At 47.9% G+C, this 72089-nt stretch overlaps 1 pseudogene; it reads left to right on the top strand.

Moving 5' to 3' along the window:
• The first annotated feature begins 44326 nt into the window (after positions 1 to 44326).
• On the top strand, positions 44327 to 67080 carry LOC119921260 (annotated as a pseudogene).
• Positions 67081 to 72089: the final 5009 nt, after the last annotated feature.

The raw sequence follows: 72089 nt of genomic DNA, 5'->3' as shown, positions 1-72089 counted from the left end.
CCACCCTTAATATTTCTGTATATGGCAAAAATACCTTGTCAATTAAACGGTAATATATAGCCTTATCAATATTTTCATCTTCCTCCTAACTGTAATTTATTTTAGTGTCTATCTGCCCTGCTATAATGTAAGGTCCTCAAAGGAAGGAATGATACCTACTAATTCTATTTTACTCTCCCAAGTGGTTGGTACAGCGTTCTGCACAAACCGATTCTCAAGAAATTCAGTTGACTGATTGACCTTCACCACTGGATCACTGGTCTGGACTGCAGGCCCTCAGGTCTACCATTAAAACCACAACGTACTGAAAGGTGGTCTACGGGAAGAGAACAGGCTGGGAATCAGAGGTCCTGGCTTCTAATCCCAGTTCTACCACTTGTCTGCTGTGTGACCTTGGGCAACTCACTTGACTTTTCTGAGCCTCAGTTCCCTCACCTTTAAAATGGAGATTTAATCTTACGTTGACTGTGAGTCCTGTGTGGGATTATCTCGTATCTACTCCAATCATTATAGCAATAAAAGTGATAATAATAATAATAACGATGATGCTTATGACTATGATGAAAATAATGGCTTCTCGCAGTAGTTCTTAGTTCACTCAAGGAAGATTTATTCCCAGGAACCAATGCACATTACTCCAAACCTCTACTATCCCGCAGAGCCCAATCATTCTTGCTTCTCGTCCTAATCATTTTAACTCCATTTCTTTCATCCTCAAGAGTATATTACCCCCAGTACTCATATTAATTATAATAATTATTCCACTACATCCCTTAATGTACTTATATAGGGAATTTGTATTAGATTGTCATACTCACCAAATTACCTTATTTCACTTTCTAAAAGCCTGCCTTTTTTATTTGAACTTCCAGTCATCTAACATTCAATGTCTCCTTTCACTTTCTTCTAAGACACTCCATCTCTTATAAAGATTTCTTCTTTCAAGGACATTTAGTAATCAGTGAAGGTAAAGTAAGTCATATCATAAAGGATGGTTATAGATCTGGAAATCAAGCAGAACAAAGAATGACCTGAAAGTCTTCAACCAAAGGAGGTATTTTGGCAATGAACCCGCTTAAGCAAACACAGAAGCTGCTTTCTTAAATTATAATATAAGCAGCATTCTACACTTTCCAACAACCTTTACAACCTTTCGATTCAAGTGCTCTATTTAAAAAAATACTACAAAATTGTTTTACACTATATTTGTGTTATTACATTTCAACAAAGTGTGAAATGACTATGTCCTGTAGGAAAGTATTTACTATGAAATAAATTGCTCTTCTTATCATTTAGAAAATCAAGTGGAGGTTCTCTTCAACAGGGCTCTGCCTCACAGCTTGGAGCCTCTCCACACTTGGTCACATTTCTGCTCTAAAGTTAAAATTTTAATGAATGTGTAATGCAGTCAGAAAAGCCTTCAGCCAGTGCACACACAGAAACAATGTCTGATAGATTTTTAAAGGAGTGCAAAATAATGAGGCCAACTGCAATGTCCAGTCAACAGGACTCTCTTTTTCTTTGATCAGAAGACTTTAGGAAAGACATCTATACTGTTGGAATGTTTAGAAAATCTAACCATCAGCAGGCACGAACATTGTAATCTATTGATAGGTAATGTCCTAGGGTAGTGGGGAAGGGCAAAAATTGAGCTTTTTTCCCTGATGGAGAGGGGAGAGGAATTTCTAGCCTCAATTGAAAGCAATCCTGAGCCTAAGAATAGGCCTACTCTTTTTTCCCATTCCTGCACCCATCAGCATGAAGGACTGATATCTGTAGATTTATATAGTCATATTCTAACTTCCAGGAAGGGAAAGAGGTACAAAAGGCAGAAGAAGATTAAATCTCACAAAATTCCATGTCTTTCAGTGATCCAATCCAAGATCTGTCTAACAAGTATGTTGCTGAGGAGGAAAAGATCTGTTACTTGAAGCTCAAAAAGAATTACACTAGTTAACAATTTCATGTTTGTATCGGGCTTAGTGGTGTTTGGGGACTGAGCTCCTGAAACCCTCTGAGACCCCCATGATACTGCAAGAAATGAAAGGCATCAATTAATTGTTTAGATCACCTAGGTGCAGAAAACAATTCTGCAGTTGCAGGACTTCAAAATTTCTCCAGATTACCAAGGGATGGAGTCTTTTTTGGATAACTCATTTTGAATCTGAAATGAATTTCTCTCTTACTCAACTCCAGGAATCTGAATCCTCCTTCTGAAAAATCCCATAGGACATGAAAGAATGGAGAAGCCAAGTTTTTTTTTTTTTTTCATAGGGCTACACCTCAGCCTCCTGATGCAGACTTCTACCTTAACAAAGCATTTTGTGGGCAGGGAATGTGTCTGCTTATTATTACATCACACCGCGCGGCCTTGCTGATCCCGGAAGGATCCTCTCCTCAGAGAACCGTCATAGACGCCCGAGACTCCGTTCCCGAGAGGCCCGCCATCACCCCGCGCGGCCTTGCTGCTTCCGGAAGGATCCTCTCCTCAGAGCCCCGACACAGACGCCCGGGACTCCGTTCCCGAGAGGCCCACCCACCATCACACCACACGGCCTTGCTGGACCCGGAAGGATCCTCTCCTCAGAGCGCCGCCATAGACGTCCGGAACTCCGTTCCCGAAAGGCCCGCCCGCCATCACAGCGCCCCCACGGACGCCCCCCAGCCTCCACCCCCCCCCCACTTAGGCGACCTTCCTTAAAGTGCCCCTCATCCCCCCCCTTCCCGGTCCGGTCCTGACTGACTCTCCCCCCGCCCCCAGGAAAAAAAGCCCTTGTTAGCACCATGTTACATTAACGACAACCTCATTCGCACCTCCTCAGCCCTCCCATGCTAGTTGACTGTTCGCTCCTCTCCCCTGGTATCTCTGCTCCCTGACCCCCCTTAACAGGCCCACCCCACTCCAGCACTTAATAGTTTGTATCTGCTCTCTGTGACATCATTATCTGCCAATTTTATTATTGCCATAGCATATTGATCGTTTAACTACACCCTGTGACGCCATCGCCTACTTATATCATTGCTACTGTTTTATTGCTTCTGCATCTCAATTGTTAACCTCCCGCTGAACTGTCACTCGCCCTGCTGACCTCACCATGAATTTTCAATTCCCTTGCTCCCAACTGCCATTCCCATTCCTCACCTTCCCCTTCCCCTCTCCCACCCAGCTTTTTCCCTCCCTCTCACCCACCAAGACCACTCCCCCTCACCCCCTACCGAGGATCCCTCTGTACCAGCGCCAGTCCTCCGCTCCTCCCTCCCGGCCCCCTCCCTCCCCTTCTCCCCGCCCCCACCCCATTCCAGTTCTCCTTTCCCATCGCCACCCTCCTTCCCACTCTCCCCGCCCAGGCCCCCGCCAACTCATCCCAATCCAAACCCTCCCAACCCCTCGCACCCTTCCCCCTCCCTCCCGTCCGTCGACAGCTGCTGCCAAGTGTGGCCTCTGGAACCCCCGCTCTGTTTTAAGTAAGATCCCTTTCATCCTGGACCTATTCCTTTCCAGCTCTCTACTCCTCCTCGCCCTAACTGAAACATGGCTGTCTCCGGACGACACGGTCTCTTCTGCTGCTCTCTGCCGTGCAGGCCTCTTCTTCTACCACTTCCCCAGACTCACCGGAAAAGGAGGAGGTGTCGGTTTCCTTCTCGCCCCCCAATGTCGCTTACCCACTATCCCTCCTCCCCGTTCCCTTTCCTTCCCTTCCTTTGAAGCCCACATTATTCGCCTCTACCACCCCCTCCAGATTCTTGTAGCCGTCATCTACCGCCCTCCCGGCCCCACTGCCAAATTCTTTAACGACTTTGACCCCTTCCTCACCTTCCTTCTCTCCTTCTCCATGCCCACTCTGATCCTCGGAGACTTCAATATCCACATGGATATCCCTAACGACTCCTCTGCCGCCCGCTTTCTGTCTCTGCTTGACGCTGCCAACCTCTTCCTCCACCCCACCTCACCCACTCACCAACTTGGTCACACCCTCGACCTCATCATCTCCTACCGCTGCACTGTGTCCACCCTCACCAACTCTGAAATCCCTCTCTCAGATCATAATCTTCTCACCTGCCTCCTCACTCACACTCCTTTCCCCTATAAATCCGTATTACTCCCTCACAGAGATCTCTGCTCTCTGGACCCCACCCATCTTTCAGAGCGCCTCACACCCCACCTCACCGCCCTCTCCTCTCTACCCAGTCTTGATGATCAGATTACTGCTCTCAACTCTACCATTTCTACTCAGCTAGACTCACTCGCTCCCCTTTCCCTTCGCCGCTCTCGTACCACTAACCCACAGCCCTGGATCACTTCCACTGTCCACCTCCTTCGCTCTTATGCTCGAGCTGCTGAACGCTGCTGGCGAAAGTCTAAACACCATGCCAACCTCGTTCACTTCAAGTTTATCCTTTCCTGCCTTAACTCAGCCCTCTCTTTTGCCAGACAAAACTATTTCTCCTCCCTTATTGACACCCGTGCCCATCACCCCCGCCAGCTCTTCCGTACATTCAGCTCTCTTCTCAGGCCCCCGGTTCCTCCCCCTCCTCCTTCCCTCACCCCCAACGATCTGGCCTCCTACTTCATTAACAAAATTAAATCCATCAGGTCCGACCTCCCCAGTGTCACTTCCCCCCCTTCTCCAACCCCCCGGCTCTCAACACTCTCTGCTACTCTCCCATCCTTCCCAGAAGTATCCTCAGAGGAGCTCTCCTCCCTCCTCTCAAGTGCTACTCCGGCCACCTGTGCTTCTGACCCCATTCCCTCTCATCTCATGAAATCTCTCGCTCCATCCCTTCTCCCCTCCTTAACTTCCATCTTCAACCGCTCACTCTCCACTGGTTCCTTCCCCTCTGCCTTCAAATATGCCCATCTCTCTCCCATCCTAAAAAAAAACCTTCTCTTGACCCCACCTCACCTTCTAGTTATCGCCCCATATCCCTCCTACCATTCCTTTCCAAACTCCTTGAACGAGGTGTCTACACGCGCTGCCTAGAATTCCTCAACAACAACTCTCTCCTCGACCCCCTCCAGTCTGGGTTCCGTCCCCTACATTCCACGAAAACTGCCCTCTCAAAGGTCACCAATGACCTCCTGCTTGCCAAATCCAAGGGCTCATACTCTGTCCTAATCCTTCTCGACCTCTCAGCTGCCTTTGACACTGTGGACCACCCCCTTCTCCTCAACACGCTATCTGACCTTGGCTTCACAGACTCCGTCCTCTCCTGGTTCTCCTCTTATCTCTCTGGTCTTTCTTTCTCAGTCTCTTTTGCAGGCTCCTCCTCCCCCTCCCATCCTCTTACTGTGGGGGTTCCCCAAGGTTCAGTGCTTGGTCCCTTTCTGTTCTCAATCTACACGCACTCCCTTGGTGACCTCATTCGCTCCCACGGCTTCAACTATCATCTCTACGCTGATGACACCCAGATCTACATCTCTGACCCTGCTCTCTCCCCCTCTCTCCGGGCTCGCATCTCCTCCTGCCTTCAGGACATCTCCATCTGGATGTCTGCCCGCCACCTAAAGCTCAACGTGTGGAAGACTGAACTCCTTGTCTTCCCTCCCAAACCTTGCCCTCTCCCTGACTTTCCCATCTCGATGGCACTACCATCCTTCCCGTCTCACAAGCCTGCAACCTTGGTGTCATCCTCGACTCCGCTCTCTCATTCACCCCTCACATCCAAGCCGTCACCAAAACCTGCCGGTCTCAGCTCCGCAACATTGCCAAGATCCGCCCTTTCCTCTCCATCCATACCACTACCCTGCTCATTCAAACTATCATCCTATCCCGTCTGGACTACTGCATCAGCCTTCTTTCTGATCTCCCATCCTAGTGTCTCTCCCCACTTCAATCCATACTTCATGCTGCTGCCCGGATTATCTTTGTCCAGAAACTCTCTGGGCATATTACTCCCTTCCTCAAAAATCTCCAGTTGCTACCAATCAATCTGCGCATCAGGCAGAAACTCCTCACCGTGGGTTTCAAGGCTCTCCATCACCTCGCCCCCTCCTACCTCACCTCCCTTCTCTCCTTCTACTGCCCAGCCCGCACCCTCCGCTCCTCCACCGCTAATCTCCTCACCGTACCTCGTTCTCGCCTGTCCCTCCATCGGCCCCCGGCCCACGTCATCCCCCGGGCCTGGAATGCCCTCCCTCTGCCCATCCACCAAGCTAGCTCTCTTCCTCCCTTCAAGGCCCTGCTGAGAGCTCACCTCCTCCAGGAGGCCTTCCGAGACTGAGCCCCCTCCTTCCTCTCCCCCTCGTCCCCCTCTCCATCCCCCCATCTTACCTCCTTCCCTTCCCCACAGCACCTGTATATATGTATATATGCTTGTACAAATTTATTACTCTATTTATTTATTTGTTTATTTTACTTGTACATATCTATCCTATTTATTTTATTTTGTTAGTATGTTTGGTTTTGTTCTCTGTCTCCCCCTTTTAGACTGTGAGCCCAATGTTGGGTAGGGACTGTCTCTATATGTTGCCAGTTTATACTTCCCAAGCGCTTAGTACAGTGCTCTGCACATAGTAAGCGCTCAATAAATGCGATTGATGATGATTAATGATGATTACATTGTACTCTCCCAAGTGCTTAGTACAGTGCTTTCCACACAGTAAGCACTCAATAAATATGATTGAATAAATGAATGAATGAGTACTTTCTATGTGCCAAGCACTGTACTAAACGCTGAAGCAAATACAAGATAATCAGGAGTCTCACAACCAAAGTAGGAGGGAGAATAGCTATTGAGTTCCCATTTTACAGATGAGGTAACTGAGACACAGAAAAGTTAAGTGACTTGCCCAAGATCGCACAGTATTTAAGTGGCAGTACTGGGGTTGGAACCCAGGTCCTCTGGCTCTGTCCACTGCTTTTCTAATAATAATAATAATAATAACAATAATAATAATAATCATAATAATAATAATAATATTTGGCTCTATCTTTCCTCCAGCCAAAGCCCCTCCTGATGATACGTTGCAGGGTTACAAAGGTACCTACATCCTTTTAGACCATTCTGGAGCCATTTAAGGGCATTGTCCAGTAATGATTATTTATTAAGTTATTAGTTATCACCTGTATATATGTATATATATATATATATATATATGCATATATATATACATATATATGTATATATGTGAGTACACATTTATTACTCTATTTATTTATTTATTTTACTTGTACTTATTTATTCTATTTATTTTATTTTGTTAATATGTTTTGTTTTGTTGTCTGTCTCCCCCTTCTAGACTGTGAACCTGCTGTTGGGTAGGGACCGTCTCTATATGTTGCCAACTTGTACTTCCCAAGTGCTTGTTACAGTGCTCTACACACAGTAAGTGCTCAATAAATAAGATTGAATGAATGAATGAATGAATCAAGGGATTCTGGGAGTCTGACCACTTTGTTTCACAAGAGAGTTGTCATATCTTTTGCCATCAAAGAGAATGAGGTGTGAATGTGTCACTTAACCAATCTAACAATAGACTTTAATGAACACAACTGTGATCTGAACTCTGTTGCAAGTGCTAGTGACAGTATAATCTGTGAACCGATCATAAGTATTCATGACAGTACACTAGAGTAATGAAATGCGGTCAGAGGTTCAAATCCCGGCTCCACCAATTGTCAGCTGTGTGACTTTGGGCAAGTCACTTCACTTCTCTGGGCCTCAGTTACCTCATCTGTAAAATGGGGATTAAGACTGTGAGCCCTCCGTGGGACAACCTGATCACCTTGTAACCTCCCCAGCGCTTAGAACAGTGCTTTGCACATAGTAAGCGCTTAATAAATGCCATAAAAAAAATGCCCTCTCTGCCCTAAAATGATTTACAGATAGTTGGATGATATAGCACTGAATAATTAAGTAACTTGGTCTCTATGAAAGTGCTGCAAGTGGCTGTTAGTTCTTAACTATGTGGATGATGCAGAATACCTGGGTGGAATATGGGGGATAATCCTGGAGGGGAGAGGAGAAATTAAATCAGGATGGCCTCCTGAAAGAGATGAGATTTCAAAAAGGCTTTGAAGATGGCCTAGTAGTTTGAGCAAGGATCTGTGTTCTAATGCTGGCACCACTACTTGTCTGCTGTGTGACTTTGGGGAAATCACTTAACTTCTCTGTGCCTCAGTTACCTCATCTGTAAAGTGTAGATTAAAACTCTGAGCCCCATGTGGGACACAGGCCGTTTCCAACCTGATTATCTTATATCTATCCCCGGACTTACTACAGTGCCTGGCACATAGTAAGTGCTTAGCAAGTACCATTAAAAAAAAGCTATCATCTGCCATACATTGATGGGCAAAAGATTAGAAACAGAGAACCATGAACAAAGCACAGTGAGTATGTCGGCTAAAGCACTAAATTTATGTGAAAGACTCTATGATTAACAGGAATTGTGAGCACCTAGAAAAGTAGATTTCTGAAATGAAATCTATGTATTTTACAGGAAATGAAATCTCCTTGATATCAAAATTTTACTGCACAATTATGGAAAGAGGTGCAGTCATTTATTCATTCATTCATTCAATTGTATTTATTGAGAGCTTACTGTGTGCAGAGCACTGTACTAAGCTCTTGGGAAGTACAAGTCGGCAACATATAGAGATGGTCCCTACCCAATAACGGGCTCACAGTTTAGAAACGGGAGACAGACAACAAAACAAAACATGTAGACAGGTGTCAAAATCGTCAGAACAAATAGAATTAAAGCTATATGCACATCATTAATAAAATAAATAGAATAGTAAATATGTACAAGTAAAATAAAGTAATAAATCTGTACAAATATATATATATGTATATATATATATATATACAAGTGTTGTGGGGAGAGGAAGGAAGGAAGTATGGCGGGTGGGGATGGGGAGGAGGAGAGAAAAAAGGGGGGCTCAGTCTCAGTCAGTCGCTCGTGATCACTTTGATTTAATTTCGTAGGCTACATTTGCATTAATTAAAGTACAAAATAACTCAAGGAAATTCCTTCTCTCCTCTTCCTGCAAAAATTTCAAAATTTTGGCTCAATCTGTATAAGACAGAATGAAAAAGAATACGGAACTATTTCCTGAATCCTCCTGTTTCTGAATATACCTTAAACATTTTCTTCATTATCCAGGCAACTAAAGAGAAGTCTTCTTGGTCCCCACTCTATCGAAGCTTTAGGCTATGATCGCACATACAAGGTCTTTCTAGAAGAATGCCTCTTCATGCTTAGTGGAAGAACCTGCTCACTAGGCTGTTACTGTCTAGGTGTCCTGTTTCCTGGTCCTCTGTGCTGCTTTTGCTCTTTAACTGTCTCCCCCAACACCAGCTTAAAGGCTAGTAAAGACCCCTGGTTCTCATGAAGAGGCTGGGTCTGGAAGAGGTTTGGGGGCTGCAAACACCTTGAAAATTATTCAGCAATCAAGTGAAGATGCTGATGTCAAGGATCCTGTGCCAGGCACTGTATTAGGACTCGTGGCCTATGACTGGAGTACCATGTGCTGAATTGGCATTGGCAAATTCCTCTCATGTATGTTTGGCATTAAAGTGAGATACAGATTATCAGTCAATCAATAATATTTATTGAGTGCATAGCATTGCACTAAGTCCTTGGGAGAGTATAATACAATAAAATTGGTAGGCACATTCCTTGCCCGCAGAGACCTCACAGTCTAGAGGGGGAGACAGACATTTCAATAAATTATGGATCTGTACATAAGTGGTGAGAGGCTGAGGGTGGGGTGAATAAAGGGTAGAAATCCAAGTGCAAGGATGACACAGATGGGAAAAGGAGTAGGGAAAATAAAGGTATAGCTGGGGGAGATTTCTAAGAGACAGTGTGCTTTCAATATGGCTTTGAAGGAAGGAAGAGTGATGGTCTGTCATATATGAAGAGGGAGCAAGTTCCAGGTCAGAGGCAGAATGCAAGGAATTGGCAGAGACTCTATTAAAAAAATCCAACATAGCCTATGACTTAAACCAATGAGCAAAAGGTTTTTAAACTTTTTTTCAGTTCCTTATAATTGACATTTTATGTATTCCATATATGTATTTGTTGGGTCTTTGACACAGACATTTAAATGAAATATTAGTTCAAGCAAACTAGCAGAGAGGCTATGGTTGATTAAAGCCAATAATAACCACTTTTAGTCTTGTGAAAGTAAATAGAGATATGTTTTTTATTTATTAAACTAACAATAGGCTCCATCCTTTACTAATTAAAATCACTTCCTTTTCACATTTCACTTCACATTTCTTTACACTTCCATTTCCTTACATGAAGATCATAGATTAAAGGAAGTACATTACTTGACAATGGGTAAGGATCTTTCTGAAGAGTCCCCTAATTTTTGTGAATGAATATCTTGATTGTGATAACCATCATGCAACATGGGATGATTTGACCTGTAGCCCCCTACTGCTTTCATGCGGTAAAGCAAAGCATGTGCAAGTTCACATGTGTAAATTCATTCATTCATTCAATTGTATTTATTGAGAGCTTACTGTGTGCAGAGCGCTGTACTAAGCGCTTGGAAGGTAAAATTCAGCAACAAAAAGAGGCAATCCCGCCCACAACGGGCTCACAGTCTAGATGATTTTATATGCAATAATTATGATGGTATTTTGTTAAGCGCTTACTATGTGCAAAGCACTGTTCTAAGCGCTGGGGAGGTTACAAGGTGATCAGGTTGCCCCACGGGGGGCTCACAGTTTTAATCCCCATTTTCCAGATGAGGTAACTGAGGCACTGAGAAGTGAAGTGGCTTGCCCAAAGTCACATATCTGACAGTTGGCAAAGCCGGGATTTGAACCCATGACCTCTGACTCCAAAGCCCGTGCTCTTTCCACTGAGCCACGAATGAGGTAACTGAGGCAAAGATAAGTGAAGTGGCTTGCCCAAAGTCACACAGCTGACAGTTGGTGGATCCGGGATTTGAACCCATGATCTCTGACTCCAAAGTACGTGCTCTTTCCACTGAGCCACGCTGACCATTAGTTTTTCCCACAGAATGCTCACACAGCTATATTCAGTATTCAATATAATGAATTCTTACATGTTATCCTTCATCCCATTAATTTCTACGCCTGACCTGACACCCCTTTAGGATTAGGAAATTCCTTTGATGAGAACCGTTCTTTTTAGGGCCTCCATCACATCCTTGTTCCTTAAGCAATAGATCATGGGATTCAGCATGGGGATCATGACCAAAATACAGGCACCATTTTGTTCAAATCCATTGAGTTGTCAGAGCTGGGTATCACGTAGATAAATGTGACTGTTCCACAGAAGAGACTAACAGCTAATAGGTGAGACACACAGGTGGAGAACGATTTGTGTCTTCTGCCTTTGGTAGGCATTCTCAAGATGGAAATGAGACTATATACATAAGAGGTGATGATCGTCCCAGATGTAATTATGACAGTGATGCCAGCCGCAGATGACTGAAAGATCTTTGATAGGTGGGTGTCAGAACAGTATAATTTCAACAGAGCAGGTGTGTCACAACAGAAGTGGTTAATTTGATTGGGTCCACAGAAGAATAAGCTAAAGACACCATATGTACATAGAGAATTCATAAAGCTTGCAACATAAGATACAGAAACCAATGAGGCACGAGCCTTTTCAGACATAATAAGCACTTAGTACAGTGCTCTGCACACAGTAAGCGCTCAATAAATACCACTGAATGAATATAGATGAGAGGACTGCAAATTGCAGCATATCAAACATATGCCGTGACCGCCAGGAGAAAGCATTCTGAGAATCCAAAAGTTGCTGTCAACCAACACTGAGCACAGTCAGGGTAGGAAATTGTCTTCTTCTCTGATAGGAAGTTTAACAGCATCTTGGGTGTGACAGATGAGGAAAAACACATATCTGAGAAGGACAAGAAAAAAGTACATTGGAGTATGAAGTTGAGAATTGACTCTGATTAATACAATGATGACTACGTTTCCAAGCAGAGTAACAGAATACACAACACAAATACACAACATCCCCCCCATCTTACCTCCTTCCCTTCCCCACAGAACCTGTATATATGTATATATGTTTGTACATATTTATTACTCTATTTAATTATTTATTTATTTATTTTATTTTGTTAGTATGTTTGGTTTTGTTCTCTGTCTCCCCCTTTTAGACTGTGAGCCCACTGTTGGGTACGGACTGTCTCTATATGTTGCCAATTTGTACTTCCCAAGCGCTTAGTACAGTGCTCTGCACATAGTAAGCGCTCAATAAATATGATTGATTGATTGATTGATTGCCTGGCTCATAATAAACGCTTATCAAATACCACGATTATTATTAATGTTATTATTATTATTATTATTAAGGATCGCTGGGGGGGGGGGGTTACACCGGCCCAGACCGAGGCAATTAAACTCCGTAAGACAGGGAAGCACAGGGAAGCAGCATAGCCTAGTTGATAGAGCATTGACCTGGGAGTCAGAGGACATGAGTCCTAATTCTTCCTCCACCACTTGTCTCCCATGTAAACTTGGGCAAGTCATTTCACTTCTTGCCTCAACTACCTCATCTGTAAAATGGGGATTAAAACTGGAAGTCATCTGGGGGACAGGGAGTATGTCCAACCTGACTAGCCTGTATGTTCTTCAGTACTTAGAACGGTCCCTAGAAAATAGTAAACACTTACCACGCACCATTATGAAAAAATAATCAGGTAAGGTTCCATGGATTTAATAGAGCTTTAGGAAGGAGTTTTGAATATGGGAAGCCCTGTGATAGGGAGGAAATGAAAGCAGACGGAATTCTAAGCTGGTAAAAGTTGGTGAGGTATGGGTCTGAGTGGGGAGAATTGGGAACGAGGCACAGTGAGATGCTGAGCTTCGGAGGAATGGAGAATGCAGATAGGCGGCTCTGCCATGTACCGGCTGTTTGCCTTTGGATAATTCACTTACCTTCTCTGGTCCTTGGTTCCATTTTCTGCAGAATGGGGATTCAAGAGCCCGTTTTTGGGTAGGGACCGTCTCTATATGTTGCCGACTTGTACATCCCAAGCACTTAGTACAGTGCTCTGCACACAGTAAGCGCCCAATAAATACGATTGAATGAATGACTGAATGAATGAAATAATGCATATCAATCGATAAAGCATATTTATTGAACGCTTACTATGTGCAGACCTTGATACTAAGCGCTTGAGAGAGTACGATATAACAATATCACAGGGTTGGTAGACACATTCCCTGCCCATGATGAGCTCACGGTCTAGAAGGCACTGTCTAAGATGGATTGCTGCAGATTTCAGAAGATGCCAAGCCTTGGCATGGATTGAATCTCCAAAACTCAGAGCTTAACCAGAACGCTATTATTAATCACAGAAAGGGAATGATGATTAGTCTGTTGATGTTGTCATAGGAAGGACATATGAGGGAACCACGTGGGACCGGACAGTCATTTAGTTTGTGGGGGCCGGGACCACAGAGAGCCCACGATCCCGGCCTTCCGAGATTCCCGGACAGTCAGCTGTCTCAGCGGAGCCCAGTGCCCGTCCTCTCACAGGGAATCTCCCAGGAAATAACCGGGCCATCGTTTGAGGGGATGGCGCAGCCATCCGGAGAGCCAAGAGGGGGAGCAAGGATCCTGACAGCTCTCACCCCTCACCCAGTCCTATCTGTCACCACCATCAGCGTCCAGGACCGACAAGATGGAATGAGCATCTCTCTCAGCAGAGGTCGCTGCTCCCCGGCCCAGAACAGGCCCGGCAACTCCCTAGAGGAGCAGGGGACGTGTGAGAGAAATTTCAAAAGAGAACTGGATGATCCAGGGTCAGAGTCACAGTTTCTCTATGTTAAAAATATAGGTAATATAGAGAAACTGTGACTCTTAGCATGGTCCCGGGAGTCAAGAGAACCTGGGTTCCAAACCCAGGTCTGCCACGTATCTGGTATGTGACATTGGGCAACTCATTTCACTTTTTTTGAGTCCCGATCCAGACCTCCAGGGATCCCCCTCAGAGCGGTAGCTGTTTTACCTTTGGGGACGGGGTCCATCTGCAGAAATATCTCAGAGTCTGTGGGAGAGCAGAGAGGGGCTGAGGGCTCCTCGATGTCCCTCCTTGGAAGACCAAACCCAGCAGTGAGAGGGGAGACAGGGGACTAGCTAAGCCTGGCAGAGGTCGGCGACCCCCAGCCCAATTTGCCCTGGTGATTGAGCCCTGGGATAAGGAAGGAGGGGCGGGGAGAGGCCGGCATCCCGTAGTGAATCTGTAGAGAATCTCGCACTCAGCCCCCAGGTTGAAGTTCGGACCAGGACTGCATTGCAGGCGGGTTTGTGGGAGCAGAAACCAGGCTTCTGCAGGGACGAGACAGTGGCAGGTACAAGCCACTAGTACTGGAATCACTTTCTCCGCTCAGGTTCTCAGTCTCATTGTCTTTGTACCTGGACCAGCACTCATCTGCTATTTACTCCAGGACAACCCCTCCATCGTCTCGCTGACATTCCTTCATCAGCCCTCCGTCAGCTCTCCGTCATCCTTCCATCACCGCTCCATCATCCCTCCATCCTCCCTCCATCATCCCCTCATCAACGTCCCATCATCCTTCCATCCCCCTAGACTGTCAGCTCATTTTGGGCAGGGAACGTGTCTACCAACTCTGTTGGATTGTCCTCTTCTTAACGCTTTAGTCCAGTGTTCCACACACAGTAAGCGTTGGTAAATACCATTGATTAATCATTTCTCCCAGCCCTCTGCCAAGCCCGAGGCCACGTATGTAATTGGGGTCCCACGTCAGACCCTTCCTTGTTTAGCCAGACTTCACTCTGCAGTGCATTTTCCTCATATAGAGACAGTTGCAATCGGATTCCCTGGAACCACAGCTTTGTGTGTGGGGGCGCGCTCGTGTGTGCACATGCTCGGGACAGGGTAGGAAAATCAGGGAGCCAATCCCATACTATAAGGAAAGAGGATATCTTGGTAGGGAACAGTGGGGAATGTTCTCCATTTCTCCCTAGGGAGCAGGTTTGTGGGTCTAGGAAGAGCCGAATGAGTGATTAGATACATTTATGGGTTTATGTGTCTATCTACTTGTTTATATTGTACTCTCCCAAGTGATTACCACGGTGCTTTGTACACAGTGAGTACTTGGTAAATACGACTGGCTCTGTGCGACTGTCCGTCTCTGGCAGAGCCCGGGTCTGTGAGTAAGTGGGAATACTTGTGAGGGCATTATGTCTTTGGATAGATGTATGTTTACTTGTAATTTTGAGTGTGAGAATGAATTTGTGTCCTTCAGGTTGCCTTGCAGGTTTGGTATATTCTTGCCTTTTGTGTCTGCCGAGAGCTCGATAAACACCGTTATTACTGTGACCAATCAGTCAATCAGCTTAGTACAGTGCTCTGCACATAGTAAGTGCTCAATGAACATGATTGAATGAATGAATATTTATTGATCTCAGAGCAGAGCTCTGAGTATAAAGCACTATAATAATGCTTGGGAGAGTACAATGTAACAAGAGAAACAGCGTGGCTCAGTGAAAAGAGCACGGGCTTTGGAGTCAGAGGTCATGCGTTCAAATCCAGGCTGTGCCAAATGTCAACTGTGTGACTTTGGGGAAGTCACTTAACTTCTCCGTGCCTCAGTTACTTCAACTGTAAAATGGGGAATAAGACTGTGAGCCCCCCATGGGACAACCTGATTACCATGTAACCTCCCCAGCGCCTAGAACAGTTCTTTGCACATAGTAAGCGTTTAATAGATGCTATCATCATTATTATTATTACAATATAACAGGCATACTTCCTACCCAAAACGATCTTATTGTCTCTGTACATATCCGTAATTTATTTCATATTAACATCTTTATCCCCCTTTAGACTGTAAGGTTGGGGTGAGCAGGGGACATGTCTACCAACTCTGTTACATTTTGTTCTCCCATGTATTTAGTACAGTGCTTTGCACACAGTAAATGCTCACGAAATACGCTTTCTTAATTGCTTAACTGGGTCCTACAACTTCTACTAAGGCGTTTACTGCTATTACTGCTACTATTAGTGTGATTTCCTTCCCCTCTTATGTCTTTGTCATCTTGTTGTTTGCACGTGGAGAATTATGGTGTCAATCCTTGGAAATTCTCTCCTAGTGACATGGAAGTCTTTGACCAAGTTTCTAGGTCATTTTGTAATTGACGGCACTCTTCCAATATATCATTAGTTGCTGCTCCCATAGACTCATCGGCAAAACTCTTGATTTCTTCACCTCATCAAGATCTTTGTCGTGTGCAGGTATTCATGAACACTTACCAATAGCTAACATCTCCACGGTGAGGGAATTCCTCCTACTGGGATTCTCAGAAGTCCAGGAGCTGCAGCTGGTCCATGTCGCGCTGTTCCTCTTGGCCTACCTGGCGGCTCTGACGGGGAATTTCCTCATCGTCGCCATCACCGCCCTCGACCGACGCCTGCACACTCCCGTGTACTTCTTCCTCAGAAACCTGTCCGTCCTCGACCTCTGCTACATCTCCGTCACTGTTCCCAAAGCCATTCACAACCCACTGACCGACCGTAGATCCATCTCCCTCCTTTACTGTGCCGCCCAGGTCTTCTCCGTGATCTGATTTGGCTGCTCAGAGCTGTGGGTCCTCATGGCCATGTCCTCCAAACAGCTATGCCTTCCCCTGAGCTACGAGGTCGTCATAAACAAATTGGCCAGTGGGAATATGGCCGCCGCCTCGTGGCTCAGTGGGGGCCTGACTGGAGTCTTCTTTCAGCTTCGACCTTCTGTCGTTCTGTGGGTCCAACATTGTCCAGCAGTTTTAAGTTACGTCTCCTCCCCGCTGAAATAATCTGCTTCGAGGACCACGTTGCTGTCGACGTGAGCATCACCGCCGCGGTAGCGTTAGGCGTCGACTGCTTCATTCTCATCACCGTTTCCTCTGTGCACATCTTCCAGGCCACTGAGAGCCGGGACAAAGCCTTCTCCACCTGCCTGCCCCACCTTTTCGTCGTCACTATTTTCCTCTCTGTGGGTGTATTTCTCTACTTCAAGCCGTTCTAAGACTCCTCCTTGATTGTGGACCTGTGAAGTGATACCCCCTGCTGTGATCCCCCTTTTCTACAGCCTGAGGAACTGAGACATGAAGGCCGCCATGGGCAGGATCCTAAAAGAGTCACCCACCCGGCCTCCGCTCAGGGACAAAATTCCCCGTCCCTGTGCAAATAATATGACACCACCACTTAACCATCCAATTGCCCTTGGACCTAGCCAGAAACTTAGCTGTCCTACTGCGTTCACAGAAAACGCTCGACGTTGATGAATTGTCAAAGTCTGGGAGAGAGGTGGCTAAGATTGAAGTATGACCGACAATCCAGTTTTGGGGAGGCATCATGGCCTAACAGAAGTACTGTTCCTGTAGACTATAAGCTCACCGTGGGAAGGGAATGTGTTTAACAGCTCTGGTAACATGAACTCTCTCATGTGCTTAGTACAATAAATCCAGTTTGGGGGCGGTTCTAATCCCTTCTCTGCCACCTGTCTTCTGTGTGACCTTGGGCCAGTCACTTAACTACTCCGTGCCTCAGTTACCTCATCTGTAAAATGGGGATTAAGGCTGTGAACCCCACATGGGACAACCCGATTACCTTGTATCTACCCCAGTACTTAGAACAGCATTTGGCACATAGCAAGTAATGATAATAATAATTTTGGTATTTGTTAAGCTCTTACTATGTGCCAAGCATTGTTCTAAGCGCTGGGGGAGATGCAAGGTAACCATTTTCTCCAACGTGGGGCTCACAGTCTTAATCCCCATTTTACAGATGAAGTTACTGAGGCCCAGAGAAGTTAATTGACTTGCAAAGTCACACAGCTGATAAGTGGCAGAGCTGGGATTAGAACCCATGACCTCTGACTCCCAAGCCCGTGCTCTTTCCACTGAGCCACGCTGCTTCCCTAAGTAAGTACTTAACAAATACCATATTTTTTAATTTTATCATGGCCTAGAGGAATGGAATCGCTCTAGACCATAGGCTCATTGTGGGCAGGGACCGTGTCTACCAACTCTGTTATAGTGAAATTTTCCAAGTGCTGGGCCCAGAATAAGTGCTCAATAAACATAATTGATTGATTGTCCGAGACTTGAGTTCTGAATCCAGCTCTGCTACTGGCCTGCTGTGTGACCTAGGGACAGTGACTTAACAATAATGATATCATTATTAGTAATGATTATGAAAATGTAATGATATGCTCTTTAGCAAGACTCTGGGGGTGGGAATGAAAGCTGTAAAATGGGAGATAGAAATAGGGAAAGGAAGAAAGGGTGACTGCAGCTCCATCTGTTTTGTCAACTCAATCCTCTCTCATCAGTCCATCTCTCCTTCCTTCCAACCATTCATCTATCCTTCCATCCATCCAGAGCACAGCCTTGGGATTCAGAGGGCGCGGGTTCTAATCCCAATTTCGCTATTTGTCTGCCTTGTTACCTGGAGCACGTCCGTTCACATCTGTGCCTCAGTTACCTCATTTGTAAAATGGGGATTGAGACTTTAGCAACACGTGGGACAGGGACTGTGTCCATTGATTACCTTGTACCTATTCCAGCACTTACGACAGTGATTGGCACGTAGTAGGTGCTTAACAAAGACCATGATTATTACTATTATTATTATCAATGGTATTTATTGACTACATCCTGGGTGCGAAGCACTGTACTAAGCTCTCAGAAGAGTTTAATAGAAATAAAGTTGCATTGTTCCTGCTCTTAGAAGATTATGATCTAATGGAGGAGATATAGTAAATTACGTAGAGAAGGAAGTAGAGGAGGGAAAGATGAGAAAGTGGATGAACGCTTGATTCAACAGTACAGTTCAAACAGTAGGTATGAACAGCGCTTCAACGGATTTACTATCAGGGCAAGTCAGAAGAAGCAGTGTTGCCTAGTGGGTAGGCGCTGGCCTGGCATTCAAATAGGCGTGGGTTCTGATCCCGGTTCCACCACATGTCTGCTGTTTGACATTAGGCAGGGTGGCTGAAATTCTCCGTGCCTCAGTTCCCTCATCTGTGAAATAGGGTTTGAGATGTGAGCCCCAAGGGGGATATGGACTCTGCCTAATCCGATTAGATTTGTATCTACTCCAGCATTTAGTTAATGCCTGATATATAGTAAGCGCTTCACAAAGACCATAAGAAAAAGCTACAATTGGCTGATTGACTTACAGATCGAGTGTCTCAGGTTATGAATTAGAAAAAGATGAAACCATTCACAGTGGCTAAACACTGTCGCTGAAAAGAGGAACTGTTAGGACGCTGGGATGCAGATGCTGCTGTTTCCACGGGAACCCCGATGCCCGGAACCATCGCTGATGCGGCAGGGAGTAGATCCTTGTCTCTCAGGAGCCTCAGGAACCACGGGACAAGAGGGAACGTGCCTTGTTCAGGCCACGAGGTCCCTCGGCATGGCCCTGAGCCATCCTCCAGCGATCTCCTTCGGAGCAGCTCCTGCTTTATCGACAGGGACAGTGGCCGGTCTAGAGAGCTTCTCAGGGTCTGAGGGAGAGTAGAGTAAGCCCGTTGTTGGGTAGGGACCGTCTCTAGATGTTGCCAACTTGTACTTCCCAAGCGCTTAGTACAGTACTCTGCACAAAGTAAGAGCTCAATAAATACGACTGAATGACTGAATTAGTGGTGAGGGATTGAGGGCTCCTATCTGTTCCTTCCTGGCTGACTGAACCCAGGAGTCTGAGTGGAAAGAGAGGACCAGTCCAGCTCTGCAGAGGTCAGTGACCACCAGCCCCATGTTGCCCCGGTGACAGTGATAAGGGGCGAGTGGGATGGAGGGGCTGGGGTGGACGAGAATGAGGATGGAATAGATGGAGCCAGTTTGGGGCCTAGGTTGGGGTTCGGACCAGGGTCCAGCGGGGCAGGGGTGCTAGGAGGAGGGGAGGTGTTTTCCAATTCAGTAACCTCCAAACACCATACACCTCTCCTTCCTCCTCAAACTTCGCTACTATGCCAACCACCCGCCAGGCTACAGTGCTTCAGCATAGTGTCAGCACTGTGGACAGTAACGTTAGCCTTCAGTGGGTGCCAGAATCCCTTGCAGAGGGTAACTGACAGGCAGGGCTGTGAGAGTGTGACCAGCTTTGGACAGTCACTGGCACTATCAGCAATTCCTCCATATAAGAGTTCTTCCCAAATGTTGAGAGAAGAGAAATAATGGGAACGGTTGTAATCCCTGCCCTCACGGGCTTTCCAGCCTACTGGGCTAAGTTGACACAGTCTAATTTACTATCAGTCAATTAATTTTGAATCATACTGATTGAGCGCTTATTGCATGCACTAACAAATTGGAGAGTAATTGGAGAGTAATAATAATGAGAGGAGTACTGGTTAAGATCTTAACACGTCCCAAGCACTGTCCTAAACTCTGGGGTAGATACAAGTTAAGCAGGTTGGATACAGTCCTTGTTCCACATGGGGCTCACAGTCTTAACTTCCATTTTACAGATGAGGTAACTGAGGCTCAGAGAAGTTAAATGATTTACCCATGACCACACAGCAGACATGAGGTGGAGCTGGAATTAGAACCCGGGTGCTTCTGACTCCTTCTGACTCCCAGAACCGTGCTCTATCCACTTTATAAAGCCATAGCAGACACATTCCCTGCCCCTTCTAGAAAGAAAAAAAGAATGGAAAGATGAATATGCAGTTATTGTGTGTTATTTACAGATGAGGAAACTGAGCCCAGAGATGTGAAGTGATTTGCCCAAGGTCCACATCAGCAGAGGGACAGATGCAGGATTAGAACCCAAGTCCTCTGACTTCCACTATTCATTCATTCATTCATTCAATCGTGTTTATTGAGCGCTTACTGTGTACAGAGCACTGTACTAAGCGCTTGGGAAGTACAAGTTGGCAACATAAGCTATGCTATGCTTGGGAGAATACAATAGAACAGAGCTGACAGATGTGTATTCTGCCCTTAAGGAGCTCACAGTCAAGAGGAGAACTTCTTTGCCCGTGCTCCCTCCACTAAATGAGGATGGAAATGGGTTGATTCACTCTTGAGTTACGTAAAGTGGGTTTAGAGGGCTGGGAAATGAATCGGGGTAGCTTGTAGGAGGAGGGGGGATTTTAGCGGGGTTCAGAAGTCGGAAAGAAATGTGCTCTCTGATTTTAAGTGGATAAGAGAGGGAAACGGGAGAATCGATCGTGAGTAAAAACTACGAAGTTGCTTTGAGAGCTGAGAAGACGAGTTGAACGATGGAAGGGGAGTGAAGTGCAGTCATAGGGTGAAAAGCCTTCAAGCCGATTGTGAGTTTTTGTTCTCGTGAAAAGACATAACTTGTCATGAGAACAAGTTGAGAAGAGGAGATAAGTAGGCTAAGCGATGCTTTAGGAATGGACTAGATGAACAATGAGCTATGCTTGTTTTTGTGTTTGTACAATTGTGAATGCAGATATGTGAGCAAATGGAATCAGTTTGGTGTATACGTAGGTTTTTGTTGTTGTTGTTTTATTTGCTTTATGGTATCATTGAGTGCTTATTGTGTGCCAGGTACTGTACTAAGCACTGGGGTGGATAGAAGCTAATCAGGTTGGACCTAATCCATGCCCCATAGGGTGCTCAAAGTTGTAATTCCCAGTTTTCAGATGAGGTACCTGAGGCACAGAGAAGGTAAGTGACTGGCCACAGGTCACACAGCAGACACAGAGATGAGACAGGATTAACATCCAGGTCCTTCTGTCTTCCAGGCCCATTCTCTCTCCACCAAATTCATGAATTGATATGTAAAGGCACTACCTGATTGACTTTAAAAACCACCCAAAAATTTCACAACAGTCATGAACATATCGTTATGTTCTCTCACCTCTGCTATCTGCTATTCATTTTAGTTTCGGTCTCCTCAACCAAAGTTAATTCTCTTGAAATATATTCAAGTTAATTCTCTTGAAATATATTAAGTGCTTACTTTGTGCCAAGCAAAGTATTAAGTGCTGGGGGAGATTAAGGTCAACGTAGTAGGACACAGGGAGTGTCCCAAGAGGTATTCACAGACTAAATAGGAGGGAAAATATGTATTGAATCCTCATTTTACTATTGAGAAAACTGAGGCGTAGAGAAGCTAAGTCACTTTCCCATGGCTATGTAGCAGAGAACTGGTAGAGCTGAGATTAGAATCCAGGTCCTCTGATTCCAGGCCTGTATTCATCCCAACAGTGCATCCTGCCTCTACACTGTTCGAACCTCGTTGCTTCCAATAGAATGGAAGCTCCTTGGGGGCAGCAATCATTTCTACTAATACCGTGTCCTCTGTAGGTACTCAATAAATAGAATGGATTGACTTAGTCTTATTCCTTCACCCCCAGTATCAACGTCTCTAAATTGAAGTCTTCCCTCTTCCTGTGCAGCGAGTCGATATCACTCCCCAGAAGTGTTCAATGTCTCCATGGTGAACTCAAAGGTCATTTGGAATTCAGTAACTGTCTCCTCTCCATAGAGATTCACCAGGAAGTGTCCTGTCAGTTTCTTCACTCATCTCACCTATTGACTCTAACTTTGATTCTTCTCTCATCCATTGCAGAAAGTGAATGCTGCCTCCCAAAAATGCCCAATGTCTCCACGGTGACGGGATTCCTTCTGCTGGGTTTCTCAGAAGTCCGGGAGCTGCAGCTGATCTACGCAGTGCTTTTCCTCCTTGTCTACCTGGCGGCCCTGACGGGGAATCTCCTCATCGTCACCGTCATCGTCCTAGACCGGCACCTCCACACATGTACTTCTTCCTTAAGAACCTGTCTGTACTCGACTTCTGCCTCATCACCGTCATCATCCCCAACTCCGTACTCAACTCTTTGACCAACTGCAACTCCATCTCCTTGGGCTGTGCTGTTCAGGTCTTCTTCGTGGCCCTGTTTGTCGCTTCAGAGTTTTTAATCCTCACAGCGATGTCCTACGACCGCTACGCCGCCATCTGTCGCCCTCTGCACTATGAGCTTTTCATGAACAACACGGCCTGTGGAAAGATGGCAGCCGCCTCCTGGCTCAGCGGGGGGCTTTTTGGAGTCTGGTATTCAGCTTCGACTTTCTCCCTGAGTTTCTGTGAGTCCAACATCGTCCAGCAGTTCTTCTGTGACGTCCCCTCCCTGTTGAAGATCTCCTGCTCTGAAGACCACGTCGCCATCGATGTGAGCGTCAACTGCGGACTATCTCTATGTTTCATCTGCTTCGTCGTCATCATCACCTCCTATATGCACATCTTCCAGGCCATGCTGAGAATGCCGGCCACTGAGGGCCGGACCAAAGCCTTCTCCACCTGCTTGCCCCACGTCGCCGTCTTCACCGTCTTCGTCTCTACGGTCGTCACCTCCTACCTCAAGCCCGTGTCAGACTCTGCTTCAACCCTGGACCTGCTGATGTCCGTGTTCTACACCGTGGTGCCTCCGGCCCTGAATCCTCTCATATACAGCGTGAGGAACTGGGACATGAAGGCCACCCTGGGGAGAGTCCTAAAGAGGAGATACCGCCTTCCTCCTCTAATGGACAAAATGTCTGTTTCTTTTTGCTGAACCATCCCATTCCTCATCGAGGTTCTGACCGTGGGGGTATTCATTCAATCGTATTTATTGAGCACTTACTGTGTGCAGAGCACTGTACTAAGATCTTGGGAAGTACAAGTTGGCAACATATAGAGACAGTCCCTACCCAACAGTGGGCTCACAGTCTAGAAGACTGTGGTATTGGTGTGGGTATGGATATGGGTATCCACATAAAGAGTTGTCCAAAGAGAAAGTCCAGCGTCTGAGGATTTGTTAATGTCTAGGACAGAGGCTGATTAGACGTGCATGACTATAAACCTGGTGTGGGCAGGGATTGTCTCTCTTCATTAAGAATGGTACTTTCCAAACGCTTAGTACAGTGCTCTGCACGCAGTAAGCACCAAATAAATAAGACTGACTGAATGAATAAATGACTGACAAGTAATTGTTTGGGCAGCAACATGGCTTAGGGGAATGAGCATGTGGCTGGGAGTTACGAGATTTGAAAAGTCTGCCTGGTTCTGCCACCGGCCTGCTGTATGACCTTGGTCCAGCCACGTAACCTCTCTGGGTCTCTCAGTAAAATCGGGATTCAATATATGCTCTCTCTTTCACAATCTGAGCCCCTCTGGGCCATGAAACGTGGCCCATCTTATTTGTTTCTACTCCAACATTTGGCAGTATTTTCAAGTAAATTCTTAATAAATTCAATAATTATAATGTTGATAATAACAGTAATTCTATGAATTTAAGATCACTCTTGGTGGCTATGAAAATCAGAAAATCGGAGGATGACAAGGGAGAAGGGTGAGCCCATTGTTGTGTAGGAACCTTCTCTATATGTTGCCAACTTGTACTTTTCATTCATTCATTCATTCAATCGTATTTATTGAGTGCTTACTGCACAGAACACTGTACTAAGCGCTTGGGAAGTACAAGTTGGCAAAACATAGAGACGGTTCCTACCAACAGCGGGCTCACAGTCTAGTACTTCCCATTGCTTAGTACAGTGCTCTGCACACAGTAAGCGCTCAATAAATACGATTGAATGAAGGAATGAATAAAAGTGTCCCACAAATTTGACTGCCTGTTTGCTTGTTTTGATTCTTGTCTCCCCCCTTCTAGACTGTGAGCCCGTGGTGGGCAGGGATTGTCTCTATTTGTTGCTGAATTGTACTTTACAAACGCTTAGTCCATTGCTTTGCACACTGTAAGTACTCAATAAGTACGATTGAATGAATGAATGAATTTGACAGAGCAAATCCTTGCCTCGAATCCATTCATTCATCCATCCATCCGTCCATCTGCCTGCTCACCCATCCGTGTGTCCATCCATCCAGTCAGCCAGCCATCCCCCCATCAAACCTTCCATAATAATTATAATAGTGGTATTTGTTATGTGCTTACTCCGTGACAGACATTGTACTAAGTACTGGGGCTGATACAAGCTAATCAGGTTTGACACAGTCCCTATCCCACATTGTGCTCACAGTCTCAATTCCGATTTTACAGATGAGATAACTGAGGCACAGAGAAGTGAAGTGCCTTGCCTGACGTCACACGGTAGACAATCCACCCATCCAACCAGCCACCCATCTATCAATCCATCTACCCACCCAACCCTTCCATCCATCCATCCAACAACCCATCTATGCATCTATCAATCCACCCATCCATCAATCAACGGTATTTGTTGAAAGCATCCTGGGTGTAAAGTACTGTAGTGAATGCTTCAGTGAGATCAAAATAAATTAAACACCATCCCTGCTTAAGCTCCAAGAGCTTAAAATCTCACAGGGGAGATAAGAGTACATTTTATAAAAGCCATTACGTACAAAACTATTAAGGTGGGTGTGAGTGCAAAAATGGATAAGTGGTCTAAGATGCTGATTGGTAGTTGGGAGAAGATGACTTAGGGAGAAGAAAAAGAATTGTGTGAGGCATCCTGGAAGTGGGTGGATTACGGAGGGACTCTGAAAATGGGAAAAGCTATGCTCTGATGGACTGGAAGTGCGGAGTAGGAAATTTGGGCTGACAGATTATTTCTCCATTTTCAAAAACTGAGATATTTTGAAAGGGGACATGGCCATTCAGAGGAGAGAATGCACTGAGCTCCTCATCACAGTTTGGTAGAGTGTCTTAGCTCTGAGATAGAAGAGGATGAACCCTAGGCTACAACCTCTTCCTTCTGAAACCAGGGATTTTTCCGTCGTGTCCACCCAGCCAGTATCAGTGATTCCTTCCCATCACCCGGGTCTCAGACCCCCTCAGCCCCTGCCAAAAGGATAATAATACCAACAATAATAATAACTGCATTAATGAAGCATTTACTATGTGACATGTACTGTTCTAAGCACTGGGGAAGATACAACATAATCACGTTGTCCAACTTGGGGTTCACAGTCTTAATGCCCGTTTTCCAGATGTGGTAAATTAGGCCCAAAATGTTAGGTGGTTTGCCCAAGGACACGTAGCAGACAAGAGGCAGAGCTGGGATTAGGATCTACGTCCTCTGACTTCCTCTGACTCCCAAACATGTGCTCTTGCCACTGTGCCATGCTGCTTCTCATGCTGCTTCTCTGGGTTAATCCTCCAAGATAGGCCGGGTGAGGGTCTTAGGATGCATTTAGAGTCATTTCTCGTTCTGTCTAGACCTGCGATCAGAAGACGTCAGAAAATTAAACTGATTAAGTGACGGACTGATTGTTTGAGGTTATGAACAAGATAAAACTCAGAGAAGGAGCGTGGTCTAATAATAATGATAATGATAATAATAATGGCATTTATTAGGCGCTTACTATGTGCAAAGCACTGTTCTAAGCGCTGGGGAGGTTACGAGGTGATCAGATTGTCCCACGGGGGGCTCACAGTCTTAGCCCCCATTTTACAGATGAGGTAACTGAGGCCCAGAGAAGTTAAGTGACTTGCCCAAGGTCACACAGCTGACAAGTGGTGGAGCCTGGATTTGAACCCCTGACCTCTGACTCCAAAGCCCGTGCTCTTTCCACTGAGCCACACTGCTTCGATAGAGCATGGACCTGGGAGTCAGAATGACCTGGATTCAAATCTCGACTCTGCTACCTTTCTACTGTGTGACCTTGGGCAAGTCTATGCACTTCTCCAAACCTCAGTTCCCTCATATGTAAAATGGGAGTTGAGACTGTGAGCCCATATGGGACAGGGACTTGTCTGACCCACTTTGCTTGCGTCCACTCCAGCGCTTAGTATGGGATGGCATGGGATGAAGCTCCAAACCTCAGAGCTTAACCAGAACGCTATTATTAATCCCTTTCTGTTATTAGTCTGTTGATGTTGTGCTCATAGGAAGGAGTCCCAGAGTGGGAACCACGTGGGACTGGACAGTCATTTAGGTTGTGCCTGGCCGAAACCACATGGAGCCCACAGGGAGCCCACGATCCCAGGCTACCGGGATTCCCGGAAAGTCAGCTGTCTCAGCTGAGCCCCGGGACCATCCTCCTACGGGGACTCCCCCAGGAAGTAACCGGGCCATCGCCTGAGGGGACAGAGCAGCCAACCAGAGAGCCGAGAGGGGTAGTGAGGATATTGACAGCTCTCATCCCTCGCACAGACCTTCCAGTCACCGCCAAAAGCGTCCAGGACCGATGAGATGGAGTGAGCCTCTCTCTCAGCAGAGGTAGATACTCTCCAGCCCAGGACAGGCCCGGTGACTCCAGAGTGGAACAGGGGAAAGTTGAGGGAAATTTCAATAGGGAACTGGGAAGACCAGGGACATAGTCACAATTAAAAGCAGTGTCACTTATTTGAAAGAGCATGGGCCTGGATTCTAATCCCGCCTCTGCCACTTGTCAGCTTTGTGGCTTTGGGCAAGTCACTTAACTTCTCTGTGCCTCGGTTATCTCAACTGTAAAATGGGGATTAAGGCTGTGAGCCCCATATGGGACAACCTGATTACCTTGTATCCACCCCGGCGCTTAGAAACATACTTGGCACATATTAAGCGCTCAACAAATACTATTATTATTATTATTATTGTTATTAATGAAAGTTCTGCCACCTACCTCGTGTCTTACATTGGGCAAGTCACTTCACTTCTTTGTGCCTCAGTTACCTCATCGATAAAATGGGGATTAAGACTGTGAGCCCCGTGTCAGACAGGGACTGTTTCCAACCCGATTTGCCTGTATCCCCCTCAGTGCTTAGTACAGTGCTTGGCACATAGTAAGCGCTTACCAAATACCATTTAGACATCATGAGAGTAACACCTTGTTGATACATTCAATTTTGCCATAGTCCTTGTTTCTCTGCACACAGTAAGAGCTCAATAAATACCACTGATTGATTAATGGATTGATTGAGGTTCATCCCCAGAAAAGAGCATTATCTTGCCATGTGAGTTTCTCCCTGAATGTTTTTAATCCCAGTCTGAAATCAGGTCCTATCACACTATGCCCAAGGACATCTTCCATGACATGCCAAACGTCTCCACGGTGACGGGATTCCTCCTGCTGGATTTCACTTATATCTATCCCAGTGCGTAGAACAGTGCTTGGCGATTAACAAGAACAGGAACAATAATAATAAAAATAATGATAATAACAATAATGATAATTGGATGCAGGAAGGCATGGGGCTGGGGCTGGACAGTGAATGGAGCTGTGGGTAGAAGGGTGGGGAGAAGTGAGGGGGGTGGCAGTTGACAGAAGGAGCATAGTTTTAGAGAGGGCAGGGATGGTAGCAAGCAGGATCAGGAGTCGGAGGGTTAAAGTGAGGTCTGGAGGTGGGAGGTACATCCAAACCATTTTAAAATGGCCGCCCCACAGCCGTGAAGTGGATGAAGCCGGTGGTTCACTGACAAATAACCAAGATGGACCACTCATTGTCATCTACGCAGTTAGTCTGGAGGTTTTCCCTGTGCAACAGATGCCAGTGTGATGCGGGTCACATGGCCCCAGTGGGGTAATCACGTGGGGCAGGGCCATTACCCCACCCAAGGTCACCAAGGTCCCCAGCAGTGCCGGAAGCCCGGGGAGCCAGGCCCGAACAGGATATAATGTGGCCCTCAGCCCAAGGTGTGACCCGTCCCCCGGGGGTAGTCCCGCAGGAGCGGCAGGGAGCTTTTCCAGAATGACCCGGCTTCACCGAGAGCCAACACGCTCCAAGCAGGAAGTAAGAAGAGCCAGGACCCCGCACACCTCCCGGAGATCCTCCTGTGGTCGACGTCTGGGAGCTGAGAGGACGGGGGAACGGTTGAAGGACAACAGAGACTAGAGCCTGCTCGCTCCAGTCTGACCAGTGAGGCTAGGCCGGGGAAAACACGGATGGATTGCGGGTTTTACAAGGTAGCCGGCAGTGGCAGAGAACTAGAATCTCTTCACGTCTCCATTCATAAAACAGATCTTTATCCCCGGCATCTCCATGACTCGCCATCCACTGGATCTACTGGGTGGGTGGAGGGGGTGGACAGGGATTGATCGGTGACAAACGTTCTGGGTGGACAATTGATCATATTCATTGATCACTTGCTGTGTGGAGAGCACCGTACTAAGTGTATGGGAGAGTAAAATATAAGATTGGCAGACATATTCCCTGCTGGTAAGGAGGTTACAGTCTAGAAGGGGAGACAAATATCAATAGAAATACATAGATTACGGATCTATACATACGTGCTGTGGGATTGAGAGAGTGGTGAATAAAGGGGGCAAATCAAGTGAAGGGCGACAAGGAAGGGAGTGGGAGTGGAGGAAATCGGGACTTAGTGTAGGAAGACCTCTTGGAGATGTGATTTCAATAAGGCTTTGAAGGTGGGGAGAGTGAATGTCTGTCGGATATGAAGAGGGAGGATTTCCAGGCAAGAGACAGGACGTGGAAAAGAGGTCGTTGGTGAAAGAGAAGAGATGGAGGTAGGGTGAATAGGTTGGCATTAGAGGAGGAAAGTGTGCAGGCTGGCTTGTAGGAGAGTAGGTGGTGAGATAGGAGGGGGCAAGGTGATTGAGAGCTGTAAAGATGATGGTGAGGAGTTTCTGTTTGACGTTCGATGGACAACCATTGGAGATTCTTAAAGAGTAGAGAAGCATGGTCAGAGCTGGTGATGTCTGCCATTCAGTGGTTTTTACTAAGCACCCACCTACTATCTGAAGATCACCATGCTCAGTTCTGTGGAAGGGAACAATGGTGGCTACATTAGACACGGTCCTTTGAGAGGGCAGTCACTGACAACTAAATGAGGGTTAAGCTCACATGGGAGATAAAAGGCTCTCCTACACCAGATTTGCCATGAAACAGGAGGCAACATCTGGTGAGAGATAATTTATTTCCTTGTGCTCAGCAACATAGTAAGTGGTCAACATATTTCACCGATTGATTGATTTTCGTCTCCTTCTGACTAAAAGTTGAAGATTAAGAGGGGCAGCTTCTCATGTCGGCACATTTGGCTCATCTAAAACCAACCTACTCAGTGTAATTTGGTCTCATCTATCCCGCTACCGGCCCCTAGCCCATGTCCATCCACTGGCCTGGAACTACCTCCGTCTTCATATAATAATAATAATAATAATAATAACAATAATGATAATAATAATGATAGTATTTGATAGCACTATTCTAGGCCCTGGGGAAGATTCAAGGTTATCAGGTTGGACACAGTCCCTGCTGCACATAGGGTTAAGCGCTCAATAAATACGACTGATGATGATGATGATGGGCTTAAACCCCAATTTACAGATGAGGGAACTGAGGCCCAGAGAAGTCAAGTGACTTTCACAAGGTCACACAGCTGGCATGTGGCAGAGACAGGACTGGAACTCAGGTGCTTCTGACTCTCAAGCGCTTGTTCTTTCAACTAGGCCTCGCTGTCTACTCTGACAGACCATCGCTCTCCCCACCTTCAGACACTTAATAAAATCACATCTCCTCCAAGAGGCCCTCTCCAACTGAGCCCTCATTTCTGTTCCTTCTTCTCCCTTCTGCCTTGCCCTTGCACGTGGATTTACAACCTTTAGTCTCCCCGCTCACAATCCCAGAACACTTATGTACATATTTGAAATGTATCTTAGGGTATTTCTCCCCCTGTAGCCTGTAAGCTCCTCATCGACAGCAAATAGGTCTGCCAATTCAGCTATATTATACTCTCCCAATCGATTAGTATAGTGCTCTGAGCAATGGAAGTGCTCAGTAAATACTATTTATGGATTGATTTGACTGTCATTTTCTGTTGAGGCTCTGAAATATCTTCCTCCTCATTTTTTTCGTAGGTGGTCTTAGCAATCTTTGGGCAATTGTCAACCGCACGGTGGTGAGGGGATTCCTCCTGCTGGAATTCTCGGAGGTCCGGGAACTGCAGCTGGTCCATGACGTGCTGTTCCGCCTGGTCTAACTGGTGGCCCTGAAGGGGAATCTCCTCATCGTCACCTCCCCGGTGAAGATACCTGATCCGAGGACTACATAGCTGTTGACCTGAGCATTACCGCCGGGTTAGTGTTAGGTGTCGTCTGCTTCATTCTCATCGTCGTCTCATACGTGCGCATCTTCCAGGCCATGCTGAGGATGCCGGCTGCCGTCGTCACTCTCTTTGTCATCACTTGTTTCTGTGTTTTCTTGAAGCCACACTCAGATTCCCCTTCAGTCCTGGACCTGCTGATGTCCGTGTTCTACTCCATGGTGCCCCCCGACATGAACCCCCTCATCTACAGCCTGAGGAACCCGAACATGAAGGCCACCCTGAGGAGAGGGCTAGTCAGGGAATGGCTTCTATCTTGGGGATGTGAAGTCACCATTCTTTGCCTGCTGGACTTTACATGCCACAGTAAATGACCCCAGAATCTTCCAGAGACCAGATCTTTGTGTGTTTCACCAACAGACCACCCTAGAGGAATGGAAAACAATGTATAACTCTTATTTAGAACAAGCTCCTCGTTTCCACAGACAGATTGGGTCAGCCTAGATTCGTCTTCTGCCTCCTGAGCTGAAGGCGACCCTTCGAAGGAGGGCACAAGTCTTACTGGAAGGTCACACTCAAAGTTGTACCACTGTCAGTCGGAACTGATTTTCCCCGAGAAATAATTTCATCGGTGTGGGATTAGCTGCTGAATAGACTCATCTCCCTTCCTTGGAACCCGATCTGAAACTTCTGAACATTACACTGTCCAGTTACCACGTTGCAGAATGTACCTTGCTACTATTTTTGCATTTTCTTACAGTGTTTCATTGTAACATGTGTGTGTATGTGTTTGTCTCTCTCTCTCCCTGTGTGTGTGTGTGTGTGTGTGTGTGTGTGTGTGTGTGTGTGTGTGTGTGTGTGCACAGTATGGCTCGAACAAAAATAATTTTCCCCTGAGTGATTAATTAATTTTTGTTTTCTTTTTGTTTTTTCACTGGCGCTGAGTGATAAATCAATATATTTTTGTGTTGTTATTTTCAAACTGGTATTTGTTAAGCGCTTACTATGTGACAGGCACTGAACTAAGCACTTGGGTAGATACAAGTTAATACGTTTGGACATAGTCCCTGTCCCTCCTGGTGTTCTTGGTCGTAGTCCCCATTTTACAGATGAGGAAACTGAGGGATGGAGGAATGAAGGGACTTGCCTAAGGTCACATAGCAGGGAATTGTCAGAATTAGGATTACAACCCAGGTCCTCTGACTTCTGGGCCCATGTTCTATCCACTAAGCCATCCAGGCACCACACCTTCTGAAGCAGAGTTCCACCAGCATCACTAATTGTTCAGGACTAACTCTCAAACTACAAGAAAAGATCAGCGAAGCAGTATGGCCCAGTGGAAGAAGCATGGGCCCAGACTTCAGAGGACCTGATTTGTAATCCTAGCTCTGCCAATTCCGTGCTATGTGACCTTGGGCAAGTCACTTCATTTCTCCATCCCTCAGTTTCGTCATCTGTCCTTCCCCCAACGTAGATTGTGATCCCCGTGTGGAAGCTGATTTTTTTGTACCTACCCCTGTGCAGAGAACAGTGCTTGACACATAGGAAGTGCTTAATGAATTCCATGAACAATGAAGTTCTGGGTGGTAGTCAGTCTCCCAGCATCAAAGTTATACTCACCTGAACACTACTATGTGGGGTGGTGAAAAGAGTTCCACACACAGAAAACATGCAATAAATACTATCGATTGATTGAGTGAATGACGAGAGGAGAACGAGCAACAGCAGATTACCCAAACAGCTACTGAATGCAAAGCAGAAATTGAGAAACTTAAAGCAAGGAAGCAGACGGCAGAAAACGTCTGAGATGATATTTCATCCTGTAGACCAGTTTCAAGGACGAAGAACCACATGACCAGATGGTTCTCATGTCCCCTGGGCCCCGAGGGCCCCGATCCGGTGCTCCAGGTATTCTCCTCAGAGTTGCGCCAGCTTTATCTTTGGGGAAGGGGTCCATCTGGAGAAGCATCTCAGTGTCCGCGGGAGAGCAGAGAGGGGTTGAGGGCTTCAAGTTGTCCGTCCTTGGCTGACCAAACCCAGGAGTCCGAGGGGAGACAGGGGACCGGCCAAGCCCGGCAGACGTCGGCGACTCCCAGTCCCACGCTGCCTTGGTGAGTGTGCCCTGGAGAGGGGATGGAGGGGCGGGGAGAGGCCAGCAGCCCATAGTTAGTCTGTGGAGAATCTCGCACTCGGCCCCCAGGTTGAAGGTCGGATCAGGGCTGCATTGTAGGAGGGTTTGCAGGTGCAGAAACCAGGCTTCAGCAGGGACAAGATAGTGCCAGGTACCACAGCACAAGCCGGTAGTACGGGAGTCTCTTCCTTCGCCCAGGTTCTTAGTCGTATGGTCTTTGTACGTGGACCAGCACTCATCTGCTGTTTGTTCTAGGACAGCTCCTCCATCGTATCGCCGACAGCCCTTCTTCGGCCCTCCATCGGCCCTCCGACATCCCTCCATTATCTCTTCTTCGACCCTTCGTCAGCACCCCATCTTCCTTCCATCCCCCTAGACTGTCAGCTCGTTATGGGCAGAGAACGTGTCTACAAACTCTGCTGGATTGTCCTCTCCTTACCGCTTTAGTCCAGTGCTCCAAACACAGTAAGCGCTCAATAAATACCATCGATTAATCATTTCTCCCAACCCTCTGCTAAGCCCGAGGCGACGTATGTAATTGGGGTATCACGCCTGACGCTTCTCTATTTAATCTGACTAGACTCTGCAGTTCATTTTCCTCGTATATAGACAGTTGCAATCGGATTCCCTGGACCCGAAGATTGTGTGTGTGTGTGTGTGTGTGTGTGTGTGTGTGTGTGTGTGTGTGTGTGCATGCATGCATACGTGCGTGCGTGCGTGCGTGTGTGCACATGCTCAGGGCAGGGTAGGAAAATCAGGGAGCAAATCCCAGGCTTTAAGGAAGGGGGACATCTGGGTAGGGAACAGTGGAGAATGTTTTCCATCTCACTCTAGGGAACAGGTTTGGGAATCACGGAAGAGCCGATTGAGTGACTAGATAAGTTTATGGGTGTATGCGTCTACCCACTTGTTTGTATTTTATTCTCCCAAATGATTACCACAGTACTCTGCAAACATTAAGTGCTCGATAAACACGATTGACTATGTGTAACTGTTCATATGTGGAAGAACCCCGGCCTGTAAGTGAGGGGTAATACATGTGAGGGCATTATGTGTTTGGATGCATTTATGGTTAGCTGTAGTTTTGGGTGTGAGAATGAATTTGTGTACTTCAGGGTGTCTTGTCGAGTTGGTATATCCTTGCCTTTTCTGTACACGGGGGCTCATTGAACACCGTTATTACTATTATCAGTCAATCAATCTGCCCAGTGCAGTGCTCTGCACACAGTACGTGCTTAATAAATACGATTGAATAAATGAATATTTATTGAGCTCAGACCAGAATTCTGAGTTTAGAGCACTATACTAAGTGCTTGAGAGAATACAATATAAAAGTGTAACAAAAACATTCCCTACCCACAATAAGCTTACAGTCTCTGTACATATCCGTAATTTATTTTATATTAACAACTTTATCCCCCTTTAGACTGTAAGGTTGTTGTGGGGGAGGAAACTTGTCTACCAACTCTGTTATATTGTATTCTCCCAAGTATTTAGTACAGTGCTCTGCACACAGTAAATGCTCAAAAATACGATTTCTCAATTTCTCGATTGATACTACAACTTCAAGTAGGGCTTTTGCTGCTATTACTGCTATTATTACTATGACTGCTTTCCCGTACTCTATCTTTGTCATCTTGTTGTCCCCACTTGGAGAATTATGGTTCTTCTGTCACATCCCCCCGCAGCTGAAGATCACATCCTCCTAGAAGCACATCGCCATCGATGCGACTGTGATTTCTGGGGCAGCCTTAGGCGTCTTCTGCTTTATTTCATCACCGTCTCGTACATGCATATCTTCGGGGCAGTGCTGAGGATACCGGCCGCCGAGGGCTGGGCCAAAGCCATCTCCACCTGCCTGCCTCACCTCTTCGTCATCGCTGCTTTCTTCTCTATGAGTTTATCTGTTTATATCAAGCCGACCTCAGACTCCTCCTTGATCGTGGACCTCCTGGAGTCCATTTTCTACACGGTGGTGCCCCCGGCCCTGAACCCCCTCATCTACAGCCTGAAGAACCGGGACATGAAGGCCGCCATGGGCAGTATCCTAAAAGGGTCATTCACCCAGTCCCTGTTCCGAGACTTAAATTCTCCGTGCCTAAATTCTGTCATCCGTAAGTGGGGATTGATATGTGAGCCCCAGGGGGACATGGATTCTGTTCATTCTGATTAGCTAATATACTCCGGCAGTTAGTACAGTGCCTGATATATAGTAAGCACTTCACAACGACCATAGGAAAAAGTTAAAATAGGCTGATTGACTGTCAGATTGAGAGTCTCAGATTGTGAATTAGACAAAATGGAAGCTATTAAAAGTGGCTAAAGACTGTCGTTGAAAACAGGAAGCATTGGGACGCTGGGATGCAGATGCCGTTGTTTCCCCTGGAACCACGAGGGCCGGCACCATCTTTGATGCTGCAGTAATAGGGCCCTTGTCTCCCGGGAGCCCCGTGACCAGAGGGTTCTTGGATTGTCCAGGCCACGAGGTCCCTCGGCAGGGCCCCGAGCCATCCTCCTGAGATCCCCCTTGGAGCATCTCCTGCTCTATCTTCAGGGACAGGGCCCCATATGGAGAGCTTCTCGTAGTCCGAGGGAGAGCGAAGGGGGATAGAGAGCTCCTCTCTGTTCCTTCCTGGCTGACCGAATCCAGAAATCTGAGGGGAAAGAGGGGACCAGCCCAGTGCTATAGAGGTCAGCGACTCCCAGCCCCACGTTGTCCTGATGAGAGTGACCTGGGATGAGTGGGATGGAGCGGCGGGGAAACGAAGATGCGGATGGAAGAGATGGAGCCAGTCTGAGGCCTAAGGTGGGGTTCAATCCAGGGCTGCGGCTCCCAGCGGGGCAGTGGTGCTAGCAAGGGGGGGAGGTGTTTTCCAGTACAGTACCCCCCAACAATCACATACCTCTCCTGCTTCCTCCTCAAACCTCGCTACCATAATAATGATGACATTTGTTCAGCGCTTACTATATGAGAAGCACTGTTCTAAGCGCTGGGGGGAATACAAGGTGATCAGGTTGTCCCACGTGGGGCTCACATATTAATCCACATATTACAGATGAGGTAACTGAGACCCAGAGTAGATAAGTGACTTGCCCGAAGTCACACAGCTGACAAGAGGCAGAGTCGGGACTAAAACGCATGACCTCTGGCTCCCAAGCCTGTGCTTTTTCCACTACGCCATGCTGCTACCATACCAACTACCCTCCAGGTTAACGTGTTCCAGCACGGTGTCAGCACTATGGACAGCCACTTTGGGCTTTCCTGGGTCCCAGAATCCCTTGCAGATGGTAAATTGCATTCAGGACTGAGAGATTGTGACCGGCTCTGGACCCCCAATGGAACTATTAGCAATTCTTCCCTGTAAGAGATTTTCCCAAATGTTGGGAGAAAACAAAAAGCGGGAAATGTTGGAATTGCTACCTTCACGGGCTTTCCAGCTGTCTGGGCTACGTTGACACAGTATAATTTACTATCTATCAAGTAATCTTGAATCATATTTATTTAGAGCTTATTGTGTGCACTAAGCACTTGGAGAGTAATACTAATAATAGTAGTACTTGTTAAGCTCTTACTATGTCCCAAGCACTCTCCTAAGTGCTGGGGTGGATACAGGTTAAGCACAGTCCTTGTTCCACATGGGACTCCCAATTCTAACCCCCATTTCACAGATGAGGTAACTGAGGTTCAGAGAAGTTAAATGACATGCCCATGGTCACATAGTAGACATGAGGCGGAGATGGAATTAGAACCCAGGTCCTTCTGACTCTTTCTGACTCCCAGGCTTGTGCTCTATCCACTTTAGAACAACATACCAGACACATTCCCTGCCCCTTCTAGAAGAAAAGAAAGAATGGAAAGATGAATATGCAATTATTGCGTGCCATTTTACAGATAAGGAAACAGAGGACCAGAGAAGTGAAGCAACTTGACCAAAGTCCCACAGCAGCAAAAGGAGAAAGGCAGGATTAGAACCCAAGTCCTTTGACTCCCACAAAACTGATCTTGGGAGAGTACAATAAAACAGAGCTGGTAGATGTGTATGCTACCTTCAAGGGGCTCACAGTCAAGAAGAGAACTCCTGGGCCCATGCCTTTTCCACTAAATGAGGTTGGAAATGTGTTGGATCGCGATTGAGTTAGGTGAAGTGGGTTTAGAGGGCTGGAAAATGAATAGAAAGCTGGTTGGAGAAAGGGGGGGGGGGATTCTAGCACTACTCAGAATTCGGAAAGACCTGTGCTTTCTCTGATTTTGAGTGGATAACAGAAGGAGCTCCAGGTTAGCATGGAAACGGGAGAGTTGATCATTAGTAACAACTAGAAAATTGCTTTGAGAGCTGAGAAGACAAGTTGAGCGGTGGATAGGAGTGACGTGCACTCACAGGGCAGAAAGCCTTCAAGCCGAGTTTGAGTTTTTGTTGCTTGTGAAAAGACACAACTTGTCCTGAGTGAAGGCTGACGAGAGGAGAAAATGCAGGCTGAGCGATGGTTTAGGAAAGGACTAGATGAATGATGAAATATTGTTGTGTTTGTGTGAATCCACGTGTGAATGCAGATATTGAGAAAATTGAATCAGTTTGATGTATATGTGGGTTTTATTTTTGTTGTTTGTCTAATGGTATTGTTATGTGTTCATTATATGTCAGGTACTCTACTAAGCACTGGGGTGGATACAAGCTAATCAGGTTGGACACAGTCTATGTACCACATGTTGCTTTCAGTCATAATCCCCCATTTACAGATGAGATAACTGAGGCACAGAGAAGGTAAGTTACTGGCACTAGATCATTCAGCGGACAAGGGGCGGAGACAGGATTAGAATTCAGGTCCTTCTGTCTACCAAACTAATTCTCCCTCCACTAAATGGCTGAATTCACACATAAAGGCAGTTCTTGTTTGACTCTAAAACCATCAAAAATTTTTCACAACAGTCATGTTCATATCTTTATGTTCTCTATCCCCTGTTCATTTTAGTTTCAGTCTCCTCAAGCAAAAATAATACTCTTGATAGTTAAGTGCTCACAACGTTCCAAGCAAATTATTAAGTGCTGTGGGAGACTCAGGACAATCTGGTAGAACACAGTCCATGTTCCACGAAGAATTCACAGACTAAGTAGGAGGGAAAACAGGTATCAAATCCTCATTTTACTATTGAGAAAACTGAGGCATAGATAAATTAAATCAATTTCCCATGGCTTTGCAGCCGACAAGTGGTAGAGTTGGGATTAGAAGCCAGGTCCTCTGACTCCCGGGTCTGAGTTCTTCCCAGTAGCACCCTGTTTCTACACAGTTCATAGTTTAGTGCTTCCAATAGAATGTAATCGCCTTGGGGGCAGTGATCACATGTACCATTACTGTGTCCTCCTTAGGTACTCAATAAATAGAATTGATTGACTTATCCTTATTCCTACACCCCCTACATCATTGTCTCTAAATTGAAGTCTTCTTTCCATCTTCCTTTTCAGGGAGTTGACACCATTTCCCAGAAATGTTCATTGTCTCCACGGTGAACACAAATAACATTTTAAATTCAATAACGTTCTCCTCTCCATAATCACTAACAAGTGTTGTGTCAATTCCTTCACTCATCCCATCAATTTACTCTAACCTTGGCTCTTCGCTCATCACATAAAGAATTCATTGCTGCCTCCCAGAAATGCCCAATGTCTCCACGGTGAGGAAATTCTTACTGCTGAGTTTCTCAGAAGTGCGGGAGCTGCAGCTGGTCCACGCCGTGCTGTTCCTCCTTGTCTACCTGGCGGCCATGACGGGTAATCTCTTCATCCTCGCCGTCATCACCCTAGACCGGTGCCTCCACACCCCCACGTACTTCTTCCTCAGGAACCTGTCCGTCCTCGACCTCTGCTACATCTCTGTCACTGTTCCCAAATCTGTCGTTATCTCACTGACAGATCGTAGATCCATCTCCATCCAGGGTTGTGTAACCCAGGTCTTTTTGGTGGATCTGTTTGCTGCTTGAGAGCTATTAGTCCTCATGGCAATGTCCTATGATCGCTACACTGCCATCTGCCGCCCCCTGCTCTATGAACTCATCATGAACAACACGACGTGTGGAAATATGGTGGCCGCCACCTGGTTCGGCGGGGTACTGTTTGGCGTCCTGTGTTCAGTTTCGACTTTCTCCCTGAGATTCTGTGGGTCCAACATCGTCCAGCAGTTCTTCTGTGATGTACCCTCCCTTCTGAAGAGCTTCTGCTCCAAGACCCACGTCCCCACTGATGTGAGCGTCACCGGTGGGGCAGGTTTAGGAGTCGTCTGCTTCGTCTTCATCATCATCTCCTACGTGCACATCTTCCAGGCTGTGCTGAGGATGCCGGCCTCCGAGAACCGGGCCATAGCCTTCTCCATCTGCCTGCCCCACTTCACCGACTTCAGCGTCTTCCTCTCTACGGCCATCATCTCCTACCTCAAGCCCGTGTCAGACTCACCCTCGACCCTCGACCTGCTGGTTTCCATGTTCTACACTGTGGTTCCCTTCACCCTGAACCCCCTCATCCACAGCTTGAGGAATAGGAACATGTAGGCCGCTCTGGGGAGAGTCCTAAAGGGGAGATTCCTCCTCCCTCTTCTAAGAGACAAAATGTCCTTTTCCTTTTGCTGAACTACCCCATTCCTCATCAGGGTTCGGACTGTGGGGGTATCCATATAAAGAGCTGTCCAAAGAGAAAGTCCAGTGTCTGTGGATTTGTCACTGGGACAGAGGCTGATTAGACATGTGTGACTGTAAGCTGGGTGTGGGCAGGGATTGTCTCTCTTTAAGATTGTCTCTTTATTCTGAATGGTACTTTCCAAACGATTAGTACAGTGCTCTGCACCATAGTAAGCACTCAATAAATATGATTGAACGAATGAATAAATGACTGGCAATTGATTGTTTGGGCGGAATCATGGCATAGTGGAATAAACATGTGGCTGGGAGTCATGGAATTTGAAATGTCTGCACGGTTCTGCCACCGACCTGCTGTATGACCTTGGTCCAGACATGTAACCTCTTTGGGTCTCTCTGTAAAATCGGGTTTCAATATGTGCTATCTCTTCCTCTTACAGTCTCAGCCCCTGTGGATCAGGAAACATGTCTCATCTGATTAGTTTGTTTCTATTCCAGGACTTGGCAGTCTTTTGCAAGTAAATTCTTAAAAAATTCAATAATGTTAATGTTGACAGTACTGCTGATAATAACAGTAATTCTTTGAATTTTAAGATCACTTTTGGTGTTTATGAAAATCAGAAAATCAGAGGGCGACAAGGGAGAAGGGATGCAATCATGGAAACTGTACCCCACATTTGACTGCCCGTTTACTTGTTTTGATGCCTGTCTCCCCCCTCTAGACTGTGAGCCCATTTTGGGCTGGGATTATGTCTATTTGTTGATGAATTGTACTTTTCAAGCGCTTAGTACAGTGCTCTGCACACAGTAAGCACTCAATAAATTCGATTGAATGAATGAATGAGTTAATTTGACTGATCAAATCCTTGTCTAGAATCCATTTATTCATCCGTCCACCCATCTGTCCGACTGTCCATCCGTCCATCTGTCTGTCCGTTCACCCATCTGTCTGTCCATCATCTATCCATCCGTCCATTCACACATCCATGAATCCATAATAATAATAATAGTGATATTTGTTAAGCTCTTAGTATGTGGTAGGCAATGTACTAAGTTCTGTGGCAAATACAAGCTAATCAGGATTTACACAGTCCCTATCACAGGCTCAGTCTCAATCCCAATATTACAGATGAGGTTATTGAAGCAAAGAGAAGTGAAATGCCTTGCTTAAGGTTACACAGCACACAATCCACGCATCCATCCATCCATCTGTCCATCCATCTACCCACCCACCTTTCCACCATCCATCCATCCATCCATCCAGCAATCCATCAATGCACCCATCTACCAATCCATCCATTAATCACTGCTATTTGTTGAATGCATCCTGAGTGTTAAGTACTGTAGTGAACCACTTCAGGGCAATCGAAATAAATTAAACACGTCCCTGCTTTCCAAGAACTTAAAATCTAACAAGGGAGATAGATACACAATCACTTAATGAGAGGACTAAGAAGAGAATGGAAAGAATGGTAAATAGATGACTATGTGCTCAAAGAGTACATTTTGTGCTCAAAGAGTACATTTTACAAAAGCCACTCTGTAGAAAAATGTAATGGTGTGTGTGAGTGCAAAAATGGAGAATTGGCCTAAGATGCTGATTGGTAGATGGGACAAGATGACTTAGGGAATTGGGGGTGAAGGTCGAGGGGGTGTGGAAATGTGGACTGACAGATTATTCCTCCGATTTCTGCCACTAAGATATTTTGAAAGGGGATAGGGCCATTCAGAGGAGAGAATGCAGTGACCTCCTCACCCCAGTTTGCTACTGTGACTCAGCTCTGAGATATAAGAGGACGATGTCTAGGCTATAACCTAGTCTTTCTGTAACCAGGGATTTTCCCGTCATGTACATCCACTCAGTATCAGTGATTCCTTCCCATCATCTCGTGCTCAGAACCCCTCAGCCCCTCCCAAACTGATAATAGCAATAGCAATAATAATCATTGCATTTGTTAAGCACTCACTGTGTGTCAAGCACTGTTCTAAGCATTGGTATAGATAAAACATAATCATGTTGTCCCACCTGGGATTCACATTCTCAATCCCTATTTTCCAGATGCGGTAACTGAGGCACAGAGAAATTAAGTGGCTTGTCCAAGGTCACACAGCAAACAAGTGGCAGAGCCGGGATTAGAACCCACGTCCTCTGACTCCCAAGCCCCGGCTCTTGCCAGTAAGCTAGGCTGATTCTCATGCTGCTCCTTTGGGTTGATCCCTCAAGCCAGCCCGGGAAAGGCTCTTAGGATTGATTTAACGTCATTTCTCGTTCTTTCTAGATTTTCAATCAGAAGACTTCAGAAAATATAACTGATTAAATGGCCAATTGATTGTCTGAGGTCATGAACAAGATGAAACTGAGGGACTGTGGGGACAAGCCGCTGTGATCCAGCCAGATGCTTCATCACCAGTTCCTCCTCACAGGACTTCCTCTACCAAATCTTGTGAGGATTCAAGAGAGGAGCAGTGTGACCTATCAGATAGAGCATGAGCTGGGAGTCAGTGGACATGGGTTCTAATAACGGCTCCCCTTCTTTTTACTTCTTTAATGGTATTTGGTATGCGCTTACCATGTGTCAAACATTGTTCTAAGCACTGGGCAAGTTAACCAGGTTGGATAAAATCCCTGTACCTCATGGGGCTCACAGTCTAAGCAGGAGGCACGCGAGGCCACGCGGGGCCACAGTCTCAACCTCCATTTTTCAGATGAGGTAACTGAAAGCCCAGAGAAGTGAAGGGACCTGGCTAAATTCACATAGCAGACAAGTATCAGAGCCAAGATTAGGACCTATGACCTTCTGAATTCCCGACGCGTGGTTTATCCATTCCACCAGGCTGCTCCTCCTGACAGACCACATTCCAATTTCCACACAAGAGCCCATCTCCTCCAGAGAGCTTTTTCCAGTTAACTCTCAGGCAGACAAACCCATCCATCATTTCTTCCCATCATGGACTGACTGATACTACTCCTAGGCATTTATATTGTATTACTCCATTGCACAGCCACCTCTCTATATTGCTCTGCTGTAAATACCTCTATGTCTATCTCCCCTTTCCTTCATTTTTATTAATGTCTGTCTCCCCCTTTCGACTGTAAGGTTGTGACCAGGGAACGTGCCTTCCAGCTCTGCTTTAATTGTATTCTCCCAAGTGCTGAGAGTAGTGCTTTGCACCCAGTTAGCACTCAATAAATATCATTGATTGATTGACTGATCAGAGTCTAAGCTCTTTGTGGCTGGTCGTATGCTTCCCTTAGGTCAACACTTAATTATGACTTCTTCCTTATCCCTAAACCTGTCTGAAACCAGAAGACAATATTAATCAAACAGTGACAGTTATTTATAGTGCAGAACACTGTATTAAGCACTTGGGAGAATGCAATGCAACATAGTTGGCAGAGAACTTCCCTGCCCATATTCAATCAATCAACGGTATTTACTGAGTGCTTAATGTGTGCAGTAAACTGAACTAAGTGGCTGGGAGAATACAACGGAGTTGGTAGGCACGTTCCCTAACCACATTTAATCAGTCGATAGTATTTATTAAGTGCTTACCATGTGCAGAGCACTGTACTCAGCGCTTGGGAGAAGACAATATAACAGAAATGGTAGATGTTTTCCCCACCCACAGTGAGCTCTCAGCCTAGAGAGAAGTTTAACTTATTTCTATCCCTCACCCTATGCTTAAACCTGTCCCTTTTCCTTACTTTACAATTGGCAAATCATTAAGATACCTATAGTATTTTATAAGCACTATAATAAGACTAGATATATTAATATATGATATAGATAATACTTCACGCTGCTGCCCGGATCATCTTTGTGCAGAAACGCTCTGGGCATGTTACTCCCCTCCTCAAAAACCTCCAGTGGCTACCAGTCACCCTGCGCATCTGGCAAAAACTCCTAACCCTCGGCTTCAAGGCTCTCCATCACCTCGCCCTCTCCTACCTCACTTCTCTTCTCTCTTTCTACAGCCCAGCCCCAAGGTCCTCTAGACTCCCGGGACCATTTTATTTCCACTTGGCTGTGCTGCTACTTCAATTATAGAGAATTATGGGACCACAATTCTTGCAGATGTTTGCCAATGGAATAGACCTCTTGGAGTCAGGAATGGTTTCAGTGCTGTCCTGAACCAAAGCAGGTTGATTGGAGGAAATAAGCAACCTGATCAGTGTGCAATACAGTATCTGGAACGTAGCGAGCGTGAAAAATTACCGTAAAAAACCCGAGATTCCCTCCAACCCAAAGATTTTCTCCTCTCCTGTACACTTTATTTCTGGAATATTATTCTCATCCATATCTTTTCTAAATGTCCTTACGCAGCCATCGTCAATTCCCAGAAAATGACCAATGTCACCATGAAGACACAGTTCTACCTGCTGGGATTCTCGGAGATCCGGAAGCTGCAGCTGATCCAGGCCGCGCTGTTCTTCCTGCTCTACTTAGCGGCCCTGATGGGGAATCTCCTCATCGTTGCCGTCACTACACTTGACTGACGCCTCCACACCCCAGTGTACTTCTTCTTCAGCAACTTGTCTGTCCTCGACTTCTGCCTCATATCCGTCATCGTTCCCCAGTCCATTTAGACCGACCGTAGATCCATTTCCTTCCTGGGCTGTACTTCCCAGGTCTTCTCGGTGGTTCTATTTGGCAGTTCAGAGATGTTCACTATCCCGGCGATGTATTATGACCGCTACGACACGATCTGCCGTCCCGTTGGCTATGAGGTCGTCATGAACCAAGGGGTCTGTGGCTAGAGGGCGTCTGCTTCCTGGCTCACCGGGAGTCCGTTTGGAGTCTTGATTTCGGCTTCGACCTTCTCCCTGTTCTTCGTCAGGTCGCACGTCGTCCCCTGGTTCTTCTGTGAGGTCCCTCCTCTGCTGAAGATCACCTGCTCCGAGAAGCACATCGCCATTGACGTGACTGTAATTTTCGGGCAGCCTTAGCTGTCGTCTGCTTCCTGTCCATCGTCATCTCATACGCACATATCTTCCGGGCCATGCTGAGGATTTCGACAATGGAGGTCCAGGCCAAAGCCTTCTCCACCTGCCTGCCTCATCTCGTCGTCCTCAATGTTTTCCTCTGTGTGGGTGTATTTGTCTACAACAAGCCGCGCTCAGAGTCCTTCTTGATCCTGGACCTGCTGGTGTACATGTTCTACAAGGTAGTATTCCCCAACCCTGAACCCCATAATCTACAGCCTGAGGAACAGGGACATGAAGGCCGCCATGGTCAAGATCCTAAAAGGGTCATTCACCCAGCCTCTGCTCTGGGACAAAATGTCTCCTTCCTTGTGCAAATAATCTCACACCACCACTTAACCAAGGAATTGTTCTTGGACCTAGCCAGATACTTAGAAGTCCTACTGGGTTCACAGAAAACGCTGGACGTTGTTGAATTGTCAGTCTGGGAAGGACGCGGCTGACTGAAGTAGTAATGACAATCCAGTTTTAGGGAGGCATCATGGCCTACGGGAAGGGGAGTCCCTGTAGACTGTAAGCTCATTGTGGCCACGGAATGTGTTTAACAACTATTGTAAACTGAACTCTCCCAAGTGTTTAGTACAGCAAATCCAGTTTTGGGGTAGGTCTAATCCCTGCTCTGTCACTTGTCTTCTGTTTGACCTTGGCTTAGCCACGTAACCTCTCCGTGCCTCAGTTACCTCGTCTGTAAAATGGGTATTAAGACTGTAAATCCCACGTGGGACAACCCGATTAGCTTGCATCTACCCCACTGTGCTTAGAACAGTGCTTGGCACATAGCAAGTGCTTAACAAATACCATAATTTAAAAAAAAAATTATCATGGCCTAAAGGAATGGGAATCTCTCTAGACTGTAAGCTTATTGTGGGCAGGGAACGTGTCTACCAACTTTGTTATATTGAACTTTTACAAATGCTTAGTACAGTGCTGGCCCCAGAGTAAATGCTCAATAAATATGATTGATTGATTGAGACGAGTTCTTATGTCAGCTCTGCTACTGGCCTGCTGTGTGAAATTGAGGCAGTGACTTAATATCCCTAGACTCTCTCTTCCTCTTACACTCTGAGCCCCTTTGGGATAGAAATTGTGTCTGTACTGAGTCTTTTGTTTCTACCCCAGCACGTGGAACAATTTAGGCACACAGCCGCTTAATAAATGCAATAATCATATCATTATTAGCAATGACTATGAAGATACAATGATATGCTCCTTAGCATGACTCTGGGTGTGAGTATGAAAGTAGGAAAATGTGCAGAGGTATGGTAGAAGGGAAAATGGGATGACTGCAGCTCCATTTGTCTTGTCAAATCCATCCTCGCTCATCAATCCATTTGTCCTTCTTTCCATCCATTCATTCTATCAACCATTCATATATCCATCTATCCAACCATCCATCCAACCATCCATCCAGAGCACGAGCTTGGGAGTCAGAAGTCGAGGGTTCTGATCTCAGTTCCTCTACTTGTCCGACCTTTGATCTGCGACAGGTCACTTCACTTTTCTGTGCCTCAGTTCCCTCATCTGTATAAGGGGGATTAAGACTATGAACACCGTGTGCCACAGGGACTGTTTCCAAAGTGATTACCTTGTATCTACTCTTGCATTTAGAACAGTGCTCGGCACAGAGTTACCTGCAGACCAGAAGTACTACTATTATACTGTTATCAATGGTATTTATTGACCACATCCTGGGTGCAAAGCAGTGTAGTAAACTCTCAGGAGAGATGAAAAGAGATAAAATTGCATTGTTCCTGCTCTGCAGGAAATTATAATCTATTGGTGGAGATAGATGTAGAGTAAATTACATACAAGAGGAAGGAGAGAAGGGAAAGATGAGAAAGAGGATGAACTCTTGATTCAAGAGTACAGTTTATACAGTTTATACAGTCAGTATATATACAGCACTTCAATTGATTTGCAATCAGGACAAATCAGAAGAAGCAGCGTTGCCTAGTGGGTAGAGCGCAGGCCTGGGATTCAAATGTACATGGGTTCTGATCCCCGTTCCACCACATGTCTGCTTTGTGACCTTGGGCAGGGTCGTTTACCTTCTCTGTACCTCAGTTCCCTTAACTGTAAAACTGGGGTTGAGATATAAGCACCCTTCTAGATTGTGAGCCTGTTGTTGGGTAGGGACCGTCTCTATATGTTGCCGACTTGTACTTTCCAAGCGCTTAGTACAGTGCTCTGCACACAGTAAGCGCTCAATGAATACGACTGAATGAATGAATGAATGAGCAGGGAACGTGGACTCGGTCTAATCTGATTAGCTTGTATCTACTCCAACACGTAGTATGGTGCCTGATATATAGTAAGTGCTTCACAAAGGCCATCAGAAAAAGTTACAATTGGTTGATTAACTGACATACTGAGTGTCTCAGGTTTTGAATTAGACAAAGGTGATACCAATTGCAGTGGCTAAAGACTGTCGTTGAAAACAGGAATCGTTGGGACGCTGGGATGTGGATGCCGCTGTTTCCACGGGAATTCCGAGGGCCGGCACTATCGCTGATACGGCACAAACCGGGCCCTTGTCTCCCAGGAGACTCAGAGACCACGTGACCAGGGGGTGCTTGGCTTGTCCAGGCCACAAGATCCCTCGGCAGGGCCCCAGGTCATCCTCCAGGAACTCCCTCAGGGCAGCTCCTGCTTTATCAATCAATCAATCAATCGTATTTATTGAGCCCTTACTGTGCGCAGAGCACTGTACTAAGCGATTGGGAAGTACAAATTGGCCACACATAGTGTACCCAACAGTGGGCTCACAGTCTAAAAGGGGGAGACAGAGAACGGAACCAAACATACCAACAAAATAAAATAGGATAGAAATGTACAAGTAAAATAAATAAATAAATGAATAAATAGAGTAATAAATATGTACAACCATATATACATATATACAGGTGCTATGGGGAAGGGAAGGAGGTAAGATGGGGGGATGGAGAGGGGGACGAGGGGGAGAGGAAGGAAGGGGCTCAGTCTGGGAAGGCCTCCTGGAGGAGGTGAGCTCTCAGCAGGGCCTTGAAGGGAGGAAGAGAGCTAGCTTGGCGGAGGAGCAGAGGGAGGGCATTCCAGGCCCGGGGGATGACGTGGGCCGGGGGTCGACGGCGGGACAGGCGAGAACGAGGTACAGTGAGGAGATTAGCGGTGGAGGAGCGGAGGTTGCGGGCTGGGCAATAGAAGGAGAGAAGGGAGGTGAGGTAGGAGGGGGCGAGGTGATGGAGAGCCTTGAAGCCCAGGGTGAGGAGTTTCTGCCTGATGCGCAGATTGATTGGTAGCCACTGGAGATTTTTGAGGAGGGGAGTAATATGCCCAGAGCGTTTCTGGACAAAGATAATCCGGGCAGCAGCGTGAAGTATGGATTGAAGTGGAGAGAGACACAAGGATGGGAGATCAGAGAGAAGGCTGGTGCAGTAGTCCAGACGGGATAGGATGAGAGCTTGAATGAGCAGGGTAGCGGTTTGGATGGAGAGGAAAGGGCGGATCTTGGCAATGTTGCGGAGCTGAGACCGGCAGGTTTTGGTGACGGCTGGGATGTGAGGGGTGAATGAGAGAGCGGAGTCGAGGATGACACCAAGTTTGCGGGCTTGTGAGACGGGAAGGATGGTAGTGCTGTCAACAGAGATGGGAAAGTCAGGGAGAGGACAAGGTTTGGGAGGGAAGACAAGGAGCTCAGTCTTCGACATGTTGAGCTTTAGGTGGCGGGCGGACATCCAGATGGAGATGTCCTGAAGGCAGGAGGAGATGCGAGCCTGGAGGGAGGGGGAGAGAGCAGGGGCAGAGATGTAGATCTGGGTGTCATCAGCGTAGAGATGATAGTTGAAGCCGTGGGAGTGAATGAGGTCACCAAGGGAGTGAGTGTAGATTGAGAACAGAAGGGGACCAAGCACTGAACCTTGGGGAACCCCCACAGTAAGGGGATGGGAGGGGGAGGAGGAGCCTGCAAAAGAGACTGAGAAAGAACGACCGGAGAGATAAGAGGAGAACCAGGAGAGGACGGAGTCTGTGAAGCCAAGGTCAGATAGCGTGTTGAGGAGAAGGGGGTGGTCCACAGTGTCAAAGGCAGCTGAGAGGTCGAGGAGGATTAGGACAGAATATGAGCCGTTGGATTTGGCAAGCAGGAGGTCATTGGTGACCTTTGAGAGGGCAGGTTCCGTGGAATGAAGGGGACGGAAGCCAGACTGGAGGGGGTCGAGGAGAGAGTTGTCGTTGAGGAATTCTAGGCAGTGCGTGTAGACAACTCGTTCAAGGAGTTTGGAAAGGAATGGTAGGAGGGATATGGGACGATAACTAGAAGGTGAGGTGGGGTCAAGAGAGGGTTTTTTTAGGATGGGAGAGACATGGGCATGTTTGAAGGCAGAGGGGAAGGAACTAGTGGAGAGTGAGCGGTTGAAGATGGAAGGTAAGGAGGGGAGAAGGGATGGAGCGAGAGATTTCATAAGATGAGAGGGCATAGAGTCAGAAGCACAGGTGGCCGGAGTAGCACTTGAGAGGAGGGAGGAGAGTTCCTCTGAGGATACCGCTGGGAAGGATGGGAGAGTAGCAGAGAGTGTTGAGAGCCGGGGGGATGGGGAAAGGGGGGAAGAGACTTTGGGGAGGTCGGACCTGATGGATTTAAATTTGTTAATGAAGTAGGAGGCCAGATCGTTGGGGGTGAGGGAAGGAGGAGGGGGAGGAACCGGGGGCCTGAGAAGGGAGTTGAATGTACGGAAGAGCTGGCGGGGGTGATGGGCATGGGTGTCAATAAGGGAGGAGAAATAGTTTTGTCTGGCAGAAGAGAGGGCTGAGTTAAGACAGGAAAGGATAAACTTGAAGTGAACGAGGTTGGCATGCTGTTTAGACTTTCGCCAGCAGCGCTCGGCAGCTCGAGCATAAGAGCGAAGGAGGTGGACAGTGGCAGTGATCCAGGGTTGTGGGTTAGTGGTGCGAGAGCGGCGAAGGGAAAGGGGAGCGAGTGAGTCTAGCTGAGTAGAAATGGTAGAGTTGAGAGCAGTAATCTGATCATCAAGACTGGGTAGAGAGGAGAGGGTGGCGAGGTGGGGTGTGAGGCACTCCGAAAGATGGGTGGGGTCCAGAGAGCGGAGATCTCTGTGAGGGAGTAATATGGATTTACAGGGGAAAGGAGTGTGAGTGAGGAGGCAGGTGAGAAGATTATGATCAGAGAGAGGGATTTCAGAGTTGGTGAGGGTGGACACAGTGCAGCGGTAGGAGATGATGAGGTCGAGGGTATGACCAAGTTGGTGAGTGGGTGAGGTGGGGTGGAGGAAGAGGTTGGAAGCGTCAAGGAGAGATAGAAGGCGGGTGGCAGAGGAGTCGTTAGGGATATCCATGTGGATATTGAAGTCTCCGAGGATCAGAGTGGGCATGGAGAAGGAGAGAAGGAAGGTGAGGAAGGGGTCAAAGTCGTTAAAGAAGTTGGAAGTGGTGCCGGGAGGGCGGTAGATGACGGCTACAAGAATCTGGAGGGGGTGGTAGAGGCGAATAATGTGGGCTTCAAAGGAAGAGAAGGAAAGGGAAGGGGGAGGAGGGATAGTGCGAAAGCGACATTGGGGGGCGAGAAGGAAACCGACACCTCCTCCTTTTCCGGTGAGTCTGGAGAAGTGGGAGAAGAAGAGGCCTCCACTGGAGAGAGCAGCAGAAGAGACCGTGTCGTCCGGAGACAGCCATGTTTCAGTTAGGGCGAGGAGGCGTAGAGAACTGGAAAGGAAAAGGTCCAGGATGAAAGGGGTCTTACTTAAAACGGAGCGGGGGTTCCAGAGGCCACACTTGGCAGCAGCTGTCGAGGGTGGGGAGGGAGGGGGAAGGGTGCGAGGGGTGGGGAGGGTTTGGATTGGGATTAGTTGGCGGGGGCCTGGGCGGGGAGAGTGGGAAGGGGGGGTGGCGATGGGAAAGGAGAACTGGGATGGGGTGGGGGCGGGGAGAAGGGGAGGGAGGGGGCCGGGAGGGAGAAGCGGAGGACCTGCACTGGTACAGAGGAATCCTTAGTAGGGGGTGAGGGGGAGTGGTTTTGGTGGGTGAGAGGGAGGGAAACAGCTGGGTGGGAGAGGGGAAGGGGAAGGTGAGGAATGGGAATGGCAGTTGGGAGCAAGGGAACTGAAAGTTCATGGTGAGGTCAGCAGGGCGAGTGACAGTACAGCGGGGGGTTAACAATTGAGATGTAGAAGCAATAAAACAGTAGCAATGATAAAAGTAGGTGATGGCATCACAGGGTGTAGTTAAGCAATCAATATGCTATGGCAATAATAGAATTGGCAGATAATGATGCCACAGAGAGCAGATACAAACTATTAAGAGCTGGAGTAGGGTGGGCCAGTTAAGGGGGGTCAGGGAGCAGAGATACCTGGGGAGGGGAGGGAACAGTCAACTAGCATGGGAGGGCTGAGTAGGTGTGAATGAGGTTGTCGTTAATGTAACATGTAACATGGTGCTAACATGGTGCTAACCAGGTGTTAACAAGGGCTTTTTACCTGGGGGCGGGGGGAGAGTCAGTCAGGACCGGACCGGGAAGGGGGGGGGGGGATGAGGGGCACTTTACGGAAGGCCTCCTAAGTGGGGGGGGGGTGGAAGCACGGGGGGCGTCCGTGGGGGCGCTGAGATGGCGGGTGGGTGGGCGGCCGGGCCTCGCGGGAACGGAGTCCCGGGCGTCTATGGCGGCGCGCTGAGGAGAGGATCCTTCCGGGAGCAGCAAGGCCTCGCGGTGTGATGGCGGGCGGGCCTCTCGGGAACGGAGTCCCGGGCGTCTCGCGGTGTGATGGCGGGCGGGCGGGCGGGCCTCTCGGGAACGGAGTCCCGGGTGACTATGGCGGCGCTCTGAGGAGAGGATCCTTCCCGGAGCAGCAAGGTCTCGCGGTGTGATGGCGGGCGGGCCTCTCGGGAACAGAGTCCCGGGCGTCTCGCAGTGTGATGGCGGGCGGGCCTCTCGGGAACGGAGTCCCGGGCGTCTATGGTGGCGCTCTGAGGAGAGGATCCTTCCGGGAGCAGCAAGGCCTCGCGGTGTGATGGCGGGCGGGCCTCTCGGGAACGGAGTCCCGGGCGTCTCGCGGTGTGATGGCGGGCGGGCGGGCGGGCCTCTCGGGAACGGAGTCCCGGGTGACTATGGCGGCGCTCTGAGGAGAGGATCCTTCTGGGAGCAGCAGGGCCTCCTGGTGTGATGGCGGGCGGGCGGGCCTTCGGGAACGGAGTCCCGGGCGTCTATGGCGGCGCTCTGAGGAGAGGATCCTTCCGGAAGCAGCAAGTCCTCGCGGTGTGATGGCGGGCGGGCCTCTCGGGAACGGAGTCCGGGCGTCTCGCGGTATGATGGCGGGCGGGCGGGCGGGCGGGCCTCTCGGGAACGGAGTCCCGGGTGTCTATGGCGGCGCTCTGAGGAGAGGATCCTTCCGGGAGCAGCAAGGCCTCCTGGTGTGATGGCGGGCGGGCGGGCCTCTCGGGAACGGAGTCCCGGGCGTCTATGGCGGCGCTCTGAGGAGAGGATCCTTCCGGGAGCAGCAAGTCCTCGCGGTGTGATGGCGGGCGGGCCTCTCGGGAACGGAGTCCCGGGCGTCTCGCGGTGTGATGGCGGGCGGGCGGGCCTCTCGGGAACGGAGTCTCGGGCGTCTATGGCGGCGCTCTGAGGAGAGGATCCTTCCGGGAGCAGGATCTACAGGGACAGGGTCCCCTCTGGAAAGCTTTTCGGAATCTGAGGGAGAGAGGAGAGAGATCGAGAGCTCCTCTCTGTTCCTTCCTAGCTGATGGAACCCAGGAGCCCGAGGGAAAGAGGGGACCAGTCCAACCCTGCAGAGGTCAGCGACGCCCAACCCCATGCTGCCCCAGTGACAGTGCCCTGGAGTGAGTGGGATGGATGGGCAGGGGGGACGAGGATCAGGACGGAAGAGATGGAGTTAGTCCGGGGCCTAAATTGGGGCTCAGAACAAGGCTGCCGCCACTAGCCGGGGCGGTGGGCTTGTAGGAGGAGAGGTGTTTTCCAGTTCAATAACCCCGAACCATCACACACATCTCCTGCTTCCACTAAAACCTCACTACCATGCCAAGCGTCCACCGCGATACGGTACTTCAGCACAGTGTCAGCACTACGGACCATCACTTTCAGTGGGTCCCAGAATGTCTTGCAGAGGGTAATGGAACAATGGAAGTCGTAGGCATGATCAATCAATCAGTGGTATTTACTATAACTATGTACAGAGCACTGTTCTAAGCGCTTGGAAGAATACAAAGAGTTAGCAGACACAATCCCTGCCTTCAACAAGCTAACTATCTGAAAGGGGAAAAAGCCATCAGAATAAACTATAGACAGGAGAAAGAAAGAGAAGATATTTTACTGTGTAAATAATACCGTATTCACAGTATTTACACTAATCAATCAATCAATCGTATTTATTTAGCACTTCCTGTGTGCAGAGAATTGTACTATTCACTTGGGAAGTACAAGCTGGCAACATATAGAGACAGTCCCTACACAACAGTGGGCTCACAGTCTAGAAGGGGGAGACAGAGAACAAAACCAAACGTATTAACAAAATTAAATAAATAGAATAGATGTGTACAAGTAAAAAATAAATAAATAAATAGAGTAATAAATACGTGCAAACATATATACAGGTGCTGTGGGGAAGGGAAGGAGGTAAGATGGGGGGATAGAGAGGGGGAAAAGAGGGAGAGGAAGGAGGGGGCTCAGTCTGGGAAGGCCTCCTGGAGGAGGTGAGCTCTTAGTAGGGCCTTGAAGGGAGGAAGAGACCTAGCTTGGTGGATGTTGGGAGGGAGAGCATTCCAGGCCAGGGGGATGACGTGGGCCGGGGGTCGACGGTGGGACAGGCGAGAACGAGGCACGGTGAGGAGATTAGCGGCAGAGGAGCAGAGGGTGCGGGCTGGGCTGTAGAAGGAGAGAAGGGAGGTAAAATAGGAGCGGGCAAGGTGATGGAGAGCCTTGAAACCCAGGGTGAGGAGTTTCTGCCTGATGCGCAGATTGATTGGTAGCCACTGGAGATTTTTGAGGAGAGGAGTAACATGCCAAGAGCGTTTCTGGACAAAGACAATCCGGGCAGCGGCGTGAAGTATGGATTGAATTGAGGAGAGACACGACGATGGGAGATCAGAGAGGAGGCTGATGCAGTAGTCCAGACTGGATAGGATGAGAGCTTGAACGAGCAAGGTAGCGGTTTGGATGGAGAGGAAAGGGCGAATCTTGGCAATGTTGCGGAGCTGAGACCGGCTGGTTTTGGTGATGGCTTGGATGTGAGGAGTGAATGAGAGAGCGGAGTCGAGGATGACACCAAGGTTGAGGGCTTGTGAAACGGGAAGGATGGTAGTGCCGTCAACAGTGATGGGAAAGTCAGGGAGAGGGCAGGGTTTGGGAGGGAAGACAAGGAGTTCAGTCTTGGACATGTTGAGTTTTATGTGGCGGGCAGATGGAGATGTCCTGAAGGAAGGAGGAGATGCGAGCCTGGAGGGAGGGGGAGAGAGCAGGGGTAGAGATGTAGATTTGGGTGTCATCAGCGTAGAGATGATAGTTGAAGCCATGGGAGCGAATGAGGTCACCAAGGGAGTGAGTGTAGATCGAGAACAGAAGGGGACCGAGAACTGAACCTTGGGGGATCCCCAAAGTAAGGGGATGAGACGGGGAGGAGGAGCCTGAAAAAGAGATTGAGAATGAACGACCGGAGAGATAAGAGGAGAACCATGAGAGGACGGAGTCTGTGAAGCCAAGGTTGGATAGCGTGTTGAGGAGAAGGGGGCGGTTCACAGTGTCGAAGGCAGCTGAAAGGTCGAGGAGGATTAGGATAGAGTATGAGCCATTGGATTTGGCAAGTGGGATGTCATTGTTGACCTTTGAGAGGGCGGTTTCCGTGGAATTTAGTGACGGAAGCCAGACTGGAGGTGGCCGAAGACAGAGTTGGGGTTGAGGAATTCGAGGCAGCTTGTGTAGACGACTCGTTCAAGGAGTTTGGAAAGGAATGGTAGGAGGGAGATGGGCCGATATAGAAGGTGAGGTGGGGTCAATATTGGGTTTTTATTAGGATGGGAGAGACATGGGCATGTTTGAAGGCAGAGGGAAAGGAACCAGTGGAGAGTGAGCGGTTGAAGATGGAAGTTAAGGGGGGGAGAAGGGACGTAGCGAGAGATTTCATGAGATGAGAGGGAATGGGGTCAGAAGCACAGGTGGCCGGAGTAGCACTTGAGAGGAGTGTGGCTCAGTGAAAAGAGCCCGGGCTTTGGATTCAGAGGTCATGGGTACAAATCCCAGCTCTACCAATAGTCAGCTGTGTGACTTTGGGCAAGTAACTTAACTTCTCTGTGCCTTACTTACCTCATCTGTAAAATGGGGGATTAAGACTGTGAGCCCCCGTGGGACAGCATTATCACCTTGTAACCTCTCCGTTGTTTAGAACAGTGCTTAGCACATAGTAAGCGCTTAATAAATGTCATTAATATTATTATTATTATCATTATTATTCCTCCCGTCAGGAACTTCCTCTCCGTTCAATCCACTCCCTTCTGTGACACCCCTGGGCTTGGATTTGCTCTTTTTATTCACCCTTCATTGGTCCCACAGCACCTATGTCCATATCCAACACTTAATCAGTTATATTCAAGTCTGTCACCCCTTATAGACTGCAAGCAGGGATCAGACCTACCAACTCTGTTATATTTAGTCTCCCAAGTGTGTAGTGCAGTGCTCCGAACTCAGTAAACACTCAATAAATACGATTTACTGATTGATTGATCGATAAGCCCACCAGGCCTCTGCTCTCCCCATCTTCAATATCCTTCCGAATTATCATCCCATCCCAAGATGAGAAGCAGCATGGTTTAGGGGAAAGAGCAGGGGCCTGGGAGTCAAAGGATTTAGGTTCTAATCCCAGCTCTGCCACTTGTCTGCTGTGTTACCTTGGGCAAGCCATTTAACTTCTCAATGCCTCAGTTACCTCATCTATACAATGGGGATTAAGACTGTGAGTCCCACATGGGACAGCCTGATATCCTTGTATCTATCCCAGTGCTTAGAATAGTGCTTCACGTATAGTAAGCGCTTAAAAATACCATTATCATCATCACTATCATCATCACCATAATCATCACAAAGAACGTTTCCCCCTTCATTTCCTTCCTCTCCAGATCACACCTACTAACTCCTTTTGCTTTTCTAAAGATTTCTTAAGCTTTTTATTATCATGGAACATGTCTGTTAATTCTGTCATATTGTATTATCTACACAGTCCCTTAGTACACTGCTCTTCATATAATAAGCATTCAATAAATACCACTGATTAACTTTTATACATGCCCTATTACTTAAAAACGTATGTTTCCTTCTTCCTTCTATAACTTTAGCATCTGTTTCCCACCTCTAGAATAAGGCGAGGGTTTATGTTTTGATAGTCTACAATTGTCTCAAAGATCTTAGCATAGGTCTCCGCACACCTTAGGAGTTCAGTAAATACTTCAGATTGAATGATTTATTAAATTACCTCTTCAGCACTTTTTCACCACCTCTGCAGTTATGTATGTTTTTATAGACACAGCTAGGAGGAGGTTAAATCCTTCCAGAGCCCAGTGAGGACTGTTTTTAAGGTATTGGTAATGTGTTTACTTTGTGCCAGCTACTGAGCTTTGTGCTGTAGTGGATACAAGCTAATCCCAGACTAAGCCCCCCTTTTCCTTTGCTCCCCTTCCCCTCCTCATCACCCTGACTCGCTCCCTTTGCTCTACACCCTCTCCTCCACTGCAGCACTTGTACATATTTGTACCAAATTATAATTCTTTTCATTTATATTAATGATGTGTATATATCTATAATTCAACTTAGTTATATTGATGCTACTGATGACTGTTTATTCGTTTTGATGCCCATCTCCCTGCTTCTAGATTGTAAACCCGTTGTGGGCACGGATTGTCTCTCTTTGTGGCTGAAGTGTACTTTCCAACTGCTTAGTACAATGCTATTCACATTGTAAGTGCTCAATAAATATGATTGAATGAAGGAAGCAAATAATAATTAGGTTGGGTATAATCCTTGTCCACATGGGGCTCACAGTCTAAGTATGGAGGGCATATAATTTAATCCCCATTTTACAGTAAAGGAGACATGCTTAGCAGAAGTAAAGTGATTAGACCAAGGTCACCTAGCAAACATGTGGCTAAATGCTGAGGCAGTTACAAGATCATCACGTTGAATACAGTCCCTATCATACATAGGACTCTCAGTCCCTCAGAGGGGGTAAATGAGGACATGGGAAATGAAGTGACTTGCCCAAAGTCACAGAGCAGATGAGTGGTGAAGTCAGGATTAGAACCCAAGTTCTCTGGCTCCCAGGCCCGGGTTCTTTCCATTAGGCCAAGCCGCTTCTAGTCTTCAGACACTAACTGAGCTTGCCATTTGTTAAGCACTTACTTCGTGTCAAGCACTGTTCTAAGCGCTGGGATAGATATAAATTATTCAGGTTGCACACAATCCCTCTCCCATATGAGGTACACAGTCTACATAGGAAGGAGAATGAGTATTGCATCTCCGTTTTACCACTGAGGAAGCTGAGGCCCAGAGAAGTGAAATGACTTGCTCAAGGTCACCTGGCAAGAATTCGGGAGAGCTGGGACTCTGCAGTTTCTCCTATTCAGAAGCATCTCTCTCTCTCTCTCTCTCTCTCTCTCTCTCTCTCTCTCTCTCTCTCTCTCTCTTTCTCTCGATACGGGTAAACTTATGTAGAAGAAGATGCTGTTGTTGCCAAGGGAACATCACCGGCCAGGGCTGTTGCTGCAGTTGGCAGTGCCAGGTTCTTATCTCTGCAGGACCTCAAGAACCATATTACCAGAAGTTTCTCGCGTCACCTGGCCCACCAGGTCCATCCACAGGTGCCCAGGTCAGTCCTGCAGGGATCCCCCTCGGAGCAAGTGACTGTTTTTATGTACGGGAACAGGGTCCGTTTGGAGAGCTGTTCAATATCCATGGGAGAGCAGAGAGTCGCTGGGGGCTCCTGGCCGGCCCTTTGTGGCTGAATGAATCCAGGAATCCTAGGACAAAGAGGAGACCAGCCCAGTCCAGAGGAGATCAGTGCCCCCCTCCAGGCCTGGCTTCCCTGGTGAGAGTGAGCGGGGGTGGAGAGAGACAGGATGGAACAAGAAGGATGAAGCCAGAGATGGAGCCATTCTGGGGAGATTCTCGAAGTTGGGGAACAGGTTAGGGTTCATTCATTCTTTCAATTGTATTTTTTGAGCTCTTACTGTGTACAGAACACTGTACTGAGCGCTTGGAAAGTACAATTCAGCAACAGAGACAATCCCTGCCTACAACGGGCTCACAGTCTAGAAGAGGGGAGATACCAGTTCAGAGAAAAACAGGGCAGGCTTGTAGAAGGGATATGGTTTGCCAGCAATAAGAAATTATAAATATTTTTGGTACATATTATGCGCTTACTGTGTGCCAAGCACTTTTCTAAGCGCTGAGGTAGATACAAGTTAATCAGGTTGGACACAGTCCCTGCCCATCATGGAGCTCAGGCTCTTATCCCCATTTTGCAGATGAGGTAACCAAGGCACAGAGAAATGAAGTGACTGGCCCAATGTCACACATTAGACTTGTGAGGGAGCCGGGATTAGAACCCACATCCTTCTGACTCCCATCCCCGTGCTGAATCCACCAGTGGCCCCATCACCGACATAGCTCTCCTCCCTCAGCATCCTCACCCTGGCTACCGTGACACCCGCCTGCCAGGCTTGCATGCTACAACCGAGTAGCGGCACGATGCTTCAGCCACTTCCGCTATCAGTGGTTGCTGTATGTTAAAAACCTTTTCAGCGGAAACGTGATTGTCAGGGATGAGACACTGTGACTGATTCCGGGAAAAAACCCGGTACCATCATCAGTTCTTCTGTTCCAAAGTTCTCCTACGAATCAATGCGTTACCATGGCAAGAGAGTTTGCGTACACCAGTGTACTTTAGAGCTATGTCATTGAGAGATACTCTCACTAGGGTTACCCATAACCGAAAGGTCTAAGCAGAAGCATCAGATTTATCTTTTCTGGTCAGCAGCGGGATGGGAAGGAGTCAAAGGCAGATGAACAAATGATCAAAATGTGGATCAAAGACAGACAACGGTAGAGACTCAGGTTTTCACTGCGCGGAAGGAGGCAATGGCAAAGCACTTCTTTATGTTTACCAAGAAAACTCTGTGGATATACATACCAGAATGACTACTTGTAGTTTATCCATAAAGCTTTCTTGGTTAACAAATGGCAGTGGTTTACCTTCTCCCATGCAGTAAACTTGAATCTCTGCCCTAGACTCTCTCCCATGACGTCGATGCCCAGCACAGATGAGTTTTGACTTGGAGCAGATTGCCTTCCACTCGCTAGCCACTGGCAAAGCCAGGAATGGAATGGGCAGGCCTATGCTTGACTCTCCCTCCGGTAGCCGAGACTAGTAGAGTACTGGAAAACTCTCCAGGTGTGATCCTGAGAGGGTCTGAGGATATTAGTTTGAGTATAAAATCACTTCTAGACTATACGCCCGTCATAGGCAGGGACTGTATCTACGAACTCCATTATCCTGGACTCTCCTGACCATTTATTACAGTGCTCTGAACATAGTAACTGCTCAATAAATATGTCGATTGAGCTACAACATTTCACAGCAGCGAGGTTCATATTTTTATATTCTCTGATAGCCTCCTATCTTCAATTTATTTTAGGTTTCTGTTTCCCCAAATAATAATAATGCCTGTGTCTTTTGTTAAATGCTAATTATACACCAAGCACAGTAGAATGTACAGAGGGGGATGCACAGTAATCAGATAGGACACAGTTTTTACCCCACACTGGGCTCACAGTCTCAGTAGCAGGGAGAAATTCAGGTCTTGAATTTCTGTTTTATAAATGAAGAATCTGATGCTCAGAGAAGTTAAGTATGTTGCCCAAAGTCACACAAGAGGCATGTGGTAGAGCCAGAATTAGAAGCCAAGTCCTCCGACTTTAAAGACTGTGCCCTTTCCACTACACTATGCCACTCCAACAAGACTGCGAGCTTGGAATTCCTTGACAGTGGGGATCATTTGTACTAATACTATTGAACTCTGTAGGTGCTCAGTACGTGCAAACGATTGATTTGCTCCTATAGGAATTAATTTTGATTCCGTTATCGATGCCATCGAGGTCTGTAAATTGAAATCTTCCCTCTTTCCGTGCAGAAAGTCGACATCATCCTGCAGAAATGTCCAACCTCTCCAAGGTGAGGGAATTCCTCCTGCTGGGATTCTCGGCGGTTCGGGAGCTGCAGCTGGTCCAGGCTACACTGTTCCTCCTGGTCTACCCGGAGACCCTGACATGGAATCTCCTCATTGTCGCCGTCACCGCCCTTGACCGGCATCTCCACACTCATATCCTTCCCTTACCTGTGTTATATCATCTGGGACTCCCCAACAAACAGATGGTGAACCTATAAGATTGAAAGGGAACTCTGTTAGAATTGCAGTCAAGTGGGGACAGATGTTCTGAGGTCATGACTCAGGGTGGCAGGGAACAGGTGTGCTAGTTCTGTTTCTTTGTTTTCTCCCAAACACTTAGTACAGTGCTCTGCATATACTAAGCACACACATACCATTGATGAATTGCAGGAACCAAGTGTCCTTTGTAACTTCCACAGCCACACGGAGAAGCTGTAGAACAAAGAGGCAGTTTGAGTGGACAGGAAGACTTCTGAGAGGGAGCCCTAAGACCTTCACCCCAGTACCAATCCCTGACCCTGAACCTGGACATTAATGAGGTCAACATCCCTCTGGATGATACCCCCACAGAATAGCCATGCAGGGAGAACCTTGGGAAATTTTTCCCAGGCTACAAAGGCTCATGTCTAGCAAGCCACAGAACACTTAGTGAGCTTCACTCTTAACACTAGACTCTTCCCCACTCCCCTCTCCCCCAACACCCTCCCATCTCCCACAGAGGCAGTCACTGTCGAGCACAGAGAGGTTCCACCTCTAAAGGAACTGAGGATTTGCAGGGTGACCCTGTGGACAGGACTGCGTTCAGGGAGAAGTGACACTTCTATAGAATTAAAGAGCCTGGGTCTTCTCAGTCCCAGAGTCAAGTCAGACAGAAACAGTTCCCTATGCAGAGCCTTAGCACCAGTTGGTAGAACCAGCCACAATACTGAGAGTGACAGACCCCTCTGTACACCTGGTCCTCCTCTTGCAGTAACCCCTAGTCATCCCCACATGACCTCCCAACACCTTCTCTTAGAGATGGAAGCTCAGCTCTGGATTCCTCATTTCCATGGGGCTCAGCTCCCCACTGAAGGGGCAAGAGTCCTCATAGCCAGGAAGGTTGGTGAGAAGGTTGTGGGAAGGGACATCCACTGGTCCATCTCTTCCTGTCATCAGGACTCCGACATCCACCTTCAAACGACACTTACCTGGGATTAGAAATAGCCTGAAAGCTCCAGCCTTCCCCTTATGCCACACTTGGACCACATCCTCCCTCCGCCCCCAACCTTCCTAGTGGATCTCCCAGCTTTCTCCCACATCTTGAAAAGCCCTACTGAAATATTTTCTTCTCTGACAAGCTCTCATCCCCACCGCCGGGCCCCATTGCCCCCACCCCTCCAAACATGCATTTTATGTTCACGTCCAGCTCACCCATGCACTTACTCTCACCCACTAATCCCTGAAGCATTAATCCCCATTCAGTACATATCTTTCTACTCGGAGTCGTCCCTTACCTGTATTGTATTATCTGGGTCCCCCTCATTATATTGATGTTGGACCTATAAGATAGAAAGAGAACCCTATTAGAATTGCAGACAATTGGGGACAGGTATGCTGAGGCGGGTGACTGAGGGTGGCATGCAACAGGTGTATTACATCTGTTGCAGTCTACTCCGCCAAGCAGAGTGCTCTGCATATGCCAAGCCCTCACGTATCATTCATGGATTTCAGGAGCCAAATGCCATTTAGAACTTCCACAGCCACAGCAAGAAGCTGGAGAACAAAGAGGCAGTTTCAGTGGCCATGTAGCCTGGCGAGAGTGTTAGGCTCTTCACCCCAGTACCCAACCCTGGCCCCGAACCAAGGCATTAATGAGGTCGACATCCGTGAGGATGATACCTCCACAGAACAGCCCCGCATGGAGGGCCTTGGGGAAGTTTCCTGGCCCAGTAGAGCTCACATCTATCAAGCCATAGAACACTTTAGTCAGCTTCACTCTAAACACTAGGCTCTTCTCTGCTCCCCACCCGCAAGCCCACCCTCCCAACTCCCTCAGAGGCAGTCACTGTCAAGCACAGAGGGGTTCCACCGCTGGAGGCACTGAGTATTTGCAGGGTGACCCTGTGGACAGGACTGTGAGTTCAGGGAGGAATGACCCATCTATAGAATTAAGGGTCCTGGGTCTCCTCAGCCCCCAAATCAAGTCAAACCGAGTCAGTTCCCTATGCAGAGCCTTAGCCCCAGTTGGTAGAACCAGCCACAGTACTGACAGTGACAGGCCCCTCTGCACATCTTGTCCTACTCCTGCATTAACCCCTAGTTATCCATATATGGCCCCATCACCTTCCCTTAGAGATGGGACCATCTCTATATGTTGCCAACCTGTACTTCCCAGGCGCTTAGTACAGTGCTCTGCACACAATTAGCGCTCAATAAATACGACTGAGTGAATGGATGAGTGAGTGGAAGCTCAGCTCCTGATTCTTCCACTCAATGGGGGTCAGCTGATCTGGGTCCTCACTGAAGGGGCAACAGTCCTCATGGCCAGGAAGGGTGCTGAGAAGCTTCTGGGAGGAGAAATGAGCTAATTCTTCTTTTCTGCTCATCAAGACTCCTTCGACATCCACCTCTGGACGGCACTCACCTGGGATTAGGAAAAGCCTGAAAACTCCAGCCAGCTCCTTATGCCTCACTTGAACCACATCCACCCTCAACCCATCCCAAATATCCTCCCATCTGGCATTCTCACCCCCTACCTACCCAATCAACGTACCAGGGGTCTTCCACCTCTTTAAAAGGCTTACCGAAGTTGTTTCTTCAACAGGCCTTCCCTAACTAAAGTTCTCATCTCCTTAGCCCCTACCCAAACATTTTATGTTCCCTTCCAGCTCACCAATGCACTTATTCCCACTGCCCGAGCACTGAAGCATTCACCCCATATCAATTAAATACCTATTATTTTACCCAGAATCTTCCCTTACCTGTAATGCATCATCTGGATCCGATCCCCCTCATTACACGGATACTGGACCTGTAAGATTCAAAGGGAACTATGCCAGCATGCTCAAGACAGGCCTATCTGAAGGTTTAAGGGAAAGCAACACCATAATGAGAACAGAGAAGTGGGGACGGGTGTGCTGAGGTGGTGAGGCAAGGCTGCAAGAAGCATGTCTGCTTAATCTGTTCTATTAGGCTTTCACAAGCAGTTAATACAATTCTCCTCCCAAAGGAAGATCTCAAATGCTGTTGATTGATTTCTGTAGCAAGGCGTCCCTTAGAACGTCCCCTGCCAGGGGGAGAAGTGGTAGAACAAAGAGGCAGTTTGAGTGACCAGGAAGCCATCTAAGATGGAGTAGTAGGCCCTTTTGCCCACTACCCAACCCTACCCCTTAACGCAGGAATGAATAAGGTCAGGGTAGAGTAAAGGTACCCTCTCAGCACAACTATACAGGCAAAATCTTGGGGAAATTACGTGGCCTTAAAGAACTCCCAGCTATCAAACCAGTAAGCAGATTCAAGGCTCCCAAATCATCAAAGCCACCTTCCAAAAAGCTCCTTATTCTCTCAAGCTCACCCAGCCCAGCCCTTGCAATGATTCAAAGACAACCATCCTTGAAGTGAGTGGGGCCCTATAGGCTTATATAGGGCAGGGAGATATGGGGGGCGGGGCGTGCATGCGTTAGTCACTAATTCCCCTGATTGGAAGCAGCTGGGGTAGAGATCAGTTGTCCCTGAGGGAAGGCCCAGATGCATCATTGGATGAGGGTATGGCTGCCAAAAAGAGAGTAGGGCAGGTAGGCCTTTCCAGACTGAGCCCCCCTTTTCCTCTGCTCCTCCTCCCCTCTCCATCGTCCCTACTCCCTCCCTCTGCTCTACCCGCCCCACAGCTCTTGTGTATATTTGTTCATATTCATTATTCTATTTATTTTGTTAATGATGTGTATTTGTCTATAATTCTATTTATCTATTCTGATGCTAGAGATGCCTGTCTACTTGATTTGTTTTGTTGTCTGTCACCCCTTCTAAATTGTGAGCCCAGGGTAGGGATTGTATCTATCTGTTTACAAATTGTCCTTTACAAGTGCTTAGTACAGTGCTCTGCAAACAGTAAGTGCTCAATAAATACAATAGAATGAATGAATAGGATAGGATGAAAGGGTTTGTCCAGAGAAACACTTATTCCAAACGCCTTTCCAGTCAGTCTCATCTCCAGCCTGACCCCCACCCCCCTTTCCTGTCCTGTCTCAGTTCCCTCCTCACAACCCCCACATTCGGGCCGCTGACATCGAACCCAGGGAATGGCCAGGAAAGCCTGACCCTTCAAATTAGGCAGCACCCCACTCTCCCCACCTTCAGAGCCCTCTTAAAATCACTTCTATGCAGCGTGGATTGGTGGAGAGAACATAGGCTTGGGAATCAGAGGACGTGGGTTTTAATCCCGGCTCCTCCATTTGTCTGCTGTGTGCCCCTGGGGAAGCCACTTAATTTCTTTGTGCCTCAGTTATCTCATCAATAAAGTGGGGATTGAGTTTAAGATTGTGAGCCCCATGTGGTACAACCCTAGTACCTTGTATATACCCGACCGTTTAGAACAGTGGATGCAGAATAAGCGCTTACCAAATGCCAGAATTATTATCATTATTATTATCTCCTCTAAAACGTCTTCCACAACTAAGTTCTCATTTCCCCTATTTGTTCTCCCATGTGGCCTGTGCCACATGGTACCCCTCTAAGCACTTCTGTCTGTCTTCCCCTGTAGACTGCAAGATTCTTAAGGACAGGGATTGTGTCTATCAACTCTACTGCAGTGTACCTTCCCAAGCACTTCGTACAGTGCTCTGCACAGAGTAAACGCTCAATAGATACGATTGACCGATAACCGTTAGATGGCGGCTCGGGCTACGGGAGGCCACCGAGCGACCCCCATATTGCGACGGGCTCCGATGGCTCGGTCTAGGGAGTGGCAGGGGGTTAGCAAAGGAAACCCCAGGCCTATAGCCTAGACCCAGCCTTCCTGCTCCTGCCTGCATCCCCTCCTTTCTGGCCTCGAATCATGAGAGTGACATCGTCATGCGCCCGTGACGATGAAATGTTTTTCCGTCTAAAACACAGACCCGGTTCTGGGAGTCAGAAGGACATGGACTCTAATCCCAGCTCTGCCACTTGTCTTCTGTATGACCTTGGCCAAGGCACTTCACTTCTCTGTGCCTCATTTCCCTCATCCGCAAAATGGGGACAAAGACTGTGGGCCCCAAAAGGGACAGGGACCGTGTCCAATGTGATTAGCTAGTTTCTGCCCAAGCAATTAGTAAAGCGCCTGGCACAGAGTGAGCACAAAAAATTCCTATGAGTCACAGAGCCTGAGAGTGTGCCTGAATCCTGAACAGGTGGGCCGAACACAGTTCGACACAGTTCTCATCTACCCCTCGATGGTTTCGGAGTCTATACGTGGCAAGACCTAGTGGATAGAGACAGGGCCTACTAGTCAGAAGGACCTGTGTTCTAACTCCAGTTCCGCTACTTGTCAGCTGTGTGTCCTTGGGCAAGTCGCTTCACTTCTCTGTGCCTCAGTGACCTCATTTGTAAAATGGGGAATAAGACTGTGAGCACTATGGGGGAAAGGGACTCTGTCCAACCCGATTATCTTGTATCAACCCCAGCACTTAGAACAGTGCCTCGCACATAGGAGGTGCTCAACAAATACCATTCAAAAAACAAAGTCAAGGAAAAGTCTTTCACCAGTTCCTCTTCTCCCTCCATCCCTTAACTTGTATGGATCTCTTGAAGTTCTCTTCTGAGACCTTTTCCGTCTGACTTAACACTCACTTACTCTGGGGAGCTCATTCACTTCCATGGCTGATCCAGGTGAGATTTTTGGAAACTATCCTGGGCAATAGAGAGACCGGAGACAGAGGGACCGGTGAGTAGACCGATATGGTAGTCAAGCTGGGACGGGACAATATTCGCCGGACTTGGTGGGCAGTCAGGAGATGACGTTTGCCAAATGTTTTGAGCTTCTCGTCAGAGGGCCATAACATACTGCCAAAGCTTGAATACCCATATTAATAGTGAGAAGCAGAGTAGCCCAGAGGATACAGCCCGGGCCTGAGAGTCAGAAGGACCTGGGTTCTAATCCTAGCTCCACCACCTGTCTTCAGTGGGTCCTTGGGCAAGTCACTTCACTTCTCTGGGTTTAGGTTACATCTCCTGGAAAATGGGGATTAAGACGGTTAGCCCCATATAAGGCATGGAAATGGAGATGGAAATGCAAAGTGACAGAGGAAATGGAGAAAGGAAGACCTGTGAAGAACCAAATAGCGTTATGGGACCTTCTTTTGGAAGGAAGAATCAAATTGCAGAAGGCCCTACTCACCTCCAACCAGCTTCCACAGCCAGATACGTTCCCAATATTCAAGGTCAAGGGAGGACCAGAGTTTGCCAGCATCCTTAAAAACAGTCACAAGGCACTTAAAGCATTATTGAGGTCTCTGGTGGATCTTCAGGATGAACTGCCTTACCAGCATCCAGACACGAGGCACCGGGTAGATGGGAAAAAACCCGAAGTGAGGAGGAAATTTCCAGTGAAGAGGAGGAGGAATTGCTTGTTGAGGAGGGACAGCAACAGCAGCAGCAGAGGAAAGGGCCACCTAAGCGGAAGCAAGCTAGAGATGAGTGACTACCCTGTCTTGATGGCAAAACGCTTTGCTGATTTCACATCCTATCGTAAACGAACGCTGCAAAAATGTCACGACAAAACCGATTTGGCTTCTGGCAAGCCGGGAAATGGTTTTGGAACCATAGAGCGCCCAGTCCTGACTCAGATAGATCATATTCTGATAGACAGAGAGAGATTACTTCGGCGGACGCAGACTAAGCGCTCTTTGTACCGTGTTCTGGGCAAGGCCGAGCCAGAACTCCAGCCTATCCCCGACAGTGTGCCAGGACAGCAGGAGATTTTGCCTCAGGCTCCAGCCAACGCTCATTTGAAGGACCTGGATGAAGGGATCTTTGATGATGATGACTTTTACCACCAGCTTCTACTAGAACTTATAGAACAGAAGACCAGTTCCTTGGATCCAAATGATCAGGTGGTCATGGGCGGGCAATGGCTGGCTATTCAGAAGTTATGGAGTAAAATTCACAAGAAAGTGGATAGGAAAGCCTGGAAAGGAAGAAAACTCCGGTATCATGTCCTTAGTAAGCTGCTGAGCTTCATGGCACCTACTGACCACACTACAATGGCTGATGATGCCAGGGTTTAGTGTGCTGTGGCTCGTGTTATTTTGACACATCCTATCTCACCTGGATTTCTGTGTCAGCCTCCTTGCTGACCTCTCAGCCATCTATCTCTCCCCACTACAGTCCATACTTCATTCTGCTACCTGGATCGGTTTTCTACAAAATTCTCCAGTAGCTGCCCATCCACCTCTGCATCAAACAGAAACTCCTTACCATTGGCTTTAAAGCACTTAGTCACCTTGCCCCCTCCTACCACACCTTGCTAATTTCCTACTATAATGCAGTCCGAGCTCCTTACTCAGTACTCCTCAAAGATCTCCAGTGGTTGCCTATCAACCTTCGAATCAAGCAAAAACTCCTCACTCTTGGCTTCAAGGTTCTCCATCACCTCGCCCCCTCCGACCTAACCTCCCTTCACTCCTTCTTCATCCCAGCCCACAGAGCTCCGCTCCTTTGCCGCTAACCTCCTCACCGTGCCTCATTCTCGCCTGTTCCGACGTCGACCCCCGGCCCACGTCCTACATCTGGCCTGGAATGCCCTCCCTCTACACATCCACCCAACTAGCTCTCTTCCTCCTTTCAAAGGCCTTCCCAGACATAGACCCCCTTTTCCCTCTCCTCTTCCCCTCCCCATTGCCCCCTGCCTCTGTCCTACCCTCTTCCCTTCCCAACAGCATGTGGATATATTTTTACATATTTATTGCTCTATTTTATTTGTATATATTTATTACTCAATTTATTTTATCAATGATGTATATATAGCTATACTTCTATTTATTATGATCAATCAATCCATCAATCAATCGCATATATTGAGAGCTTACTGTGTGCAGAGCACTGTACTAAGAGCTTGGGAAGTACAAGTTGGCAACATATACAGTACCTACCCATCAGTGGGTTCACAGTCTTAAAGGGGGACACAGAGAACAAAACCAAACATATTAACAAAGTAAAATAAATAGAATAGATATGTACAAGTAAAATAAATAAATAAATAAATAGAGTAATAAATATGTACAAACATATATACATGTATACAGGTGCTGTGGGGAAGGGAAGGAGGTAAGATGGGGGGATGGAGAGGGGTCGAGGGGGAGAGGAAGAAAGGGGCTCAGTCTGGGAAGGCCTCCTGGAGGAGGTGAGCTCTCAGTAGGTCCTTGAAGGGAGGAAGAGAGCTAGCTTGGCGGATGGGCAGAGGGTGGGCATTCCAGGCCCGGGGGATGACGTGTGCCTGGGGTAGATGGAGGGACACGTGTGAAAGAAGCACGGTGAGGAGATTAGCGGGAGAGGAGTGAAGGGTGCGGGGTGGGCTGTAGAAGGAGAGAAGGGAGGTGAGGTAGGAGGGGGCGAGGTGATGGAGAGCCTTGAAGCCCAGGGTGAGGAGTTTCTGCCTGATGCACAGATTGATTGGTAGCCACTGGAGATTTTTGAGGAGGGGAGTAACATGCTAAAGGCGTTTCTGGACAAAGACAATCCGGGCAGCAGCATGAAGTGTGGATTGAAGTGGGGAGAGACACGAGGATGGGAGATCAGAGAGAAGGCTGATGCAGTAATCCAGACGGGATAGGATGATAGCTTGAGCGAGCAGGGTAGCGGTATGGATGGAGAGGAAAGGGCGAATCTTGGCAATGTTGCGGAGCTGAGACCGGCAGGATTTGGTGACGGCTTGAATGTGAGGGGTGAATGAGAGAGCGGAGTCGAGGATGACACCAAGGTTGCGGGCTTGTGAGACGGGAAGGATGGTAGTGCCGTCAACAGAGATGGGAAAGTCAAGGAGAGGGCAGGGTTTGGGAGGGAAAGCAAGGAGTTCAGTCTTGGACGTGTTGAGTTTTAGGTGGCGGGAAGACATCCACATGGAGATGTCCTGAAAGCAGGAGGAGATGCGAACCTGGAGAGAGGGGGAGAGAGCAGGGGCAGAGATGTAGATCTGGGTGTCATCAGCGTAGAGATGATAGTTGAAGCCGTGGGAGTGAATGAAGTCACCAAGGGAGTGCGTGTAGATCGAGAACAGAAGGGGACCAAGAACTGAACCTTGGGGAACCCCCACAGTAAGGGGATGGGAGGGGGCAGGAGCCTGCAAAACAGACTGAGAATGAACGACCGGAGAGATAAGAGGAGAACCAGGAGAGTACAGAGTCTGTGAAGCCAAGGTAGGATAGCATGTTGAGGAGAAGGGGGTGGTCCACAGTGTCGAAGGCAGCTGAGAGGTCGAGGAGGATTAGGATGGAGTATAAGCCGTTGGAGTCGGCAAGCAGGAGATCATTGATCACCTTTGAGAGGGCAGTTTCCGTGGAATCTAGGGGACGGAAGCCAGACTGGAGGGGGTCGAGGAGAGAGTTGGTGTTGAGGAATTCTAGGCAGCGCGTGTAGACAACTCGTTCAAGGAGTTTGGAATGGAATGTTAGGAGGGATATGGGGCGATAACTAGAAGGTGAGGTGGGGTCAAGAGAGGGTTTTTTAGGATGGAAGAGACATGGGCATTTTTGAAGGCAGAGTGGAAGGAACCAGTGGAGAGTGAGCGGTTGAAGATGGAAGTTAAGGAGGGGAGAAGGGATGGAGCGAGAGATTTCATGAGATGAGAGGGAATGGGGTCAGAAGCACACGTGGCCGCAGTAGCACTTGAGAGGGGGGAGGAGAGCTCCTCTGAGGATACTTCTGGGAAAGATAGGAGAGTAGCAGAGAGTGTTGAGAGCCGGGGGATTGGAGAAGGGGGGGAAGAGTGACTTTGGGGAGGTCGGACCTGATGGATTTAATTTTGTTAATGTAGGAGGAGGCCAGATCGTTGGGGGTGAGGGAAAGAGGAGGAGGAGGAACCGGGGGTCTGAGAAGAGAGTTGAATGTACAGAAGAGCTGGCGGGGGTGATGCGCATGGGTGTCACTAAGGGAGGAGAAATAGTTTTGTCTGGCAGAGGAGAGGGCTGAGTTAAGGCAGGAAAGGATAAACTTGAAGTGAACGAGGTTGGCATGGTGCTTAGACTTTCGCCAGCAGCGTTCGGCAGCTCGAGCATAAGAGCAAAGGAGGTGGACAGTGACAGTGATCCAGGACTGTGGGTTAGTGGTACGAGAGCAGCGAAGGGAAAGGGGAGCAAGTGAGTCTAGCTGAGTAGAAAGAGTAGAGTTGAGAACAGTAATCTGATCATCGAGAATAGGTAGAGAGGAGAGGGAGGCGAGGTGGGGTGTGAGGCGCTCAGAAAGATGGATGGGTTCAAGATAGCGTTGATCTCTGGGGGGGAGTAATATGGATTTACAAGGGAAAGGAGTGTGAGTGAGGAGGCAGGTGAGAAGATTATGATCAGAGAGAGGGATTTCAGAGTTGGTGAGGGTGGACATAGTGCAGCGATAGGAGATGATGAGGTCGAGGGTATGACCAAGTTGGTGAGTGGGTGAGGTGGGGTGGAGGAAGAGGTTGGCAGCAGCGAGGAGAGATAGAAGGCAGACGGCAGAGGAGTCATCAGGGATATCCATGTGGATGTTGAAGTCTCCGAGGATCAGAGTAGGCATGGAAAAGGAGAGAAGGAAGGTGAGGAAGGGGTCAAAATCGTTAAAGAAGTTGGAGATGCGGCCGGGGGGGGCGGGGCGGTAGATGACGGCTAAAACAATCTGGAGGGGGTGGTAGAGGCGAATAATGTGGACTTCAATGGAAGGGAAGGAAAGGGAAGGGGGAGGAGGGATAGTGCGAAAGCGACATTGAGGGGCGAGAAGGAAACCGACACCTCCTCCTTTTCCGGTGAGTCTGGGGGAGTGGGAGAAGAAGAGGCCTCCACTGGAGAGAGCAGCAGAAGAGACCGTGTCGTCCGGAGACAACCATGTTTCAGTTAGGGCGAGGAGGAGTAGAGAGCTGGAAAGGAATAGGTCCAGGATGAAAGGGATCTTACTTAAAACGGAGCGGGGGTTCCAGAGGCCACACTTGGCAGCAGCTGTCGAAGGAGGGGAGGGAGGGGGAAGGGTGCGAAGGGCGGGGAGTGTTTGGATTTGGATGAGTTGGCGGGGGCCTAGGCGGGGAGAGTGGGAAGGAGGGTGGCGATGGGAAAGGAGAACTGGGATGGGGTGGGGGTGGGGAGAAGGGGAGGGAGGGGGCTGGGAGGGAGGAGTGGAGGACTGGCGCTGGTACAGAGGGATCCTTGGTAGGGGGTGAGGGGGAGTGCTCTTGGTGGGTGAGAGGGAGGGAAAAAGCTGGGTGGGAGAGGGGAAGGGGAAGGTGAGTAATGGGAGTGGCAGTTGGGAGCAAGGGAATTGAAAGTTCATGGTGAGGTCAGCAGGGCGAGTGACAGTACAGCGGGAGGTTAACAATTGAGATGCAGAAGCGATGAAACAGTAGCAATGATATAAGTAGGCGATGACATCACAGGGGGTAGTTAAACAATTAACATGCTATGGCAATAATAAATGTGGCAGATAATGATGTCATAAAGAGCAGATACAAACTATAATGTGCTGGAGTAGGGTGGACCTGTTAAGGGGGTCAGGGAGCAGAGATACCTGGGGAGAGGAGTGAACAGCCAACTAGCATGGGAGGGTTGAGTAGGTGCCCATGAGGTTGTCGTTAATGTAACTTGGTGATAACAAGGGCCTTTTTCCCGGGGTGGAGTGGGGGAGAGTCATTCAGGACCAGATTGGGAAGGAGGGGGGATGGGGGGCACTTTAAGGAAGGTCGCTTAAGTGGGGGGGTGGAAGCAGGGGGCGCTTATGGGGGCGCTCCGAGGAGGGGAGCCTTCCGGGAGCAGCGAGGGCCACGCGGTGTGATGGCGGGCGGGCCTCTCGGTACGGAGTCCCGGGCGTCTATGGCGGCGTTCTGAGGAGCGGATCCTTACGGGAGCAGCAAAACGTCGCGGTGTGAGGGCGGGCGGGCCTCTCGGGAACGGACTCCCGGGCGTCCCTGGCGGCGCTCTGAGAAGAGGATCCTTCCGGGAGCAGCAGGAGCCACGCGGTGTGATGGCGGGCCGGCCTCTCGGGAACGGAGTCCCGGGCGTCTGTGGCGGCGTTCTGAGGAGAGGATCCTGAGTAGGGTGGGAGGTAAACAGTCACCAGACCG

This window comes from Tachyglossus aculeatus, assembly GCF_015852505.1.
Source record: "Tachyglossus aculeatus isolate mTacAcu1 chromosome 12 unlocalized genomic scaffold, mTacAcu1.pri SUPER_6_unloc_2, whole genome shotgun sequence".
Taxonomy (NCBI): domain Eukaryota; kingdom Metazoa; phylum Chordata; class Mammalia; order Monotremata; family Tachyglossidae; genus Tachyglossus; species Tachyglossus aculeatus.
Note: the sequence above shows the minus strand (reverse complement) of the source record. Positions and strands in the feature narration are given on the sequence as shown.